This window comes from Notechis scutatus, chromosome 6, assembly GCF_049901735.1.
Source record: "Notechis scutatus isolate UNSWTSFEM ecotype Mainland chromosome 6, rNotScu1.2, whole genome shotgun sequence".
Taxonomy (NCBI): Eukaryota; Metazoa; Chordata; class Lepidosauria; order Squamata; family Elapidae; genus Notechis; species Notechis scutatus.
The window spans coordinates 37,003,996-37,076,084 of record NC_142014.1 but is presented as its reverse complement, the minus strand read 5'-3'; the positions used below and the strand labels follow the sequence as shown (position 1 = coordinate 37,076,084).

General features: G+C 36.7%; 3 protein-coding genes across 5 annotated transcripts; 1 reads left to right on the top strand and 2 right to left on the bottom strand.

Annotated features, from left to right (window-relative positions):
- The first annotated feature begins 2,694 nt into the window (after window positions 1-2,694).
- Window positions 2,695-3,810, top strand: LRRC10 (leucine rich repeat containing 10). Its single transcript, XM_026667669.2, has one exon. It carries the CDS (start codon window positions 2,832-2,834, stop codon window positions 3,666-3,668), a length of 837 nt encoding a protein of 278 aa, XP_026523454.2. The 5' UTR covers window positions 2,695-2,831; the 3' UTR covers window positions 3,669-3,810.
- A 1,932-nt stretch (window positions 3,811-5,742) lies between these two features.
- CCT2 (chaperonin containing TCP1 subunit 2) lies at window positions 5,743-17,717 on the bottom strand. Its single transcript, XM_026667742.2, has 16 exons — window positions 17,630-17,717; window positions 16,521-16,595; window positions 16,335-16,400; window positions 16,142-16,253; window positions 15,273-15,349; window positions 14,786-14,898; window positions 13,765-13,967; window positions 12,441-12,541; window positions 12,230-12,357; window positions 9,360-9,463; window positions 8,577-8,696; window positions 8,117-8,245; window positions 7,920-8,023; window positions 7,381-7,480; window positions 6,747-6,888; window positions 5,743-5,989 (listed from the first exon to the last, which is right to left on the bottom strand). Exons 1-16 carry the CDS (start codon window positions 17,630-17,632, stop codon window positions 5,959-5,961), a joined length of 1,608 nt encoding a protein of 535 aa, XP_026523527.1. The 5' UTR covers window positions 17,633-17,717; the 3' UTR covers window positions 5,743-5,958.
- An 11,823-nt stretch (window positions 17,718-29,540) lies between these two features.
- FRS2 (fibroblast growth factor receptor substrate 2) lies at window positions 29,541-69,671 on the bottom strand. 3 transcript variants are annotated; one of them, XM_087967991.1, is made up of 8 exons: window positions 69,506-69,654; window positions 48,841-49,094; window positions 41,779-41,875; window positions 40,860-40,951; window positions 38,986-39,172; window positions 36,109-36,267; window positions 34,401-34,564; window positions 29,735-32,535 (listed from the first exon to the last, which is right to left on the bottom strand). In XM_087967991.1, exons 4-8 carry the CDS (start codon window positions 40,923-40,925, stop codon window positions 31,549-31,551), a joined length of 1,563 nt encoding a protein of 520 aa, XP_087824117.1. In that variant the 5' UTR covers window positions 40,926-40,951; window positions 41,779-41,875; window positions 48,841-49,094; window positions 69,506-69,654; the 3' UTR covers window positions 29,735-31,548. The 3 variants fall into 3 exon arrangements, with proteins under 3 accessions (XP_026523528.1, XP_087824117.1, XP_087824118.1); XM_087967992.1 differs by having other exon boundaries at window positions 48,991-49,094; XM_026667743.2 differs by lacking the exon at window positions 48,841-49,094 and having other exon boundaries at window positions 29,541-32,535; window positions 69,506-69,671.
- Window positions 69,672-72,089: the final 2,418 nt, after the last annotated feature.

Here is a 72,089-nt window from a genome sequence, read left to right as displayed (position 1 = left end):
GGGAGATAGCATGGTGGCCCTTTGCACAAATACAAACCCACAAGAATTAGATAAAATATGGCTAGGAGAGGAAAAGAAAACAATTAGTAAAACATAAATATCTTTTGGACTACAAATTAAAAGAAGAAACAGTTACAGAATCTATGATAATTTGGGCTAAAAACGTGGGTCATAGTATTGAATTAGATAAGTGGAAACACATTTGGCAAACAAATTACAAATTAACCATGTCAGTCTCGTATAAAGAAAACTTATATAAAATGGTTCATCGCTGGCACGTACCTCCTGCGAGACTGGCTAAGATGTTCCCCAACCTACCAGCCAATTGTTGGAAATGTAACTATGCACAAGGAACATATTTTCACATGTGGTGGACTTGCCCATGTGCTCAGAAATTTTGGAGAAATATTAGAAATTGGATTTTAAATATAACAAAACAAAATTTAAAACTTGAACCCTAAACCTTTCTGCTAAGTATGATAGATTCAAACATGGAGAAAAAATATCAATATTTAATTTTGCATATCATAACTGCGGCCAGAATAACCTATGCACAAAACTGGAAACTGTCTTCCATTCCTTCAGAGGATATGGTAATTTAAAAAATACATGAATGTGCTGAGATGGATAGCCTAACCAAACTGTTAAAAAATAAACAAGATAGTGACTATTATGAAATATGGAACATTTGGTGTGAAACAAAAGGTAATATTTGATATTTGGATAAGTTATGGAAAAGATAGTAGAAGTGCATTTAATCACAAACTATATAGAGAAATTAAAACATTAAAAGAACGAAGGAGTTATTGTAACAAGGCAGATCACGTCAATGATAAAGAAAATTTTTTTAACCATTGCTCAATATATGCTGTAAAATGTATATATATGTATATGTGTGTGTGTGTGTGTGTGTGTGTTGATTTGTCTTTTAAATGTATGTCAAATAAATGTTTTTTTCTAGAATAAAAATTAATAAAAAAAGAAAAAAAAGAAAAAGCATCTTTGGGACAACAATGACCTGGATGACTGAGAATCTCCATAGACATCTGAAGGAAGGTTGTTGTTTTTTCTGGAGCATCCTTCACAGCTATTGACCAAGTTCTTTTAAGAGGTTGGGCACCTGTGAGTTATTTTCTGGAGAAATATATTGCATTTATGAATTATAAGAGAATGTTATTCTCTTATAATTGGAAGAGTTGGAAGGGACCTTGGAGGTCTTCTAGTCCAACCCCCTGCTCAAGCAGGAGACCCTTCCCCGTTTCAGACAAATGGTTGTGTAATCTCTTATTTAAAATTTCCAGTGTGGAGCATCCACAACTTCTGGAGGCAAATCATTCCATTGATTAAATGTTGTATTTGAAATATCATATAGCTAAATGGTTTATGTTTCCCTCTTCTCTTCAATTCGTCTGATTCTCAGAAACTGCCCAGACAAGTCCGTGTGATTTTCTTGGTGAGGTTCTTCAGAGGTGATTTGCTATGGCCTCCTTCCTAGGGCTGAGAGAGTGACTCTGGCTTTTTGCATAAATCAGGACTAGAACTCATGGTATTCTGGTTTCTCGCCTGATGACTTAATCACTACACCAAACTGGCTCTCAAAATGAGTCAAGAAAGGAAACTAATTTGATGTTGTCTTACTACAGAATCAGTGTAATCTCATGGTCAGAGTGAACTAAAATTGAGGAAAGCAGGATTCAAACCATATCCAGTCACTAACATTGGATAGTAATCTTCTGACAAGTTTATTGGAGGATGAAATATTGGGAAAGGGAAAAACCATACACTGAGCCCTAAAAGCTTTTTTTTTTTTTCTTAAAAGCTTCCATCTTTCAGAGGCAGAACAAATATATGAATCGGTTCCCACCCTCTCCCCACACAACAAAACTCATTATCTGCAATATTGTATTTCATTATCTCTCTGTTGAGACTTTGGCTATGTCAATGGTCACAAGATGCAATAGCTTAAGGTCATAATGATCTATGTTGATAAAACAGATTAATGGTTAAATGGTAAGCTAGACCTTCCCACCTAAATTTTATATTTTGACACATCCCAAAAAATACTAAAGAAATGGAATAAAACACAAATTGTCACACTTGTTAAATTATTTAATAAATATGGCAATTTGTGTTTTGCAACAAAAAGCCACGTTTCTGGCTTAGAGAATGTGTAACTAACTGTGTTTATGCAAACTGCACTAATCCATTGCATTTCATATCAGATGCTTTAAAACATTTCTCATTCCGTGCTTTTTAAATAAAAGTCTGCCGGTGGGGACCCAGATCTGAATTAGGATCATATGAAATGAAGGGGAAATTAAGGCCATACCTAATTTTTCTGCTACTGAGGCTGATATTCAATGCCTTGTTCACCCTGCCATAAACACAGATTCGTATCACTTGCTAAACCAAAATCAGGAAGTCATGTCACGACTTAACACGTGTCTGAACCCATACATATGAATGGATAAGTTGCTGAAAGTATTTATCATGTTGGTGGTCATTAAGTCATGGGACACAAACCTCAACATGAAACATCCTAAAGAGGAAACTCAGAAGCATTTCCAAAAACATTTGAGATCAACAAGAACTTCCCTGAGATAGTTTTACTGCCCTTTTCTATTAGAGCTGCTCCACAGGAATGTCTGTAGTTCTCATCAGCAGACACTCATTTGCTTATCAGAAATATTTCAGGGCTCTTGAAAATCATGATTGTTGCCATGTAGACCATGCCTCTATTTTACTGGGAAGAGGAAATGCCAGAGGAGCAGACTAAAACTCATCTACAGGGAATATTCATCTGACTCTAAAAGCCATTGCAACTTTGAAGAATGGGCAACACATTAAGAGCGATTATAGCCTTTCTCCCATTTGACGAGTGCCAGAAATACATCCTAGGAGACCTTGAAGAGATGCCAATTGATAAGATGTTGGATCTGAGTGGCAGGCAAGTGAGACGGTTTCCTGTGTGTGTTTGCTCTTTCAGTGAGCTGGTCAAGCTGTATTTGAGCAACAACAACCTGAATCATCTGCCCCCTGAGTTAGAACAGTTACAGAACCTTCAGATCCTGGCACTGGATTTCAACAACTTCCACACACTACCCCAAGTGGTGTGCACCTTGAAAGAGCTGTGTATCCTTTATCTGGGCAATAACAAACTGGGAGACCTACCTGCTGAGATGTATCAGCTCCAAAACCTCAAGACTTTATGGATTGAATCCAACCGCCTGTACCACCTGCCCAATGTGGTGTGTGAACTGAAGCACCTCAAGACGCTGCATGCTGGATCCAATGCACTCCGCTCTCTGCCTGGAGAGCTTCTGTATCTGAAGGAACTGCGTACGATCTGGCTCTCCAGCAACTTACTGACCGATTTCCCACCAGTGCTTTTGCACATGCCTTTCCTGGAAGTGATTGATGTGGACTACAATACCATTCATGATTTCCCCAGTCTCGTCCACCTGAATGGTTTGAAATTGGTGATCTATGACCACAACCCCTGTAGAAATGCACCCAAGGTGGCTAAGGGGGTACACAGAGTTGGGAGGTGGTCAGAGGAGAGCCCCGAGCCTAGGAAGCGATCTGGGATGGACAAGGACAAAGGAATAGAAGACATCAACTCCCTGCTGCCTCCCCCTCCCCCTCTCTCCTGCAAAGTGTCCAATTAAAGCACAAGAACATTCCTCAACCACCAAAGACTGAAGAATTATTAGTGCCTACACTACCTCTTGGAAAAGTTCAACAGGATGCTCGGACTGGCTTTTGCTTTTGCAGACTTGCATGAAAGTGACATTGGCAGAATATCTCTTGTTCCAGTGGTATGTATGTGTCTGTATGCCTGCACATGCACAGTAGCTATGTGAATACTTGTAGCAAATGCATAGTTGGAAAAAAATCAGAACAGAGATGGTACAGAACAGCTGTAATGTTATGTAAGTGCTTCTTTTCCCAAGAATCAAAATGGAAGGCTAAAGCAATGCACAGATGAATCATGTCAGGATAGCCATTTTTTTTATTTAAACAGATGTTGGATAAATTTATTGCATTTATTGCCAATAAATTATAGCACTGGATTCTTAATAATAAGGCATTGTCTAGATTAAACAGAGGTCTCGAAACTTGGCAACTTGTGGATTTAAATTCCCAGGATTCTCCAGCCAGTTGCCAAGTTTGGGGACCCATGATCTAGAAGCATCCTGAAAACATTTTGAAAGTTTTTATCCTGTTTATAATTATTGGTTAATATAAATAAGCAACATTTCAAACCAGCTGCTATTTAAATAAGATATTTCAATCAGATCCTAAAATGTTCTTAAGAATTATTAAATCTGGAGAAAAAATGATTTGGCATTTTTTTCACTTGATCTTAGCCAAAAGGCCCTTTCTTCCTCTCATCTCCCCCTCTCTCTCTCATGTGTGTGTTCCCTGTTGAACCATTTCCAGAAACAGGCGAGGGTTTGGTTTTTTTGTTTTGTTTTGGAGTGATAGAGGGGGGAGAGATAGAGAGGGAGAGAGACATAGACAGAGACCGAGAGATAGAGAGAAGGGGAGAGGGAGATAGGAAAAGGTGGAGAGATACACAGAGAGGAAGGACAGAAGGAGAGAGGGAGAGAGACACAGAGGGGGGAGAGAGATAGAGTTGGGAGAGAGATACAGAGACGGGGGAGATAGAGGGAGGGAGAGACATAGAGAGGGAGAGATAGAGGGAGAGGGGGAGAGACATAGACACAAAGAGAGAGACAGAGAGAGGGAAAGAGAGAGACAGAGATGGAGATGTCAAAAGGGTTTTGTGGCTCCCGTTCTCTGCCCTAATGACTGGCTGGGTGGGCGTGGCTGAGTGGGTCACGTGACTGATGACAAGCTGGCCACGTCCACCCAGGTTTTGTGGCTCCTGGTGTTTCCTTTTGTGGGAAACGGGTCCAAGTGGCTCTTGAGTATTTAAGGTTGCAGACCCGACCTAGATGGTTCAACTGACACAAAATGCTACTTTGTTTTGGGAAATCTAATGGAAGACATCTATATATTCAATGAATTAGTTATCATTTATTTCTAACTCATTTCACTCCCTTTGATTTTAAAAATCTGCATCAGATGGGGCTATGGCCTTCTGGGGATGTAGCTCTTAACTACTATTAGTCATAAATTTACCAAACATTTAAAAGTTACTAAGTCAAGGTTCCAAAATTAAGGAGTTTCTTTCCCAAAGCTTAGAAACTATATATAGCAGGATACAAAAAGGTATGTCCAATCAGCTATTTTTCTCTTTTCTTTCAAAATTCAGAAGTCTGTTTATCCACAGTGTTACATATATACAGAATATATTTTAAAAAGTGGTGGGTAAGCAGAACCCAATTTGGCAATGCATTTTGGAACCTAATTTTTTTTGCTTATCTGAGAGTATATACAGTACTTAAGAACCAAATTACTTTGCACTTGCTACTACATAAAGAAAATCTACTACAATATCTTATATTTATTAATGTAAGAACAACTAATCTGATACTTTCCTGAAGTGTTCAATTGTAACTTCCCTAATTCCTTATTACTGGCCACATTGGTTGAGGCTGATGGAAACTGAGGAATAAACTAAACACAAGATTCAATTTTTAAGGTTAAAATGATACTCTGCTTTTAAGATCAAACTGCCATCTACAAATGTTTTAAGTAACCTGCTCTTTCACTTTTACAAGTTTAAGTGCACATTTAGTGGAATAATGATAAGAAACTAAAAGATTAAACCCATTTCTATTTGAAATGTTTATTGTGAGTACTACACAAAAGGAACAGTGAAGGAGTACAGATGTTGTACAATGAATTAAGTGTTTTTAAAAAAACAATATAAGTTAAACCAAAACACTTATATGCCAGTGCTAAATGTGCCAATCCTTCTGTAATCTGTTAGAAGTACACCCAGTCTGAAAATGTCTGGTTTGAATGTTCTTTCTGAATGCAGAATGCTCAACAAGGATACCGATCTGGGACTCGTTTCCTGAAAGAAGCAGAACTGAGTATAAGAAAATGCCACAGGACAGAAAAGTATTTCTCTATTCAAAATAGCAATAGCAATAGCACTTAGATTTATATATCACCCCATAGTGCTTTACAGCACTCTCTGGGCAGTTTATGTCAATATATTGCCCCAACAATCTGGGTCTCATTTTACAGACCTCAGAAGAATGGAAAGTTGAGTTAATCTTGACACTCGTCAGGATTGAATTCTAGGGTGCGGGCAGAGTTTGACTGCGAAACTGCATTTTAACCACTGTACCACCAATTAATTATAAATGGTAAATCTCAATTTAAGATTTAATTAAGTAGCTTTAGCTCATATAACCTAGTAACAGTGAATCATAAAATAAATACTAAAGCTATTTGTGCAATATTTAAACTGAAAAACAGGGGTAGATAATTAAAAATATAGATGTCCCATTCATGCATCTCTTCCAACTGTATATTACCAAATGAGAGTAATTTTTGGCCTTTTTAAACCACAATCAACTATATATTGAGTCTCCACAGAGATTAATCCAACTATGTCGCTTGAACTCTTCCCAAAAGTCAATGATTTCCACCTATGGTGATTTCTGCCTATCCCTGGTGATATCTCTGCCTATTCCTGTTGCCTGAGATCAAGATAGTAATTAGGAAAAAAAAAACATTATGCTCAAAATCCTGTCCACCCATTGCAAAATATTTGATATTCAATTAGCTCATTCCCTCACAAGTGCTGAAAAGTTACATTTTACCTTGGTGCCGCCTTGATGATGTCATCAACACGGAGAATGACTTCTGCTGCTTCAGCAGCACTTAACAAAACCTGACGTTTCACTTGAAAGCTTTCAACGACTCCTAGACTTGCCATGTCTGCAATAGCAGCTTCTTTCATATCTTCAAGAGATTACAGGAAATTATTGACGTTTTCATTTTTGTTTCTGTTGCAGTTTTCAACTACAAACTATTGTTTATTAAAGTCATCCATATTATAAACTTGTGGATTAGATTAGTTGGTGACCTGGAGAGGAAGAGCTCAGATGTCCATTTATATCTGAGGAGTGTTTCTGAGTACACAATCAGCCCAGGACTGAGATTTTATCAGAGATATTTGAAGCTTTATACTAAATTTCCATATTTTGTTTAGGCATGGCCACATTTTCTAGGCCTATATGAAGCCAAAGTTCAAAACACATAGAAGAAACTCAGGTTGTGCTTGCAATTAATATTAGAACTGAACTCACAATATTTTCCAATAAAAGTTCTAAGTGAGGGGAGACAGAGAAAGAATATTTTATCAATTTTGTAAAAACTGCAGTTTATCAGCAGATACCTACTGGGTTTTTTTCCCACTCATGCACTAAGATTTTATTAAAAACATGAACTTACCAAGTCCATAGGTATTCTTCCCTTCACTGTGGGCAGCTCGAAGTTGGGAAACCAAATCCGCACTATCATACCCAGCATTTTCAGCTATGATATTTGGGAGCTACAAAGATAGGCTTTTATTAAAGAACTATTTGAGATCAGTACCAAATAAGGAACAAAAGCTAAGTCAAACATAAGATACCATGCAACAAATCTCAATAATATTCATTCACATTTAAGTATTTTCAATTACAGCTAGAATGCTAACTGGGGGACAGGGTCAATTACAGCATTATTCCATTTCCAGACCTATTTCTTTTAATTGGGCCTTTTACATTGTATGCTGTATATTATTTAGATGGCTACCTCGAAGAGAAATAGTTCAGAATATTAATCAGTATCTTTTTTTCAAGACTCATGGAACAAGTAACTTATCCCATAAAAATGCATAAGGATTTCTCCCAAGAGTTAAAACACTCAAAAGGCTAGCTGCTGGTTTTTTCCATATTGTTTAGCTTTATATATTTACTTCTAATACAATTAACGGGAGAGGAGCTTACCGTACTTAGAGCCTTAGCAAAAGACTCAATTGCTAATGATTCTTTGCCAGGGGTTCTTTTTGCAAGCTCCCACACTGCATTAGCCATTAACATCTCTGAACAGCCTGAAAATTTGAAAAACCAAATCTTAGCCAATGTAAATAAATACATAATCTTTGCATTGAAGAAAATGTAGATTTCAAAGTTTGAATACTCACCTCCACCATACACAGTTCTAGTATCTTTGACTGTCTGGGCAAGAACACAAAGTGCATCATGCAGTGATCTTTCAGCCTCATCTATGATTTGCTGTGTTGCACCACGTAAGACTATGGTGCAAGCTTCACCTAAGAATCAAAAAAGTGAAAAACGTGTAAATTTAAATTTAAAGAGTCTTAGATTATTAGCGGATACCTAATTACCAACTCTACTATACCTACTAGATCAGAAATACAACATGCATGTTATAACGTATGGATCATCAATGTGAATTCATGGGGTCTCTTCACATATGGTCAGCTATTACTTTTACATTCTCCTGCTTTCCCCTATTTTGGTCTGGTCACTGCACAGTACAAGTAATGCTAATAATTTATAAATAATTGGATAAGGATTCTTGTGTCCAACATTTAGTAGGATACGAATAACTGGAGAATAGGATTGCTCAATCAACCTTACCCATAGCAACTCCAGAGAAATGAATAAGTTTATCTTCACCAATCATGACCTCTTCAATTAGCTTGCAGCTTCCTAGCTTTACTAGTTCTGGGTGATCAAAAGTTGAAGCAATTTCGCCACCTAAAAAATTAAAGTTCATATAAATCATTTTCACTTGCATAATAGTTTCAGAGATGGACCATTTATCTTCCCAAATTGCTAAAATAAAGCAAAAATGTGTTCTCTTCCTAAGTATCTCTGATAGCTTTATGAAGAAATGGCTATTATACTGCTACTTGACAACAAATTGTTATGAACAAATCATTTTCTATACAAGAGAATAGAAAAATATTAAAATTCCATTGATTATTTGACATTGTCCAACACCTTCTTTCATGCGTCAATAGATTTGTTTTTACAACTTGAAGACCAATTTTTTAAAATGCAGAACTATGGAATTTCTCTGAAGACTATCAAGAGAAATCAACAAGAAATAATGCTAAAAGAAAATTGTCATCCAAAACAACTGAGAGTCAAGAAGCTTTTGCACAAGGGAAAGACATTTTGATTCATGGGAAAAGACGCCCAATCTCTTACTCACCCATCCATAGCTACCATTCCCTGCATAACATACCTTTAAGTATTCTTAAGATTCAGGAATTTTTTCTTTAGAAATTAGGAAATAATCTAAAATTCTTTGTTTTTACTTTCTCTATCCCATTTCCTCCAACTAAACTGAAAATATTTCAAGAGTAAATAGTGAAAATCAACACTAATTTGTAGAACAGATTATGTTTTACTTACCTGTCACAAGAGCTAGACGTTCAACTCCAGCAAAATCTGCATGCTCAATTGCCATAACTCCAGCAGCAGCAAACATTTGTTCTGGGTAATTATAAATCAACTGCCTGTAATGAAAGCATACAGCATTCCTAATCACATGGGAACAATGATTATTCTCCAACTGTTATATCCTAAAAACCTTCTTCATGCACACAAAAACACAATAGATAATCCAATGCAATATCCAATATGGGAATAAAAGTCTGATAATTCTAATTCACAATGCCTGGAAATTATCAGTTTTAATTCAACATTTCTGAAGGACGGTTGATTAAAAAACCAGGTTTTCAAGTTCAAAGTGGTCTGGACTTGACAAGACTGACAAAAGCCTTTAAGAGACCATCAGCAAGAGAATCAAAAAGTTGTGGCCCAAAATAGGTGCATGCAAACACTGCATTTCAAAATGCACAACTCCAAATAACAAATGTTCCTAAAATTGTTTCCAAATTGTCTGCTACCAAATTAATATTTGGTAATTCACCAGGCATTTTTCTACACTCAACTGAATGAGGACAATCATTAGGGATCAGGCAAATTGTCAGTATGTCAAGTCCTTGTAAGGAAAAACAACTCTATTATTCATAAGCAACTCATGATCCTATATGCATAGAAATAATCATTTATGGCCCCCCAGACATACTTATAAAGTTTCGATTGGAAGAATGGGAATGCTCAGTAGCTGAAATAACATGTGAACTATGAACTGTTTACTGATCAGTAAAATTAAGAACAATGGTTTGTTGGATATCTATGTAATATACTTTAGAATATAAGCACAAGTTATAAATATTAATATGAGACAGAAAATCAATGCACAAAAGGCATCATCCACAGGTAGAGGGAAGTATCAAAACAGACATGACAGATACAGTGTTACAATGCAAGCTCAACTCATTATATATGCATACAAAAGAAGTGAGGCTTGGGTGCAATATTATGCCTACCATCTTGTCTAATTTGAAACTGTCTAGTAAAGCTTCTTGGGACACAATCTAACTACTGTCATACATCAGAGTAATATAGTGGTTTCAAAAGTGTTCTAGTGAACAGAAGGTTCTTTCTGTCTTCATTTCCAATGCAATCAGCATTTCCTCTGGGCAAAACAAGCAGGGATGCAAACTCCATTGATTCCCCTTTCGGTAACTCCTCCAAATACCTAGGTATTCTCATCCTAAGAACTATAAAGGGAAGATAAACAATTTCTCTACTTTTATCTAAGTGGGAACATTCCGAGCATTAAATCTAGTTGGAGATAGAAGTAGTGAAACTGAAACTCTAAATCAGTGTTTCTCAACCTCAGCAATTTTAAGATCTGTGGACTAGAATTACCCAGCTAATATGTCTGCACATCTTAAAATTACTGAGATCAACAAAACCTGCTCTAAATCATGCCAATTATGTACAGTGGATACAAAAGTCTGCATACCTATGACAGAATGCCAGGTTTTTGAGATGTAAACAAATTAGATCAAAATAAATCACTTCAGAATTTTTTCCACCTTTAATACTGTGGTACCTTAGTATTCAACTGCTTTGAAACTTATTGCATTTGGTACTCAACATATTTTGATACATTTTGTTTCAGTATTCATTATTTACTCATCGGTGTTGGCTGCCTTGTGACTCATTACATTATTTCTAGTGGGGAAAAAATTATTTGGTATTCATAGTTTCTGGTACTCACGCCTCCCAGAACCAAATTAACAGTGAGTGCTAAGGTAACACTGTATAACTTATAAGCTCTTTAATTTAATTGAAAATCAAACTGAAATCTTTTAGGGGCGAAAATAACAAAAAATGTACAACATGGTTATATGAGTATATGATACTTAAGACACTTCGTTGAAGCACTTTCTGTTCTTATGGTAGCATTACGTCTTTTGGGATAGGACCTTATCAACATGGCACACCTTTCCTTGGGAATTTTTGCCCTCTCTTTGCAAAAGCACTCCAAATTTGTCAGACAGCCAGGGCACCTCCTGCACACAGCCCTCTTCAGGTCACCCCATAGATTTCCAATTGGATTCAGGTCCATGCTCTGGTGAGGTCATTCTTTTGTTGGAGATATGCATTGGGTCGTCGTTGTAGTAAAAGTTGAAATGCCTCACCTTCAGCATTTTAGCAGAGGCCTAAAGGTTTTGCCAAACATGACTGATATTTGGAACTGCTCATGATTCCTTCCACCTTGACTAAAGCCTCAGTTCCAAGCTGAAGAAAAAGAGCCCCCAAGCATAATGCTGCTACCATCGTGCTTCATTATGGATTCTGTGTATTTTTAATGTGCAGTGTTGGTTTTGCACAAAACATACCTTGCAGAATCATGACCAAAAAGCTCAATCATAATCTCATCATACCAGAATACATTTTCCTAGATGCTTTTGTCAAACTTGATATATTTGCAAAATGAACTGGACTTGGGTGTTTTTATTGTAAGAAAAATCTTCCATCTTGCCACCCTATCCCAGAGCCCAGACATATGAAGAATATGGGAGTATACAACCAGTACTTGTCAAACATTCCTGCATCTTCTTTAATGTTGCTATAGGTCTCTTGGACCATTTTTCTTCTTTTTTCATACATTTTGGAGGGACATCCAATTCTTGACAATATGGGTAGTGCCCATATTTTTTTCACTTTATAATTATCTTCACTGTGCTCCATGATATACCCAATGTCCTGGAATTTTTTGTACTCTACTCCTGACAGACATCTTCTAACAATGAGCTCCCTTTGATGCTTTGTAAGCTCTTTGCAGATTATGGCTTTTGCTGTAATATGAAACTTAATAAATGTCAGAAAAATCCTACTAGAGCAGTTGGCAAAATACATACCTGTTGATAAAACAGTTTATTCCATGCTTTAGAATACGCTCAACCTTCTCCTTCATTTTCTCCTTTTCTGCTTGTTCTATTTCTGCTACCTTTGCTGTGGAATCCACTCTTACACGGGAGCCAAATATCTACATCAAATGAATACAATAGGTATATTAACTAAAATGTCAATTGTTTCAATTATATTAAATGTATTATGAAATCCACTTACCTTAATTTTATCAGTATCCATGCCAGTATTGGCAATAAGTATCTTTGCATTTTCAATTCTTTTGGGCTGATTAACTCCAATTTTTTTATCCAACAGAAAACCTGAAAATAGTTTGCAGGATAAAACAATAAACGATTAAGGGAACTGTTTTAAATCTGTATACTATTAAAATTCTCATGTGTTTGATATTTAATAATCTTCAATTGAGCAAAACAGTGCATCATAGGACAAAACCTCAAAGGGGCTAACCTACAGAATCGTGAGACCCATTATTCCTAAGGGAATGAAATCTGAGAATGTTTTGTCATTTCAGTGCCACTGCTGTTCAGCACTACCACAGTGCTGCCTCAATTATGGCTCAATTTCAACATTCCCGATAGCTTACTACAAGTTACTGGGGAATCCAGAAGGAACTGATACGATTACTGATGCTCCTTCTCACCTTCCCACCAGCAAAGTCCTTGCTTGTGGAAAGCTCACAGGGAGAAAGTCAATGAAGAAATGGTGTTCCCTCTGCCACTCCATCTATACCCACACCTTGCTGGCCATTCAGTCCTCTGCACTTACACCTTGCCATCCACTTGCAATTCCTTGCTCCCTTCTCCTTAACTACTTACCTGCTGGAAGGGAGAAAAATGAAGTAAGAGGATAGAATGAAAAGAAAGAGGAAGATTTCTGACACTCACTGCCAGCTTCCCATAAGCAAACTCAATAGAGAAGTTGCCAGGACAGTCACTCCTGCTCCCACCGATATTTTGCTCATCCACAGGCATATGTTTCTTTGTTTAGATAAGGTAATATCTCTGAAATTTATTCATTTGGAAAATTTATATTGCGGTTTATTTGCTCATGGTGACTTACAGGAAATATAAATCACGGGTATTCTAGTGTTTGATAAAATTGCAGCTTCAGTTTCTCATTATACAGTACATCCTATATAATGCCTTCCAAGAGCATTGTACGTCATGTGTAAGAATTTCGAAAAGCCAAATCTGCAGTAATGGAAACTCAAACATCCATTTTTGATAGTTACAGTTTTAAGAAAAGCCCAGTATACATGTATGTTCCAAATCATACATAAACTGAGAAATACAATAAATAAGAGAAAATTAAAATTATGCAAAATTATATATTAACGATCCCTCAAGAATTTGCTTTTACATTTTATTTTATCAAATAATATTGCTTGCTGTTTCATTGGTTAACTGGAACTTTTAACAATAATCTTTCTACTCAAGTCTGCAATAAGCACTGCCATTTTTATTGCAGATACATGTTGCTCTATTCATACAGCTAATCAAAACCACAGTCAGTAATACAATACCTTCATCCAAATAAGAGTCTATGAGACTTCCTCCTAACTTCTTGATGACATGAATAGCTTCTAAGTTTCCAGACCCTTTCAGCCTAAGGACCGCATCTACAGCAAGTTTTGTAAAATGATCTTTATGATGAGTAAGCAGTTTTGAAGATAGTGTTGTTTCAGCGATGTTCATTAAATCTTTATGAAATTTGGCTTCATTTTTACTTAAAACAGAAGAAGAAAAATGATTAGGACCACCAGCAAAAAATTACTTCTTAGCTCCAAGCCTTTCTACAAGATCTATATGTAAACAGGAAAATCTCATTCTCCTTTTTCCAAAACTATATTCATATGACTAATTGTTTTTAGAATGTAAAAAATAGCATTTTAGAACAGGGAACGAATAGCAAGAAATCCCACAATAATTTTTAGAATTCCAATAGATACCTGCTAGTGTGACTTCTCATTCTTGCACTTCAAAGAGATTTAAATAAATTGCTTACAGAGATAACTGAATTCACTAACAAGATATTGTTCCCAAAGGATGAACTTTGCAGTATTGAACATCTACAAACACCAAATGTTACAAAGTATCTATTCATCTACATATACTTATTTATTGTATTTAACAATATAGTAAATTGTTGCATCCTGGAACAGACCACTTTCCCAACTCTTAATATTTCCAAATATTGAACAATCTTCTAGAGAACAAAAACATTCAGAAAACATCCACTCTACATAGTAACAGTAAAAGTTTATAATGCATTGAAGAGTGAAATATATAGCACTAGGAAAATGGTAGATTGCATCTGATTAATGCTTGTATTAGTTTCCACAGGTATATATACTATATAGAATTCTGACATTCCGTGTATTTTGTTAGGTTACAGTAAGTATCAGTAAGTATCCTTTGTTTCAAATCTTTCCATTAGCAAAGAGCAATTAAGTTGTAAGCATTATTTTCTATAACCCTTTCTTATTAGTCATAATTTTGACTTCAAGCTTCATACAACACTACCTTGCCTGTGGCTATACTAACCCATTATCCACAGCTGACTTCACCAAGGCTTCTCTGGCTGCTCTTGTGGCTTCTCTCCAACCAGCAATAATGGTCTGAGGATGGATTTTCCTTGCAATCAATAGTTCTGCCTCCTATTAATGAAATATATTAGCATAGTTTTGTTTCCATCCTGAACTTATGCAAACATATCAATTATTTTTCAATTCTATTGAATATATATATAGTTTTCTCATTTGGTACATTTCAAAAATTATACTGAAACCAATTGTTAATTGATAGCATCTATCTTTATAACATAATTTCCAATATAATATAAAAATCAGCACTACCATTTTTTCTCAATGATTTCTTCTTAGATTATATAGTCCCTGTTATAAATTGTTTAGCAGCCAACAGCTTTTTTACATTTAAACCTCAATGATTTAGGAGCTATTTTTGAATAAATGTTGAAAATAGGCATCTCGTTTTATTTTTTTTAATTAAAAACAAAGATATAACAACTTACTCTTAGCAATTCAGCTGCCAGAACAGTTACTGAAGTAGTTCCATCACCAACTTCATCATCTTGAACCTTGGACATATCTGTAGAAATAGTATTTTATAATTAATAGTTCCCATTTGTTACATAGGGACCTCTCCAGCATTACACAGTGCTTTTCATTCAAAATCCTTACGATTTATATGGATTGTTTCCTAGTATGATTTGATTGCTTATTGTACCTTATGACTATCATTAAGTGTTGTACCTTATGATTCTTGACTCTTGACAAATGCATCTTTTCTCTTATGTATACTGAGAGTATTTGCACCAAGACAAATTCCTTGTGTGTCCAACCACACTTGGCCAATAAAGAATTCTATTCTATTCTATAAGGAAAAGTGCAAAAGTGTTGCCAATTCTTTAATGTGCAAACACATTTCCCCTTGGGCCTTGCTACAGTTGTGTAGAATAGCAGCATGATTCTAGGTGAAGCTGCTTTTAGGGAACTGAAGGCAGATGTAACATTTACTCCAAAGCACTTTTTACCCTTTGAATCCAGCGCATAGTTTCATTGTTCAGATTATAGAAATGTCACACATAAGCAAAGCTATGCAGACTGCTGAATCCCATAAGGATAGACGAGGTCTCCACCAATTTGCTTTTGATAGGCAAGATGTATCCTCAGCTTTTCTTGGCAAATAATTATATTTGTCTGGGAGCACAAAATCAGCTGAGTAAGCTGATAAAGCCAAACTACAGCTATAGATATTTTAATCAAAAGTAGAACATACATACTGCACATTTTACTAAACATATATTTATTTATACATATAATTAATGAATAATTTATAATTTTAAAAAAATATCTGAATAATATATTTAAACATACATACCAACCAAAATTTTAGCTGCAGGATTATCAATGCCAATTGATTTTAAGATGGTTGCCCCATCATTTGTCACTGTCACTGTCCCCTCTCTTCCAGTACTCAGAAGAATCTTGTCCTGCAAGTTACAAATTTGTGATTATAAAGCACCAGATTCAAAATATTAACAATGACGGAAAGTACTCTTACAGAATCTTACCATGCCTTTAGGCCCCAAAGTGCTTTTAACAAGGTCTCCAATGGCAATAGCTCCAACAAAAGAGGACTGTAATAGAAAGTCAATAAACATAATTTCTTTCAGCTTGGATTCAGGGTTCCAAAAATAAAAAAATACATTTCAACTTTAACATAGCTAGTTATTAGAATAAATCAATGACAGACTTACTAAACGAGCAGTTTCTGCTTTTTCTTCATCAGCACCAGCTTTGAAGATGTTCACAGGTGCAAGTGACATGGATGCCTGAATAAGTTATTGGAATATATAAACCACATTGAATAAAGTAACTTACAATGCACTTCACCAGTAACTCCAGTATTTTTTAATATGTAAATGTTATAGCACATAAGCATTTTAATGTTATTAAAATTATTAAAACAAAAGTATTAAAACAAAAGTTAATTTTTGGACTTCAACTAGGTTAAATATATTAGAACACAATCTCAATTTGTTAACACCATGCATAAGTTCAGTTTTTAAACTTATATTTACCATACTTTCATAATATTAGCCATGTTGTTTCTAAGTTATTTATACCTTGAATATATTGTTTGTTTTGGAGACAGGGTGAAAGTGATTTTTTTTTTAAAAAAAAGACCAGTGGTAACAACATGAAATTATTTAATAAATGTAACAGGACTCAAATTTCCAAGAAAATTAAATCTCTGAAAAAGATTGCTCTGACAGAAAGAGTGGGCTTTTCCATGGAAACAGTTTATGCAGACAGTGCTAGAGAATCAAAGTCTACTGTACTGGACAGTTGAAATCCAGCTTTCTCGACTGTAACAACTACAGAGGCGATGCTCAATTTTACGTCACTTACTGGTACTATGGGAATCGTAAAAAAAAAAAAAAAACCTCCCAGGAAACAGACTATATTCGCATTACATTTTGAAATTACATCTCAAGTGAAGGAAAGAAATTCGCTTCCTCGCGACGGTGGAGAACATTAGGAGGAGTTGAGGGGAAGAGGCCCTCGGTCCGCTTTCCCCAACACGGTTCTTCTGGAATGTGCCATCTGCCATTCCCATCGTCCCTGGCCTGCATGGTGCCGAGTCTCACCGGGTGGGAATGATGAGAGCTGCATCTTGCCGAGGAGAAATTACAACTCACGGGCCTAACCTTCCCCACCCAGCTCACCCAGCCGAGTCCGCTGCGAGCAGTTCTGGAACGTTCCATCTCCCCTCCCGCCAAAATGGCCCAAGGGCCCCACGGAGAAGGCGCTGCGACCTGGTGCGCTGCCGTGAAAACCCCCTCAGGACCGCGCCAAAGCTCACCATAGCGACGATGTTCTGAAGGCTCGAATCTATCCAGCCGCCTCGTGTCTGGGGATAAAGCCACCCGCTCGTGCCCACTAGCCAACGACCGCCGGAAATGACGGAAGCTCCCCCACCTCGCCGCCGGATGAGAAAGTTGCATGTCGGGAGATGTAGTTCTACGCTCTGCATTCACGCCTCGACTAACCATGGGCTATTTCTGATTTCTCAACAGCGTCTTTGTTGACAGTAGTGCGATCGCTACATTTTGCAGCGCAGCGCAGGCGACCCCAGCCGCTACAAATTGGTATTTTAGTTTCTCACAGCAACGAAAAGAAGCATCAGAAGTCTATATCAGTTCGTTTAGAAAAAGGGGGGGAAGTCCAGTGTTTGAAATCCACGCTGTTGTACACATAAAAAAGCTATACATATGTTTAACTCTCCTTGGTTTACTCCATGCTTAGGTTCACGATATGTGCTGAGCCATAAACAGTCAAAGCATATTGTGTTTAATGTATTTCAGTCTCTGAAATGAGCAATAAAAATGTGAAACCTGGGTCTTCTTTTGTTGCCCTGCACAGGAGAACAGAGCTGGAAATCAGGTTATTGGGGCGGTGAGAGAATGGGGATTTTACAGTATCCATCCCCTGCCACACCCACCAAGCCACGCCCACAGAAGCGGTAATAATGCTTGAATGCCACCACTGATGCATAAGTTTGAGACCTAAACATACTTGGTCAATTATTATTTTTTAAATGTTAATAAAGATTGTTAATGTACCATGACAGAAGCAATGATGAGATAGCATATAAACACAGCTGTTATAATCTAAAATTTAATGTAAGAGTGAAAGCCAGTATCTCTATTGTTCTTATTCTTTCTTCTTGGACATCTACTGTTATTCGCTTTTTCATTTCTGGCCCAAATGAAGGTCAGAATAGTAATAGAAATACAAGTAATGGCCCTCAGGCTGCATCAGTTACAGATCCAGAAAGTAAGTGCTATCCCAAAAGTACTTTTTCAGACTTTCTTTGTTTTTCCTTGAAGATGTTTTGCTTCTCATCCAAGAAGTTCCTTTTCTTGGATGAGAAGCAGAATGTCTTCAACAAAAAACAAAGAAAGTCCATTTGCCTGTTATAAGAAAAATCTAGTCCAATTCCAAGCTAGGAGAAAGACGCTGGAAATAAAATAGAGGCAGGCTGCAGGAAAGGAAGTCTCTGTTTATTTGGTAGCCGGAAACTAGTGACAGTGGCATGTTTCTGGGTTGGCTGACAAAATGGGATTGAGAGTAGGTGGGCTTTTATACATTATTTGAGGCTTTGTGATTAAGATGCCTGTTCCTACGCAAGAATATGTCCTTCAATATTTTAATGGCTGTTGTCAGATTCCTATGGTGTCATGTAGGAGTCATGGCTGGCTCTACAGGCAGAAGGGGAAATGCAAATTCTAGGTGTTTGTTTGTGCTAATCTTGTCCGTTTGGACTCCTTGCCTATTGTGTTGCTTATTTAGGGTTTCTGGCTGCTCTTTGCTTATGAATAGATTGACCCAGTCTTTCTGAATGGATACAAAATCTCCATTGCAAAAGACCAGCCTCTTCAAGTTCCTGCTTGAGGCTGTTTTCCTATGGCAAGAAGACTGGGGCTGCTTTTTGCCTTTGTTAAGATTTTTCTCCTCTTCTCCTTCATCCTGCTTCTTTTTAATATTAAGAATAAATAATACTTTAATTTGGGGGAGGGCCTTCCTACATGCCTTTTGAAAAAGCACCTTTGGGACAACCATAACCTGGATGACTGAGAATCTCCATAGTCAAAGAAAGTATTATATATTATATTATTGTATATTATATACATTCTCTGATTCAACAAATAAATTTGATCATTGTTTTATAAAGCATCTTAACAGAGCCTTGGTGGCGCAGTGGTTAGAGTGCAGTATTGCAAACTTCTACTGACAACCAGCTGCCTGCAATTTGGCAGATCGAATCTCACCAGGCTCAAGGTTGACTCAGCCTTCTGAGGTGGGTAAAATGAGGACCCAGGTTATTGGGGAGAATATGCTGACTCTGTAAACAACTTAGAGAGGGCTGCAAAACACTATCAAGCGGTATATAAGTCTAAGTGCTATTGCTATTGCTAAGTGCTATTAATGTGATATGGTAGTAGGAAAACAACTGTTCTGCTGGTCCAGTCAATTTAATTAAAGGCATAATTAGGACCAGTTGAATGACTTATTAAACAATCAGGGTTAATTTGGCTCAGACACTTGTCTGCTTATCACTGTAGATCGTCCACAAACAGTAAGGGGTTGGGTCCTTTACATCTTCCACCCTGAAGCTCAGGGCTGCGTGCTCAGCCCCTACCTGTACTCATTGTATGCACATGACTGCATATCCTCAAATCCATCTAACTTCATAATAAAGTTTGCAGATGACACGACAATGCTGGGGCTTATAACTGGAGGGGATGAATCAGCATACAAGGAAGAAGTCCAGAAGGGATCCACATGGTGTTCAAAAAAACAACTTACATCTAAATACTAGCAAAACAAAGGAGATGGTGCTGGATTTCCAGAAGCATAGAGAGGAACCTGCACCACTGTATATCAAGGGGGGGCTGCATGGAGAAGGTTTCCTCTTTTAAATTCTTGGGAGTGCTCGTTAGTTAAGACCTCACCTGGAAAAACAACACTTCCCTGGTGGTTAGTAAGACTCAACAGAGATTTAATTTCCTTAGAGTCGTACGGAAAAATGAGGTGGAACAATGACTGATGACTTCTTTCTATCAGTCCACCATAGAAAGTGTCCTCACATACTGTATAACAATATGGTATGCTGGTTCAACAGCCGCAGATAGGAAGGCACTACAGAGAGTGATTAATTCGGCACAAGAAACCATTGGTTGCCCCCTAACACCACTGGATGACATCGCCAGGTCTCGTTGTTTCAGCAGAGTAAGGAAGATACTTAGAAATGATTCACACCCTGGCTAGGGTCTCTTTTCACTTTTACCATCAGGCAGAAGACACAGAAGTATAGCCAGCCAGACAAACAGCTTTAAAAACAGCTTCTACCCGTGGGCCGTCAGACTCCTAAATACAATCACAATCACTCCACGTACATATAGAAACATATGACTAGTTTTCCCCCCAATTACTTGTATAAGGATTCTCTTATTCTCTTTTCCAGCGGTCGCCAACCGGTGGGCCATGGCCCACTGGTAGGCCATGGAAAATTTTTGGTGGGCCACAGAAGAAATGGCCGCCAAAAACAATTAATCTGGCCTGCGCAGTTCTCTTGCCTCCCGGCTCTTCGAGGGACCCCGGAGTCAGGTCCTGAGGTGCACGCGGCAACCAGCTCCCACACACAGCGGCGGCAACAACATTCCCCACCCCCAGCGCCCACTGTTAGCACTCCCCATTAGTTCTTTAGCTTTGAATTGCTCCCGCCTCTTTCCTTCCCCCTCCCCTCCATGTGCAGGCAGGCAAGGAAAGGGAGATGGACCCATGCCCAGCTCTCTGCTTTTCCAGCCCTCGCTGCCTCTCCCAACATCGAAGCGTCGGAGACGCAGGCAAAGCCGCCACAGCGGTAGCCTCCTGAGTTGCCTTAGTATGCTCGGTTAGTTAAGAATCGCCCTACTCAGAGAAGGAGGTGCTGGAGGAGGAGGAGGCAATAGTGGAGCAGCAAGCAACTCAGGGCGCTACCGCTGTGGCGGCTTTGCCTGCATTTCCGAGGCTTTGATGTTGGGAGAGGCAGCGAGGGCTGGAAAAGCGGAGAGCTGCGCCTGGCTCCATCTCCCTTTCCTTTCCTGCCTGCACATGGGTGCAGGGAGGGGGAGGAAAGAGAGAGAGCCAGGAGCAATTCAAAGCTAGAGAACTAATGGGGGGGAGCTGACAGCAGGCGCTGGGGGTGGGGCCTATTGTTGCCACCGCCACCGTGTGTGGGAGCGTGCATCTCAGGGATCTGATCTGGGAGGCGCGGGAACTGCAAGTGGGAGAGTTTTTAAGTGGTTTTTAAGATCTCCTGGAACGCGGTAGATTGGTGTTTTGTAGGTCTTGGTGAAAGAGTGATTTTTGTTTCACCTCCTTTCCTCCCCTGAAAATGCGAGAGATGCTTTCTCTCTCCCCATCCCGCCCCCAAATAATCACTGGCTGTGGCTGGATTTGGCAGTGAAGTGCTAAAGCGAGCGAAGTGGCCCCTGTCTCCAGGTGGGGCTGGAAGAGCCACCTCCCCCCGCCAGCTTTTCCTCGGCTGCAGATCTGAGCTCTCTCAATCCTCCACCTGGCATCTGAAAGGCTCTTCTGTCTCTTTGGAAGGTACAGATGGGGGAAGCTTCCAGCCCGGAATGTTTTATTTTGTTATCATTAAGCATTTATGTTTTTGGTATAATTAAATAAGTGTGTGTATAATTTTTATATTAAATATAAATTTTAATTAAATTTATATTTAATATAAAAATTATATTAAATATATTAGCTTTTTTTTAAAAAAAATTGTATTAGTGGTCCTTGGGATTTAAAAGTATGAATTTGGTGGGCCCTGGGATCCAAAAGGTTGGCGACCCCTGCTCTATACTATTTGTGTTGTTTTGTATTTCTGTTATGGATTGCACCAGTAGAGGCTAATTTCATTGTATACATGATGTACAATGAAAATAAATGCTATTATTATTATTATTAATAATAAAAACTAAAGACATATCATGTGCCACTTGAAAGGAATTTCTGAGCATCTTCATTAAAATATATTAGATTCCTATCACTCTGTTTCAAGTTGTACATCAAGAAAAACACCATACATCCAGGACACGTGAAAACAGCATCCCTCATAATATTGAAGACACAGTGAACACTCTTTTATAATAAAATCAATATTTTATTGCCATGCTACAGTTCTTTGTGAAGCTGGCACTTCTGGGGAGGACAATGCTGTCAGTATTACAGAATACATTTCAAAATGGACATCATCTGATAAATCAATGTAAAAGCAAGCCTAAATGGTAATATATGGTTGTTGAAAAACAAATACAGCATGTTTTTAAGAACACCTGTATTGCTTCAAAAGAAGCCTGGAATGCTTAAAAAAAGCTACAGTGGAGGAAAAAAAAGATTAAAACAGCTTTTGAACTTCTCAAGGAGCATTTTGGCAACTTTAGACTTTTTAATATATAAAATAAAACTCTAGAAAGCTACTTTCATACAAAGTTGCTATATTGATGCCTTTATGTAGGAAAACATTTTTATAATTCAAAATTAGGACATATAATTTTACAGTATTTTACAATGTAATGAAAAATTAACATACAAATACAGATTTGGCTTTTATAGAAATGTATATTTATGCATTTCAGAAATGCATTTGTGGCACACTGGTGATTACAGGATTGTTACCTGTTTTCATATTAAGATGTCAGATTAATAACTTCTGAAACACTGCCTACTTTTCTACCTACACAGTGGTTCCAAAGATGTAACAGTAGGTGATGCTATAATGAATGGAAGTTTATGCCATATAAATAAAAAGGCATCATAACTGCTGGTTGAGACATACTGTAACATAGTTATAATGTACAAACACTAAATCTTTTTTACAAAATGGAAGCATTTCCTTTACATTCGGTGACAGTCTTACAAGCGGCACTATCTGTATTCCTAGTTTAGCAAATAATAAGAATACAGAGTTAATATGTATGTACTTTTAAAGGTGAAATTAAAGTTTAAGATGTTGACATCCATTGTTAACAAGTATAGAAATTCCTGAGTGAAGGGTCCTCTCCATTTTTAAAATCCTTTATTTCACAGAGTATTTCAAAACTCAAAGCATGAAGAGAAGCAAAATTCACAGTAATATTTAACTACACACATATCTGAACTTATTGTTTAATTATTGAATACTCAATTTACTGAGCATTTTTCCATATTATTTTTGATACTTGCTGAAAAAGACAAAATAAATCATGTTTTTTATTACATTAGTAAATTGAATCTGAAAAGATTTCGATCATTCTTCCCTTTATAATACAGTTTGTGTAATTGTGTAACAATATTATTTCCACTGTTATAAATATTTATATGGCAAAGATTATGTCTCTGGAAAGTGAGAACCAGAAGAAGATACTTTCTAATTTAGGGCCAATTTCATCCTTTCATATATTAGAAAAATTATCTAATTGCTTCTATACTCTTTTAAGGCTGTGTTTGTGTGTGTAGCCCTCTACATCATAAATTTTGTTAAATAATGTTTCAAAAGGACATCTCACTGAGAATTGTTTTCATAAAGGCCCTGTCCCAAGACAGTTCTTTATGAACATACAGGAAGACCACATTGTGCCAAAATAATTAATAAATTCATTTATAAGACTAGCACGCATTACAAATGTAAATACAAAGGTTAACTTTAGTGGCTATGACAGACAATATGTATGTTGCCAAATATATAATTTTAGCCTTAAAAAACAAAAATAATTTACATACCTTTTGCAAGTAAATGGTTAACATTTGATTTTCAGCAATGCTTCATGGATTATAAAGGCTATTTTGAGGGACCTTAACTTTAACATACATTCTTTCACAAGAAGTGCTGTGATTTGGAATAAAATTATAGAAACAGAGAAGGAAGCTTGTGAAAGACTTCCACTTCTTTCTTTTCCAATATCTCTACCAAAATCTGAGAATCGATGCAATCAGTTGTCAATCATCTCAAACTGGATGGATGCACCCTATGTAGCAAATACCATTCATCCAAGATATCTCCTACACTGATCCTTTATGCCTTTTCCTATGATATTTTATTTGCTGCTCCAATTCTCAGGGACAGGTTTTCCAGGGTGTGGGGCAGGAAAATCCTGTAACTCCTGTAATGTTCCTTCTGCTCATGGGTCTCAGGCTCTAGTCTTCAGAGCATGTTAGTATATTAGCATGTTAGGCCATAAAACTTGAAAAACAACTTGGCTATACCACAAGAGCTGCCATTATGAAGTCTGTGGTGAGGATTTATGTATTAGAATGGATTAGATAATGCTGGCACATAGTGTTTAAACATTGTTATAAAATGGAAGAATGCAATCCAAACTGACACTTAGGGGAACATATATGTCATAAATAGACAACATTCATTTAAATCATGTTGTCTTGGAAATTTATGTTTGAGTAAATTTTTGGGAGTCCAGAATGGGCTCCTGACTACCTGAACAATACAAATAGTATTTCATATCATTAGTAAATGTAGAACAATTCTTGTAATTATCTGGTCACACACACTATTTAAATAATATTAGCAAGTAATCCATTGTTGCAAATACACTGCTAATAGAAAAAGTAAAAGCTTTGCAAGAGAAGATACTGTGAGATCCAACAAACTAGATTACTCCAGAGAAGACAATGGTATAATATCAGAATGTCCACACATTTTTAACAATACTAGACTTCAAATCTAATTTAGGACTTCATAACTTCCCCTTAGTTTATTTTTAATAGATGCACATTATAATTTTGAATTTAAATGGGAAGGCATTTGCCATAAACTTTTTTATAAAATGGATACAATTTCTCAAACAGAGGAAGGGCAAAGGGCTTTCATCAAGATTCCAAGAACAAGAATTCAAGATACTTTTTTAAACAGTAAATAAATTATTATATAGTGGGATCACATGCAATATTGCTTTGATATATTTGATTACCAATTTTCTTTTACATAACAGTAGTACATTTCACTGTACTATTCCTGAGTACATTGAGATAAATTGTAACAGCCACAAATTACATTTCAGCCCAAATTATCTTTATCCTATCTATTAAACAGACCTGTTTTATTTAGACCTACTTAATACTAAGTCTGCTGCCCTTTCGGTAAATGTTCTATTTGATCATCTTTGCTGACCAGAAATAAAACTTAACAAACTTTCATATATACTCCTCCTATTCAAAAATATATGGCAATGCAACCATATATTTTCTACCTTCAATAATGCAGTATAACATTTTATACACTACATTTTAGTCAGTTAAAAAATTGACAGGAGGGCACAGGTGGGAGTGCATGAAAGAACAAGATTAAAAAATAGTCCAAATCAGATTTAGACTAAGTAGACCAGGGGTGTCAAACTTGTATCATCACGGCGGTGTCACATGACGTATTGGGAATTTCCCCCTTTAGCTAAACCAGCAGTGGAGGAACCCGCACGTGACACATCCAGCCTGTGGGCCATGAGTTTGACACCCCTGAAATAGACTAAATCAGATTTCGCTGGTTTCTGATATCATTAGATAATAGTTTTTATAAGGATAATTCAAATATAAATCAGTTGCTTCTGTTAGAAACCTTTTAATTTTGACCAATAAATGGACAGATGCAACAGTGCAAAACTCACTGAAAATCAGTAAATAATTAAAAACAGAACAGATAAGGATAACTGAACACAGCAAAGAAAACATCAGGGTTGTTGTTGTTGTTTGGCACCCGTAGTGCAAACAAAAGCTTATACCTCAAGGTAGGAATTTGTGCAGTGAAACCACAAAGTGAAGCCTATGTTGATCACTGTATCATTTTCGCATGCAACTGCACATTACCATGGCAGAACCACTTTAGAATAAATCATATAAAGATAATTTTGACTATCTTGAAACTGCTTTAACTCATCAGCTTCAACTGACACTGACAATTCAGAGAAGCCTCCTGCACCTATTTCTTCTATATAGAAATAATTCAATATGTAAATTATTAGAAGTTCAAAGAGTCAATCTTGTTTTCTATCATGCTTTAGTAAAGCACCCTTTAGTTGAATTTATCAAGCGGATCATCTAAACATGTAGCCATGGCTGTGTATTTGTTCATGTGTATAAAAGTGCCATTGGCCTTCCAGACCGATTTTCCTATGAAAAGAAGGTATCTGGTGATTGAAATAGTTGAAATGTGTTTTAAATGCCTACTACAATCTTTGAAGTTATGGTAGGATAAACAGTCTCTCTGTAATGGAAGCACATTTTTTGTGTATGTGCAAAGCAGTTTCTTGTCATCTCAGATCTATGTATCTAGCCTTCAAGTACTTAGATAATATGTAAAAAGAACCTATGTGCAAATTTGTTTTAACATAATATAATTTGGCATATGTTACGTCTATAGTCTTGATGTAGAAATATGGCACAGAAAAATGATAGAATAATGATTTTACTAAATATCATTTTCAGAATAGCAGTGTACATGCTGTTTTAGCTCTGATGGCACTTTATTTTGGTAAACTATTACATCTTCCCTTAGACTTTTCAGTACAAAACTATCACAGTAAAAGGCTTCAAGTGTAGCAATTTTATCTCATTTCTTCCATCTTTCTACAATATTAAAATTCAGGCTAAATTATCATAAGATCATCAAATAAATGGATTATCAGTGTTACTGAAGGCACTATATTTTAAAAAAATCATTAGGGTTAATTCCCTTAAATGTTTATTTTCAGTGCTATCCTGATAAGCATTTTGCAAGTCCAATTCAAATATTAGTACTGATGAAAAGAAAAGCACTTGGAAATTTGCAATTATGAATTTACCATAATGGATTCTATTCAGGAAAATGTCATCAGCTGAAAGCAGCTAATGAGATGTACTTCCAATCACTGGAAATATGAAATTATAGAGAAAGGAAATAACTATCACAATTACTTTCCAACATACTTAAAAGGTAAGGCTTAGGTACTGAATATATGAATAGAGAAACAGAAATAAACACAGCTCATCATACTGAATTTTTACGACAAATCTTACTTTTCTGGTCATGTTAGCTTTCCTATTGTACTGCATTTGCATATAGCCATCATAGGTATTTTCAGAATTTTGGAACTTGAACTTTTTCTATGACTTGATCTCTTCAAGTGTTTTGGAAATGCAGTGCCTCTAATTTTCAGCCAATATGTTGGCTTAGAAATCAGACTATTGTAGCACAGCACATTTGGCACCAGTCTGGGTTCTACCAAACAGTTCCAGTAAACTGCAATACTGTAGATTAAACTGAGGAGATTAAACTGGAATACTATAGATTAAACTCTCGTATATCATTCTGACTTTTTTGGGTTAATGTTCCTTATAGAGAATATTCTTAAATTTGACAACAAAACCAAAATATTTGCCAGATAGAACAATATTAAAATGTCATCATAAAGGAAACACCAATTTTTCCATGACAAAGAGTTCTAGTTGAATATCAGATTATATTTTTACACACTATAAACTGGAACACCTTTCAGGCAATTTATATCCCCATAAGCATCCTAAAGAAATAAAAATGAAATTACAAGAGAATAGAAACTTTAACAAAGAAACACCCCCCACCACCACCCCGTATATGTACACAAACACACTCTCTCTTCTGGAATTGGAGCCAGTATGCTTCTGAATGGTAGTTGCTGTGTAAGAGTGACAATGCCACTGCACTCAAATATTGCTGTGAACTCCCCAGATAAACCTGATTGGCCACATAGAAATTGCCCTGATCGAATGCTGTTCCTACATTTCCAAAGGTTTCATTGTTGCTATCTGAACTCCCACTGATGCATATATTTTAGATGTAACATTCTAAATGACTAAATATTAGCAATGTTGCTATTGCTCCAGATCTGGAATACTAAACATTTTCCAAAATGAATAATTATTGATTGAAGAATTTGATTCTTTTTTGAAGGGTGGTGACACCACCTGAAAGTTCATAAACTGATAGAATTGGTACTTTCACTTATAAATATATTATTACCATGTGAGATAAAATAAATGTAATTTGGGAATAACTGTTTTACTCAAAACTTAGGGGCTTTTAGTCCTCTTTAGTCAGAAACAGATTTCCTAGAATCAACTGATATTAAATCCTAGTTGACTGTCTATAGGACAGTATTTTGTCTAGAAAATAGTACATTATTATGTTTAGTTATCCAAATGTACTTCCACTGCTACATAAAATGAATATTCATTTTCAGAACTTTGATTTATTTTCAGAGCTTTGTTTTAAAATATGAATTCCTTTAATTTCTGCATGATTTTACTAAGGTCTACATATTGTTTTAAATTCAAATAATAAAATCCTACTTTATTACTATATTGATCGTTCCAATGTTTTCCCATTTTCTTAACTGTTGAAAAAATCAGTACCTTATGGTACAAATGGATGGATGTCTAAGTAGTAAAGAAGTAAGTGAAAACAGACTTTAATAGGACTTAGCCCCAAGTAATTAGATGGATTGCAGCTTTAGACAAAATATATTACGCAGTGACCAGATTTAAATTCCCATTCATATAAAAATGCAATTTGAAATTCTATAAATATATGAACCAGTATCATTATGTGCTGATCTATATAATTCATGCTTTTAAAGTCCAATGAAGAATTAACCTTCCTCTACATTTCAGTTTTCTCATAATGTCTGGTTTTGTTTGTTTTTCTTTCCCCTAAGAAATAATACTAACTAAACCACTTTTTTCTACATTCTCAAAATGCATTAAGAATGGCTACTTCTCTTCAGATAGTCCTCCACTTGCAACCAGTCATTTAGCAACTGCTCAGAGTTATGATGGCCTCAGGGTGCTGTAACGGGCCGTAAAGCACTTTTGACTGCCATAAAATGTGCTCTCCCCAGCTCACATTTAAAACTGGTTGCAGCGTCCCATGATCATGATCTGTCACATTTTTTGCTGGTTTCCGGCAAAAAAAATGTCCATTTGGGAAAGTGGATTTGGACTTATGACTGTGTGATTTGCTTAACAACTACAAGATTTGGACTTATGACTATGTGATTTGTTTAACAACCACTGTAAAAAAAAATCAGGTCGGGTCACATAGACTTACAACCAAAATTCCAGACCTAATTGTTGTTGTAAATTGAGGACAGAGTCAAAAATAGATTGAAAGATTAAAAAAAATAAGCAATGGCAAATGTATAGGAAGTATTCAGGAGTAATTAAGGTTTCAAGTATCTATTAAAAAGTTATGAGTATGGCTTTAGGAGACTGCCAGTACATTCAGTAGGCATTCCATCTTTACTTTTGGCAAAACTGACTTAAGATGAACATCTAATATCAATAACATTAGAGAAAAGAGTGGCTTATAACAGAACTGAACGGATTTTTGCTTGTAGATAACAGGACCACAAACTCTCATTATTCATAGAACTAAACCATGTTACTGGCTTTTATAAGTAAGTCATACAATGTATTAAATCCATCATTCTAACTTTGATACTTTGGTTTCCAATTCCTTTTTTCTGGGTTAAACTAAATGTGAAAACACATTACATCATGCCTCTGTAAAATTAACAAACACTTCTTGCTCTGAAATGAACATAATGCATCTTTAAATTTATAAAAGTCAGTTTTCTCTTAATTGACAATATTACAAATGGGCCTTTCCAATACATATGAAAAACACTGAACAAGATGAAACACAGAAAATATGCTGAACACAAATTACATACAGAGTTAAGCTATTGATATAACTGAAAAGAGGGAGGTAAAGGATGATTTTCAAAAGTAAAAAGTAAAAAGAACCCACTATAAATACATGATTGTGAATTATATTAAAAATATCTAGACTGTGAGTATCTGTATAAAAGTATAAAAAAAGTAGCTGCTATCTAAAGCAAGACAAATTTTAAAGTCTTTGATGGAAGAAACCCGATGGAAAAAAATTAATGCAATATCTCATATAACAATAGTGGCAGGTGAAATCTAAACTCAAGTTGGTATATTTAAAAAAATAACTAACACAGAAGTCGAAAACTAAAGAGACCTGTGCATTAGTGGTACTTTTGAATGCATTAGGATTTTTTTTTACTTCTGTTGCATCCTGTCAGAGTGAATGAAATTGTTGTTGCAGGAGACCTTCATAGTCTTTGAAGGTTTCAAAAGCAGTTTTAGAGAAAGTAATAGAGGTACACATAGAAAAAAAGAGCTAGAAAAGTTGCGCTGCAGGTAAATGCAGTATCATCCTTTGTGTCCTATATACACAATTTATAGCCCTTAGCCCATAAAGCATAATACTCCTTTAACAATATCCATCTTTACTTGGCAAAAGGTTTGAAATTATTTAGGTGCATGTCATTTCCTGCTAAATGATGTACCTTCTTCATATTATTACCTGTTGTTATTAACTTTAGAAAGCAAAAAAAAAAAAAAAATCTAGAACTGCAACACAAACTTTTTAATAAAATTGTACCAGAACATATTTTAAATTACTAGTTGTTGGACTTATGGTTAGTGAATTTAAAGTGCATCTAAAGATCATGGGTAAACCAATTCCATGAGCTACATGACATCTGAATGAAATCTTAATGAAGATGATGATTTCATCCATTTTTATCTCTCTCAAATCAGCCACTAAACAGCATTCTCCTCAGTACTAAAAATTGGCTTTATTAGATTTAATAAAAGGATTTACTATAGAAAGCTGCTCCTATTAGGAGAAGTTTGGAGGATAACAGCTGCCTGTCAGTCCTTTCTCATAAACCCAGCCCTCTGAAAGAAAACTGTACCATGATTTGACAACTAAAATCTTTCTCATTTATACCACACATAAATTCAACTGGAATCTGTGACTCTATTAATATACTATGAGAAATTATACTGATTTGCAAATAATGCAAGTTTCAGGCAGCATAGGAGTGTCATAATGCCTTGACAGTAATTTTAGGCACATGGCCAATTTGTTATAATTGGCTACTATAACTTTCAGTCAATAAAATAGGCACTATAAAAATGGCAACAATATTTAAAAGCTGTCTCTATAATTATAAAGTGATAGTGTTATTTAATACTTTATCTACCTTAAATTCCCTTTAAGCAAGCAAATGATGTATTCAGAAAAATCTATTAACCTATGAAAGGTGATAGCATTCAAAAATAAAACAGCACTCATCCAATTAAAACAATTCTTCACAAAGGTGCAAATGATTTCACTACTGCTTTCCAGGCTCACATAGGCAGGTCAGTACTGTTGTGTCTAGTTTTTCTAGAAGTACCGTCGTCTCGTGGCAGCGCTTTCTGCAAGTTTGACATAGCAGCAGTTCTTTCAATATCTATCACAGCATATAGCTCGGTGCGCCTAGTTGGTGTTGGAGGAAGTGGAGTAGTAGGAGTTTTGGGAGTCTGTGGGTTATCAGAGTCACTGCCACCTTCCAAATCAACTTGTATGTAATTGAGTTGCCTGTGTTCTGAACTTGGTCGCCTAATATCAAAATTGAAGACTGTAGGGGTACAGTCCCGGCGTCTTGCATGTTCAACTTTGTGAGCACTTGATGGTACTGTTACATTCTCTGTATTGACATAATTATGCATGGGATCTAAGTTATTATGATAGCCGTTCAAAGAGGGAGTCTTTGGTCCTAAACTGTCATCCTCCTCTTTACTTAGCTTATGAGCTTCCCAAACTGGAGGCAAAGAAGGAAGATTTTCATAATTTAACAGTGCAGTTCTCCTTTGAGCTGAATTATTGATGTTTTGAGAATCAGAAGTACTGGATGACACTAGACGACTCCTCCTGTGCCCTGGAGCATTAGGGATAGACAATCTATTTACATTTTCATATGTTAGTTTATTACCAGAAGAAACCTCTTTGCTGTCACTGTCATATCCAGTATCCCATTCATTGTTACTATTTCCACTAGCTTGAATACTGCTACTACTTGTTTCAGTATTGTTCCCACTAATTTGAGTACTGTTCCCACTTGATTCCAGTTTTTCCATCTCCATTAACTGTCGCTGGACAGGAGTAGGGCCCAAAACAAATTTGACTCCTTGAGGTTCCAGTACAACCTGGCCATCCCTGTCATCAGAGCAAGTCCCTTCTTCTCTTGCCTTGTTTGTTTCTGCATTGGGAACCTTTTGTTCCAGAGGCGTGCGTGCAGTTGATTTGTTTTTTCTTTCCTCCTGTACGCCCGTTGTATTCACATATGTATGGACCTGCAAAAGATAAAGTTGAATGTCAATCTTATACATTGCCATATTCTTTTTTGACTGCCGATCACATAGATTTATTATATCCAACAGTGATATACAGTTGTGTTCATAAGTTTACATACCCTGGCAGAATTTATGATTTCTTGGCCATTTTTCAGAGAATATGAATGATAACACAAAAACTTTTCTTTCACTCATGGTTAGTGGTTGGCTGAAGCCATTTATTATCAATCAACTGTGTTTACTCTTTTTATATCATAATGACAATAGAAACTACCCAAATGACCCTGATCAAAAGTTTACATACTCCAATTCTTAATATGGTGTATTGCCCCCTTTAACACCAGTGACAGCTTGAAGTCTTTTGTGGTATGTGTGGATGAGGCTTTTTATCTTCTCAGATGGTAAAGCTGCCCGTTCTTCCTGGCAAAAAGTCTCTAGTTCCTGTAAATTCTTGGGCTGTCTTGCATGAACTGCATGTTTCAGTTCTCCCCAGAGTGGCTTGATGATATTGAGGTCAGGAGAGATGGCCACTCCAGAACCTTCACTTTATTCTGCTGTAGCCAATGACAGGTCGACTTGGTCCTGTGTTTAGGATCATTGTCATACGGGAATGTCCAAGTACGTCCCATGCGCAGCTGATGAATGCAAATTTTCCTCCAGTATCTTTTGATAACATACTGCATTCATCTTGCTATCAATTCTCATCAAATTTCCTGTGCCTTTGTAGCTCACACATCCCCAAAACATCAGCAATCTACCTGCATGTTTCACAGTAGGAATGGTGTACTTTTCATCATAGGTCTTGTTGACTCCTCTCCAAATGTAGCGTTTATGGTTGTGGCCAAAAAGCTCAATTTTGGTCTCATCACTCCAAATGTCTTTGTGCCAGTAGTTTTGAGCCATGTCTCTGTGCTGTTTGGCGTATTGTAAATGGGATACTTTGTGGTATTTGTGTAATAATGGCTTTCTTCTGGTGACTCAACCATGCAGCCCATCTTTCTTCCAGTGCCTCCTTATTGTGCATCTTGAAACAGCCACACCACATGTTTTCAGAGAGTCCTGTATTTCTCCTGAAGTTATTTGTGGGTTTTTCTTTGCATCCTGAACAATTTTCCTGGCAGTTGTGGCTGAAATTTTAGTTGGTCTACCTGACCGTGGTTTGGCTTCAACAGAACCCCTTATTTTCTACTTCTTGATTAGTGTTTGAACACTTCTGATTGGCATTCTTAATTCCTTGGATATCTTTTTATATCCCTTTCCTGTTTTATACAGTTCAATTACCTTTTCCCACAGATCCTTGATCCAGACAATTCTTTTGCTTTCCCCATGACTCAGAAGCCAGAAACGTCAATGCAGCACTGGACGAAAGATGAAAGGGCCTGTCAGGAGTCCAGGAACTCACTGACCTTTTATACACAAACACTAATTACAAGCAAACAGATCACAGGTGAGGATGGTTACCTTTAATAGCCATTCAAGCCCCTTTGTGCCAACCTGTGTGCATGTTATCAGCCCAAAATCACCAGGGTATGTCATTTGGGTAGTTTCTGTTGTCATTTAAAAAAAGTAAACACAGTTGATTGATAATAAATGGTTTCAGCCATATACTAACCATGAGTGAAAGAAACGTTTTTGTGTTATCATTCATATTCTCTGAAAAATGGCCAAGAAATCATAAATTCTGCCAGGGTATGTAAACTTATGAGCACAACTATATAATAAGGTAGACACTCACTAAACATGAAACTGGATTCAGTGTACTTCTGTCATATACAGGGCATATTTTAGCAGTATAATATAAATGTACAATAATGGCTAGTTACAATAAAATTAGAATATGGAAAAGAAAATTCAGAATAACGTACTTGTTCCTCTGCTACAAGTAAGGGGTGTGTGGATTCTTCACCTACTGAAGGAAGACGTGCACTTCCTACTGAAGGGTGTCTGCTAGAAGGATGTGATGAAGCATCTCCATAGGAGGGAAACCTTGGGTACCCATTAGGTAAATTCTGCCCACTCAATCCAGGTGCTGGTTAAAAAGAAAATCAAATTATTACATTGATACTATTAATAATATTCCTTCAGAACATATATATTAATAAATACTAATTCACTACAAGTTAGACTGTAAGAACTGCAACGGCTTGTCCAGGGAGTAGCCAGGAGTCAAAAACTCAAAAAACACACAGACTCAAACATTGCAACGAAGACTTCAACAGAATTTCATATCAGCATTTTATCTTAAGGAAAGCAAAATCTGTACTTTCTACTCAGGTCAGGGTATTAAAAAGGCCCCTAGAGCAATAGGCCACATATATTAAAAACCGAATACATGACTAGAAGCATGGACTGGCTAAAGGACAGTAAATAAAAACAAAAAACAAATGCAATTCTTGAGTTTGGCCTACTCTGCATCAGATTTTACTCATTGAAATTTATAACCCACACCATTCTCCAGACTTGGAGCAATTTATTGTTTTTTAATCAGTAACAAAACTGAGAAAGAAGAGCAAAAAACCAAAGACAGTAATAGGGGATATATACATTGTCAAAGAGAAGAAGTAAAAACACATAAAACATGCTTTGACAAAAAAAGTGAAAAAACATAACAAATAAAAAAACATAATATGGTAGGTCATTATAACAATATATATACATATATATTGTTATATATACATATATGTGTATTTATTTAATACAAATATTATTCAAGTACATATATTTTCTAATACATTTATATGACAATAATTTTTAACCTACTATATTCTCCATAAATGAGCCCTATATTTTATTATATTGGCTGTACAAAGTCTAACATCTATAGGCAATCTGCCTATAAGTAGTAAGTCAATCGGGTCTTCAATCTATTGAATAAATGGAGCTATACATTTATCTTTCTAATGTTGCAATATCAGTTGTGTAGCATAGTAAGGGTACAAATAATCCATTTATGTTGATTGTCAAATTCTATCTCTTAGGTATATAGTTCAAAAGAAGATTAATTTCTGAAAACAATAGCTTTTCTTGTTCAATCATATTTATATAATCCACTATTTGCTCCCCAAACTTGGCAAGTATATGGCTCTATAGAAATATATTCTCTCCTCCAATTCTAGCAAGCATGTGTAAATCCCAGGCCAAAACCCCATTCTGAAGTCTTTCCAAGAGATCACCTCAGTATAGCCAGAGAGCCAATATCTCTTAGTGCTTTTGTACAGTAGGCCTCTCCAATCCAAACTCTGTCCTGACTCCACAATAAGTTGTCATAGCTCACTCCTAAGACAGTCTATCCCTGCTGACAACCTCCTTCCCTCAGAAACTTTCAATAACAGGGGCAAACATCAATTCTTATCAGATGTTAACTTGAATAAAAAAATATATAGGAATGAATTCCTTATGACAAATTATTTTAGTCCACTAATTCCTCTATATTTCCTTTAAAATATTAACTATAACATTGAGTGAAAATTGTGTGTAATAATTATCACTTGAAACATTCAAAGTAAAAAAAAAATGGCAAATTTTAACAAATCATGTAAGCCTAGTCAATGAATCACTCATACATCAACTTACTGGTAGGTGTGAGAGGTGTTCTTGGAACCTCAATCTCTGTTTGATGTAGACTCCTTTCTACAACTGGTTCTTCTACTACATTTATACTATTATTCTGCATGATTTCCTGCAGCATATTAAACAGTTCCTCTGCACGAGCACACTTGAAGGCAAATATCCCTGCAAAAACATATATTAGACATCATAATAATGTATGTATGCATAAGCATTTACTCATATACCCTTAATGAAAGATATCTAATTTTTAAATTTTTAACAATTATAAGTTCCTGCAATTCCAAAGGAGAATTTTTGCTATCTGTATCAGAAAACTAGTTGGGAGACCATAGCTGCAGACCAAGAACTTTGGAGTACACTTGTAGCTTAATGTTTTCTAGCACAGGGCATGAATAATATCAGAAAATATCTCAAGAACAATTGACTCTTACAATTAATACATATCAAGTTTTCAGGTCAATTATAGTACCAAAATTAATAAAAACTTCCTTCATAAAGAAATAAGAAAGATCTAATACAAGGTACACAGTCCAGATTCATGTCAGTGTTAAATCTTGAAGGACCGGAAGACAGATGTGAATAGAGCAAATAAAATATATCTGATCTGGTCTCAAGGACTAAAATCAGAAATACAGTAAGCGGTATCAAAGATTTTCCTCTAAAGTTGTTCCACTTTTTCTTTCAGCAGCAATGAAACCCCTCACTTATTCTCATCAGCAAAGGGAAACAGTATAATTGCAGTGTTGTATTATTGAAATTGAAAGCATTAAGTTGACATTCTTATTAGCAATTGTATCTTTACTATTGCTAGCTTATCTAACATCAAATATTTAATTAAATAATATTAAAAGAATTGTATTATGGTACTACAAATGTACTATTCTATTCAAGCCAATAATAATTTTTAACTCAATACTCCCCTTTAAATAGTAATCTATTGACTTAGTGTCATGCAAGCTTCCTAACCATAGGTGGGCCATGTACTATACTTTCTGGGATGATTCTATCTTTGAAGAAAATTGTCTAGTCTAGGCCTCCATCCAGGAAAGTGGGTTTATAAACTTGAAATGTATTAAGGATTTTTCCTAGAGCAATTTTAACAAATGTGATTCTAAATAATGAGATTTTTGAAATGCTCCCATGCTATACCAACTGGAGTTGACATTATGAAAGCTGTAGTGTATAACCGATAACTTCAATACACAGTGAAGACTAGCATTTTAAGATAAAATTATTTTTAGACAGTTACTTGATACTAAAACATACAATGCATACAAACAGGAAAATAATATTATACAACACATTAGAGATAAATTAATAATTTGAACAATTAGACAATAAACCATAAAGATATACATTTTTATACTGCATTTAACCATATTTCCTGAACAAAAATGCTGAAATGTTGATAAATAAATGGGACCATGTTTGTATATTCTCAAAAATAAGATAACTGAATCCTGAAAATATGGTTAAATATTCGCATTTATATGAGCTTAGTTTTTAAAATCCAATAAAAATGATATTTAATTTTTGAGAATATAAACATGTGTACCAATTTATGTCACTTATCTACATATAAATAACATGGGAGAGGCTGAACTGAGATGTGATTTATACAAGGCCTTTTTGTGAGTTCAATAACTTACAAACTGCACTTGTCTAATATGACCTTCAGCAGTTGGTATTCAGAATCACATTGTACATTGACATGAAGTTTCAAACGGCCACTGATTCTCTACGAAATTGTTGAATTTTCTCTTAAAATTCTCTAAAATAGTGGCCATCACACCTCCTTGAAACAACCAATTTCTCATTTTGTGACAAATATTTTAACTCACACTAAAGCCATTACCTGAATTCAGTTGTAAAAAAGAGGAAAAAACATCAATTTAGTTCTTTTCCAATATTTTATCTCTCTGTGGTCCATCTCTAAACTAAAAATATTTCTTCATAAGAAGAGTTCTATTCTATCACTCTGTCTTTTCTCCTAATTTCCTGATGTGACTACAGACTTTTTAAAAAGAAAATCCAATCAACTTATGTCAAGGTCAAGGTTCCGACTAATGAACCCAAGTGAATTGAACCTGACAGCAGCCATTTTTCTGTTCCCCAGTTGCCACTCTAGTTGAAACCTGTCTTTTTCCTGCTGTAACTGAACACTCAGTTGATGGTGTACAGATCAATGGAAACATGACTCTAAAATTGCTTTCTTGATCAGCAATGCCAATTAGGTTAATACTGTCTAATGTCAATAACAATATTTCTTAACAACACAGTCCTATGTTGCAAGACAGTATATCAGGGTGAGAAGGTTGGGTTTCCTCCTCCAAATACTGTAATTAGTTCCAACCTTATGGCGAAGAGTGGGAATCTGATAGATACCACTCCTCCTAATTTCCCTTCATGTCAGGTTCTTTCTGTCATTGGTTATATCTCATTTTAGAAAGGCTGTAAAAAAGGAGGGGGGGGAAGAAAGCAGATGGGGCAGGGCTAAGCTTCCAGACTACCCATCCCTCTGTTAGACACAACATTGTCAGCTCTCATATTGATCTAAATATAATCTTTCCATTTCCCTACAATGGAAGTTTTAAAAACTATGGGATAGCAAATACTGGCTTTCTGCCTTGCCAGTTGGTTATCAGTAGGGCTTTGAACTTGTCAGAGCATTTCAGAAGTTGAAGAGAATAACTGTATCCATAACAGGAATTTCATTTAGATCAACTAATTCATTTAGATCAACTAAGTACAGTTGATCCAGGTTGGGCTAATACTATGTATTATTACATAAGTCTTCATATGTCATCAATACTATTAGCTTTACATTATGTATGAGTTCCATTTAACAGACTTATGAAATAGGGAACTATTTATACATACCTGGTCCAGTTTGACACCTTCGACCACTTTCAAATGAGAAAAGATTGGAATCATAGCCATAACGGCGCAGACAGAGATAATGCCACTTGACCGAATCACGTTTACGGGTATACAAGATTAACTCTGTATCTGTAAGTTCCATTATACCAGAACCCAATTCATTACCATCATCATCCACATTAATAACCTAGAAAATATATTTTTCAGAAAATAAAATTATGATTCACATGATCAAACTCAAATATTTATTTATACACAACCATATACTCAGATATACGGGCGTATAACACGCACTTTTTCCCCTGAAAATAGGGGGCAAATGATGTATGCGTGTTATACGCCGATATAATGTTAAGAAGCCTTCGGTGAATGCTGCTGGGATCGGGATCAAGGACACAAATGAAAGAAGGGGAGGGAGGAAGCAACCAAGCCTGTCCTTCTCTCTGGGTCAGCTCTCTCAGTTGCTCTCTCGCTCCTCCACCAGCACAGGAAGAAACTGCTTCAAAGAAGCGGGGGCTTTTCCTGTCGCCTCTCCCCACCCCCCACCCCGTCCGCCCGCCCCGCCCGCCCGCAGTGCTCCGTTCTGCCTGCCTGCCTGCCTTCGTTAATGGTTGAATCGAACAGCTTCGGCTGAGTAAAAGAGGCGAATAGTTATTATTCTCAGCCGAAGCTGCTCCCAAACAACCAGAAACTAAGGCAGGCAGGCAGAATTTTTTTAAATTTTTTTTCCTGAAATTTCCCCCTTAAAATGAAGATGCGTGTTATACGCCTGTGCAGTGTTATACGCGATAAATACGGTACTTTACTAAATATAATTGAACAAATATTTATTAAAAACTGCTAGATAACAGAAAATAAAACTAGCATAATTATAACAATAATACATAGCTAATTGGTATTTTATTTATTCCCAGAATGTGAAAATGTTTCTACATGCCACAAAATATATTTCACATCTTTCCATTATCCATTTCAGTGGATTTAAATAGATATAATTTATCCCAAAGATTTTGTGATATGAATTATTATATCAACTGTTTCTAATCTGAAAATGTTACAAAAGAAAATATCCAAAGAATCTCTGTGGTAAATAATAGAGACATTCTATACACTAAATAGCACAGATAATGGAGTATAATTTTTTGCAATTATTTGATTTACAGTGCTCAAAATCTGTGAGCATTAGTTCTGCACTGATGGGAGTTATAGTCCAAAATATAGCAATTACAGACTGCCTACTACTGTATCTCAACCTTACTTAGCTCTCACTTTAAGAATCAACTTGAAAATTTAGAAAATAATGAATATATAAAGATGTATTTCTTTTTTTGTTATTATATTTATAAAATGTTTTTAGGATAGATTTGGGGATGATTATATGAATTGTTATAAAATTAAGTAAATTATAGTTATCTCGCAAAGTATGAATGAACAAAATTATAGTCAAATGACTGATTAATAGTGATAATAGGGTATTCAATTTTTGATTGATAATGAGTTATTATGCAATGTAACTGTAATTGAGACTATGAAATGGATGCACAAAAAATTTGTAAACCAACTGTCACACTGCTTGTATATTTATGAAAGAAAGTTGGATGTTTTTATGTTTTGTTTGTTTTTGTTTGTCTTTAAAAACCAATAAAACTTGGTGTTTTTTTAAAAAAAATAATCAACTTGAAAATTGAGTCAGTTTTTTAAAATTACCACAAAAATCTGAGAGATGCGTTTAGAGACTTATGATTTGAATGGGGGTGGATTTGTTGGAGCCCTGACAGCCAGCAGACACTGGCAATCCTTAAAATTAATTTTTTTTCTCCTTATCAATCTCAACTGAGAACTTTGCACTCAACAGTTTCCATGTAGAATTGTACCTTAAATTTGTTTCGATGGTTATCAGGGACTGCTTCTTTATCAGGACAGCTACAACAGCTACCCATGACTTCTTTAGAAGACCGTGTGATTACTGTAGCAAAGTAAAGAGAATTGTTTTAAAGACAAATGCAATAAAGAGAATGGAAAATGAAGTGCAAATAATTGCAATTTAAAAAATGTGATAGATATTATAAAAGCGGTATGAAGAGATCAAATGTAAAGGTGTCTTAAATATATTATATTTAAATGCTCTAAAATATTGTATTTTTAATAATAATTCATTTGATAAGGCTGTTGATGTTTCCCTCTACAAAAGGAAAGATAACAATGACAAATGCAAAAATTATATGAAACTTAATTTATTAAGTATGCCTGGGAAAGTGCTGAGCAGAATTTAATGAAGCTGAATGATCTGCAACAAACATTAGACTGCTTGATGCAACAAGGAGTACAGATCTTAAAATGGGAAAGTAAAGCAAATGCTGCAGGTTTTACACAAATAATGAAAAATTAGAACAAATAGATCAATGTGTATACCTTGGTAGAATGTTTTCTAAAGATGGGGAAAGGCATAGAGAAATGTTAAGATATACATGTTCTGGCAGAAAAGTAATGGGAGTATCGCTTTCTAAAAAAAGGTTATAGCTAGAATACAATAGTAAATTAGCAAAGGTGCTTACTGCCACAGAAATTACTTGAACAGGAAAATGAAAACTGGAAAACCATTATTTCTATTATCAAATAACTGTACAATCTTTTTTTAGCTAACTAAAAAGCACAATAAAAACTGCTGTTTGGGGGCAAGAACTACTTACATTCCATCTACTTACAGAACAGGAAATATAATAACTTACTTTACAAGATTATTTCAGATTCTGAAATAATCTGAAACATCTGACTGAAAGTAAATATACACACCTAGATTTGGCCATTAATATTCGTAGCCTCTGGTATAGCAGCAGTAATCCTTTCATACTTCAAAACATTGTGTTTTCTTTTCAGATAGTTGTTGGACCTATAAATGAAAGTTTGAACAAATTGTAAAATAAATTAAGACAACAGCTTTAAATTAAAAAAAACTGGCTCTGAAACAAAACAGTGGTTACTATTCTGTTCTGAACCATTACTAATTTATATTCCTAATGAACAGCTACTTTAGAGTATATGTTTCTTTTTTATATATAACAAAAAAGCCCTAATTTTGAATTCAGTGTACAACAGAAGACACTCCACCGGGAGCTTCTTCTGTCAAAATATGTTAGATAATAACAACTTTTGCACATCTGTTTTAATAGCAATAGAACTTAGACTTATATACTGCTTCGCAGTGCTTTACAGCCCTCTCTAAGTGGTTTATAGGGTCAGCATATTGTCCCCAACAATGTGGGTCATTTTACCAACCTTGGAAGGATGGAAGGCTGAGTCAACCTTGAGCTGGTTAGGATCAAACTGCTGGCAGTCGGCAAAATTAGCCTGCAATACTGTATTCTAACCACTGCGCCACCATGGCTCTTGTTTGGTATTATAGTATATTTAAGAAACGTTATAGATACTTTGCATATCTGTATAGTGTATAGTATTGCAGAATCAACATGCCATTTTAGTAAAAGCTAGATATGTACTGTGTCAGCACTCCAGCAAACCTCCATTCCAATCAATAACTCCGGGACAAACATATCTCAAAAGTACTTTTATTAGAATAGCACCTGGCATATCTGTGGAAACCCGAATCAAAAAGTTTTTTGGGCTTTCCACAATTTCTCAAACTACAAATCTATCCCCCCCTTGGTCGCCATCACATCACATGGCCCAATCACAATCCGTCGAAAAGTAAGATCCTTATTTCATCCTGCGCCATACTAAATGACCTTGGACTAACAAAAGAATTTTATTTTGTCTACTTAGAGCTACGTAATTGAAATCACCCCCCTTCCACTCTCCCAGACTATGTGGCAGCGTGGAAAATGGCTTTCAAAGCTGACATACTGTTGATTCCTGTACACACTGCTATAGTGGTCAACACTCATCCCTCAAGATGTTGGACTGCAATTCCTATCATCCTGTACCATCTACTATATTGGCTAACAGGTTGTAGTTCAACATTAGGAGAGCTCCATATTGCTTTCCTCCGCCTAGTTTACCAAAAAATGTGTAGTATCTCATATTGTACTTAAATTACATTAAAAATAGACAATAATATTTTTGAACATATTAACATATAACATACTTTGGATAGTGAAATATATGAAAATATAATTTGTAATGAAACAGGTCTAAAAAGCTGGAACATAGTCAGGTTTATGGGTGAGAAATGTAAGAATGGAAAAACTGTCAACTACTTTATGACAGTTTCTCATGTGTGGGCAGTAAAAAATTTGTTCTATAACTTTAATGAAGAAAATAACTCAAACTCCTCCTATTGAATATTTATTCAATGTACAGACAATACTTGCTTACCAACTGCTCATTCAGCAACCATTCCAAGTTATAATGGCGCTGAAAAGGGAGATTTATGACCAATGCTTGCATCTCTGGCTATCACAGCATCCCAGTGGCTTTGTGGCCAGAATTTGGGTACTTAGTAACCAATGCACATTTACAGTGATCAGATGGTCTCCAGTCGTGTGGTCACCATTTATGACTTTAATAGTCAGCTTCCAACAAGCAAAATCAAAGGGGAAGCCAGCAGGAAATCATAAGTCATGGTCATATGACATTACACTTAATGACTATGATGATTCACTTAATATCTGCATTCAGAACTGATGCTGTAAGTGGTGTTCATATGATGTTTCACTTTAAAACCATACTGCTTAGCAGCAGATTTGCCAGGCCCAACTGTGGTTGGTAAGTTAGGACAACTATGAAAGGAATGGAAAAACAATTCAGTAGTAATAGTTTAGACAATGAACAGCAAACCATCAGATACGTTTGACTTAAGAAAACTATCTTTGTACATCCAGCCATCCCGTACTAAACCACATTTTAGCTTTCCCCAAACCCCAAAAACTTTAACCTTAGACTGTCTACTATTGACCTCACCTCTTTCCTAAGAGGTCTGTAGGGGGCCTGCATAAGCGCACCAACATGCCTACCATCCCTGTCCTATTGTTTCTTTTTATTTTTCTTATATGTATCCATTTCATGTATTCATAACTTTGTTTATATTTATACCTGTTATCTTATAATCGCTTGACAAATTAATAAAATAAAATAAAATTTTGATCATGATGTATACAATCTGGTTGGGTTCTAATACTTGTTAATATCTAGATTCTAGCATTTAAGTAACAAATTTAAATTAAATGCTGCTGGAGCAGTAGCATTAGATTCTATTTATTTAATCAGTTTGAAAAGCTGCCTATCAGCAACGAACAACAACAACAAATAGTATAAAAACAATGCTATTTTGAATTCAAAAATTAAATATATAGCAGCTGAGAAAAATAACAGTCAGCAGTGCTAATTCAGCTAGGAGACAGGCTCTTTCACACACTCAGGGTCCCAGGGCCTGGGCATAGAACCCAGGTCTACAAAAGGCTGCAGGATCAGGGTTTAATCTTTATACAGCCGGTGGGCGCTACAGCGAGAAAGGAAGGATTCTTGGCCCATGTCAATCAGTACTCCTTGGCCAATGCATTCCCATTTGCTGAACCAGATTGGACGAGTAGAAATGAAATTATCTGTTTAAACATCAAACTTTTTGAATTAGAGAAATCTGTTGGTATCAGTATCGAGGGGCAGGAGAGAAATATGTAATATTAAATTCAAGTATTATGTTTTTAATACCTAATGTTATAAATACTGGCTTAAAATAGCATGATTTTTATTTTATTTTTATAAAGATGTTTTTGTTAAGTTTTATAACAGAGAGCTACAGCTGCTTGTTTTCAGAACACGAAAGAGACTACAATTAGTTTGGAACCTTATGAAAACATTCTTTAAATACCACAACAAGACTCAGAAAAGTCAAGACTACATCCCCCAAAACCTTAGTATAATCCTGAAAGAGTTGTTAAAAAGGAGGTTTAAATAAATTTGCCCATTTGTAAAAAAAAAATCAATTCAACATTTTGAAGGAAGAAAGCTGAAATCATGAAACAACAGTGTATCACAGATGATAAAAATCAGAATCCTGAGATCTTCATAATTCATAACTTCATCAAACATTAGAAGCTCTGTGTGTCAACCATCCCAATATGGTCAATTAGAAAAGAAAGACTCTCAAATCCATCATTAGCGAAAGTACACTTCACTAAAGCCAAGTGGTCACAGAATGCAAAATCAGACCTGAAATTTTCACATCCAAAGCATAACCTTCCCCCCTGATTATCGCTAGGTGTCCAATTGGATTCAGACAAATTGTTTGGTTAACAGTCCCTGTCTTTGCAGGCTGGATGGTGCTGCATTCCATAGTGTGACCTTGGAACTGCCATCAAGATGCTTAGTTTTTATTCTTCTCTCACTTCTCCCACCCTGCAGTTCCTTCCCCCCACTGCATATAGCAGAATGGCAGCAAGCAAAGCATGGCGTAGCGAGATGGCAGTCTTTGCTAACACAACAAAATACATAAATTATTCAAATAATTATTCAACTATTTCACACTTCCTGCATCATTCCAGCATAGTCAAACTTGTAGAAACAGGTTGGTACCTATTAGAATTTATTTTTTTAAAAACTACATATAGCTCTTAAGAGCATTTGTCCATTAAATTTGAAAAAAAGTATTTAAATGGCAGTTCACATAATACCCACTTTGGTAATGAATGCTGTAAAAGCATGGTTCAGAAAAATCATAGATTTATAAATATATATATATATATATATATATATATATATATATATATATATATATATATATATATATATGTATATATATATATATATATATATATATATATATATATATAATCCTTTTTTATTGCTTCAGTCCAGTATATGTTTTGGCAAAAACAAATTTTATAAACAAGGAAAAATGTTCTCTGATTAAAAAATAACCTACTTAAATATCTTGCAATTTATAATAACCTTTTGGTTCTCAAGTATCTTTTTATTCAGCATATTTATAGAAGCATTTATTTCTTGTGAATTTATCAGGTTCGAATATATTAATTACCAATTGCCTTCTTGTACAAATTGCTGTTAATTTAGTCTTCCTTACATGAACTAGCTGCAATCTAGTTTCCAATACCATTTACTTCTCTGTTAAATAAATATATTTTCAAGCTACAATATACGAGTTATTTAAAATATACTCTTCTATTATAAGTGGCTATATTTCTCCCTTTTCAAACCTAAAAGATGAGTCACAGTAAGTGCAACCAAACAGAGTCTAGATTCATGTATTATGCTAAGCTCTAATACAGCTTTGTTTGCATGTAATCACTGTCATAAATTATGCATGTTTAAGTTTGGGGGGGGAAAACAAGCTTGAAAAAAACATATTTATGTTTTATGTTTATGTTTATGTTTGAAGAAACTTATACTAAAATAGCCAATTTGGTATAGTGGGTTAAGAATCAGGCTAGAAATTGAAGGACCGTGAATTCTAGTCCCACGTTGGGCACAAAGCCAGTTGGGTAACCTTGAACTAGTCACTTTCTCTCAAACCGAGCAAGGAGCAATGGCAAACCACTTTGCCAAGAAAACTGCAGGGTCCTGTCCAGGCAGTCTCTGAGAATCAGACATGATTGAATGGGGAAAAATGTTTGATCCCAGAAATCATTTAACAAACTTTGAATTAGTATAACATGTGATTTTCCAATATATTTCATTGTCTTCATGCAAATTTATTAGCACATAGGTACAAATGCCTTAATCTGAACAGAAGATATCAAAACAGACAGGCTCCAAAGTCAGCAAAGGAATGAGACAAAGCTGCATATTATTCAACCTGTATGCTGAATATATATTGAGATAAGCTAGACTGGAAAATGAATGTAATTTTAAACTTGGGGAGTGAAACAATAATCTTCACTATACTGAGAACTGGAAATGAAAATGACATGGAAATTTTATTAATGAAAGTCAAGGAGCATGGTGAAATGTGGAATTAAAAGTAAAATATAAAGAAGGCCAAACTAATTGCAATGGGTACTAAATGCAAGAAATCTTGGACAACAGCTTCCAATTCTGTATGAACTGTGAAGAGAAAGGTCATTCCTATGTATTGTTTACCCAGGCATTATCCTAGTCCCCTCTCACAATCTTCTAAATAGCAAAATAGTTTGAAGATGGATTCAGGGCTTTGGCATTCATGGCAAGGCATATTCAAAGTCTCTGAGGGCATGTGAGGACCAATAGGTTGCCCATGTGTGGTCTAAATCCTGCCTACCTTTTCCTGTAGAGAAGAGCAGAAAATGTTGCCTTTTTGCAAATTGAAATCATTGTTTCAGAAAATCAAGTAATGTGAAAGACAACATTAATAGTCAGTAATATTAACAGTACAAAGATAAGTGTCTACAGTTCAGAGGGTAGATAGATTATTTTTCCTGAAAACAGTTCTGAATGTTTCTACTTACCGAAAGAGGACAAATTATGAAATCCAGAATTGGAAAGGTATTTTATCTCTGCAGCTGCAAAGTAACGCTACAGTTAGATACTGAATATAGCAGTGTCTCACTACTGTGCCTCGAAACTAAAAATGTAGAATTGCTTATTATAAACTCTTTAGCTTCTAAAAATGAAGTAACTAAAATCCTCACACAAATTCAACAGAATTATAGGCTACTTCACACCACTAATATAGTGTTTAGTACTTGAATGTGTGTGATTACTGTAGAAGAGCTAATGGATGATTCACATCAAATTCTTTCCCTCAACTTACAGATCAAAAACTTGCATGCTCAGCTACATTCTTCTTTGAACAGCCACCGTTACCCTGGTAACCCTATGCTGCTGACACAGGCAGCTGGTCCATTTAAAGTCAGCCAAAACTGGCAATTGAAATGCTTGTTCAATCAGTTGAGAATAGATTCTCTAATTTTCAAGTACTGTTTGCCACTTGTTTTCAGATTTTTGTTCAAGATTCAATCTTTTTAATTTGAAAGTATTTCAACTTTGCTATACATACACTCTTCATTTCTACCAATTCAAATAATTTAAAAAAATTAGATATGTGTGTGTTTACAACTTGTGGTTTAGCTTAAGAACATAATGGAAACAAAAGAAGCATTTTAATTAGTACATATAATAGCATATATCAGAGGTTCCTGTGTATTCATTTTGTATCTGTAGTACAGAATATTGTAAACATTGTAATATAGTGTAATAACTGCACAATTTTTAAATATTAATGGAAACCTTTAAATGTCCTCAAATCACTCAAGTATAAATTTCCAAAATTCTTTACCTTCCAAGCACATTTTAGTTCTATGGTTCAAATTTTTTCCAATGCTCAAGGAACTGTATCTCTGGATCAATAATTGTTCTGTATCTCTTTTCAGTTAGGCAATTTTTATTCATCTTAATCTAGAATTGTTTGATTATTCTCACCAAACCTAATATAGATATATAACAGGATTATTTCTCTTTAGCCTAGGGTAGACCAATTGAAACAACCCAAGGCTAAAGCAATGAATCAGCAGATAATGCATAGAGGTTGCTTATAAAAAAGTGAATGCTTAGGTCTTTTATCACATTACTAAGATTAGCGAAATGTTAATTCTTGTAGCATGTTAGTTGATGACAAGTCTTGATATAAGCCACAATTATCTGATTATGTTGGTTCAATTATAGTCTGATAACCTCTATTAAGCTGACAAATTCTAATGCTCATTTACATCCCAGGACTCTTGAATGCATCAAAACAAGAGCTCAGAGACATGCTGCAAGAGCACCCTTATTTAAAACAGAAATGAAAATAAAGGTTCTCCTAGTCTTCTGTCCATCTTCTATCTATGAAATTAGAGATTTCTCTTCTACCTATCCTACACACATTTAAAAAATGCAAGGCCATTTACTTCCAGATGTAGAACCCACCTTTTTTATCAACAGTTCTCCAAGCAGCTATCCTATTATTTATTACTGTATATGCAAGGCTTATTGCTGAGATAATCAAAGATATAAAGTAAGAGACATTAAACTGATTAAGAAGTGATAGAAGTCCTCAGGAAGATTTTACTAAAATACTTTGCCATCTGGAAAATGTATTGCCATCTGAATGCCATCTGGAAAATCTGGACTCTGGAAAATGCTATCTGCCATCTGGAAAAAATTTAATGGACATTTGCCATCTGGAAAAGAAACAAAAGAAATGTACATAACTCGCCTATCAAAATTAGCATTGCCAAATTTTAATTTTTAACTATTTGCTTTATTTAATACATAATAGTTGCATACTAAAGTTCCCTTCCCATAACATATAAGGAATGCAAGTCAAAATAATCTGAACTCTATTGGGGCTGTTGTGTATACATATTGGATTAGAACACCTACCGCTAAGGTCCCTTCCAGCCCTATGTTTCTTTGAAAAATTCTGCATAGCAACAGGTTGTGTCCTGTGGGGAAGGACTCAATTTTTCATATGAAAATGGGTAACTTTGTTTCATGGTTTCATCATTCATTAGCTTTTAACTTCAGAAACATTGTTTCTAAAACAGAGAAAAGCTTCCTCTCCCGCTCAGAGGCTGGCTCAAAAAGGTCCATCCCAAAATGGATCCCAATAGACCTTTTTCAACCAGCCCTCAGGAATCAGAGGAAGCCCTGCCTATAGCAGTGGCTTTTGACTTTCCCACTGTCTTTCTGTAGAAGGAGTGGCAGAGTCAAGGCGAAGAATGAAAAAGGTTCTAGAATTCTGCTTAGAATCATTATATAATATATAATAATAAATATAAAAAGCCATAAACTAGCTAAGTCCAACCCCCTCCCCCGGGTTGATTGGCATTGACCCTTACGTAACCATAACTAGGGGCTGACTGATGATTCCTGTGTTTAGCCTTTTAGCAATAAATCAATTAAACTGAATCTTCATTTGTGGATCTGGTCTTTCAGGCCTTACACTTTCTGAAGAAACCAGCAAGGAAAATTGCAAATGGTGATTACATGATCGCAGAGGGCTTGGCAACCCATCATAAGTGCAAACAGGTTGTCAAGAGTCCAGATTGCAGTAATTATATGACCACAGAGGTGCTGCAATGGCCCAAGTTTAGCCAGGAGGTCATGAGTCCCTTCATTCAGTACCATTGTAATTTCGTAAGTTGAGGACTACTTGTACAGTGCTTAAACTCTGTTTTGCATTGCAAAACAAAAACAAGATTAAAGATATTTATTCTAAACAGTTAGAATAGAGGCTCTTGGTCTACCAACATATTGCCATCCTAACCTTTATATACATTTATTCTCAACTTAAATTTTGAGGTTCTACTTCCTACCTTTATTATTATATTTTTTAATCTTGTTAAAATTTGACGTGTGATGTGTTTGTGTGTGTTTATGTATGCGTGTGTATGAAATTTTAACAAGACAAAAGCAATACAAATATTAAAAAATAAATAATGTTGAATAAGTAAGAAAATAGAAAACTAAACTAAGAGAAAGATTATAAAGAAGTAGCTTCCAATCTTTTTGACAACAGTATACAAGTGCATTTATATTTTATTCTCTTTCTCTAAGATTGCATCATACATTTTTTCTTCCATAATTCTTGATAGGAGAAGGCTGACCTGGCATGTATTCCCAAAAGCTGTCTGGGAGAGGAGGGAAAGGTTCCCCTTTCTGAGATGTGTCCAGCTAGGTTCCAAATGTGGCATCAGCCAAGACCCCAGAGTAGGGGCAGTGGGATGGTAGTGGTCATCTGAGACTGTTGAGAGACATATCCTAAAAATCCTTCAGATTGTCAGGCATGAGACCTTATTTGTTAAATTGGGCTCTAAGAGGGATTCGTTGGGACTTTTGCTATTGTACTCACCTCAACCTTTCTGCCTCAGCTTCTTGACTCCATGTTTAGGTTGTGGTGGAATCCCTCAGGCTTATGATCTTGGGGAACTTTGTCTTTATTTTCCGGACTGGGGTCAGAGGTAGCTGTCAACTTTGAAACGACTTTGGCTGAAGCCATATTTACTTTTGCTTCATTTCTTAGTTGCCACTCTTTGGGGGCAGGGGGAAAGTTAGAAAGGACTGGAATGCAGTGCCTGAATACACTGGACAAAACATCCACCAGATGCAACATGTGAACCAAGGTCATGGCATCGAACATCTGCTGAGACCAAGGGGGAAGCTACTGCTGGACTGATTGGTTAACATGACCCAAGACACCTGAGGGTGGTGGGAACTTTATATTCTTTTTATTACTCTGAAACATGGGAATTACCCAGAGCTAGCTTCAACTTTCTAAGTACTGATGCAATATGTACTCATTAAAAGCCTGAATGGAACTTCTCTGATTCAATTGGGTTCATTGCTCGGAACCATGACAGTAGCTTGAGAATTAATGGTTAGTATTGTTCTAGGTCTGCTACATAGTTTGGCTAGAGCATTGATGCCTGCCTAGAATGGCTGCTGTGACTTTGGACTGGATCACACCTGAGCATTCTCTCTGCATCCTTGGATCTCAGAACTCTCCATAGTATACAGAGGAGCTAAGGGAGTTAAAGAGGGCAAGTAAAGATGATTGAACAAATTAGAACACAATTAAATCTACCTTATGATGGTATGGGGTGCTGAAATATAATTATTTCTCCACCCTTAGTGCATCCTCAAATAGCTATCCAGCGGCTCTGTAAATAGCTATCCAGTGGCTCTGTTTCAGGTGACCCAGAACCTTCTTGGAGGGAATAATTCTGGGGTTAATCTTCAGAGTCACTGTGAGAAATGTTTATTTATTTATTTATTTATTTGATTTGATTTGCCAATTGTTTACAAGATAATAAGTATAAGCGTATACATAGTTGTGAATACATGAAATGGGTACATATAAGAAAAATAAAAGAATAAGAGAAACAATAGGACAGGGACGGTAGGCACGTTGGAGGCTATAGGGCTGTGTTGAATCTTGAAGATAACAGTTATCCATCCAGGAGGAGTTCAATTCCATTCACCACTGAATCTTAGGCAGTGGACAGGCTGTAGCTTGTAGCTGTTATCTTGACCACTTCTTTATTAGATCTGTGCCCCTCCTAGATGGCAAAACTGCCTAAAAATGAATGCATGATTGGAATCAGATTACCTGAGGGAATGTCTTCTCTCAGTAGCTTCTACCCATCTAATCCAGTCAGGCAGGATAGGCATGCTCCAGGTCCCATCAGTCAAGGATTATTGGCTGATGAGGCACAGAAAACATTTATCTGCAATAATACCTTCCCTCTGGAAAATCCCCTCACCCAAGATTAGGATGGCCCCAACCTTGTTGGCCCAGGGGTGGGATATGACAGGGTTAACTACCAGTTCGGGATTTACGAGGTTCGGTGATTTATGATGTGCTTCCCTGCACGCTGCGAGCCGCATGCCTGTAAATCGGAGCCACGTGCCTGTAAATCGTCATCAGCACGCTGCATGCAGAGAAGCAGTCTTTGAAACAGCCCTCTTTTCCTGCTTTTTTAACTGCAGCTGTGCCTCGTTCGGCTGGTGAAGTTGAAAAATCAGGAAATAAAGATCAGGTAAGAGCCCGGGTGGGCGGGTGAGCAAAAACATCAGCAGACATAGAACCGGTTCTATGTCTGCTGCTCTTCAGAGCTACTGGTTCTACAGAGGTGGACAGAACTGGTAGAAACCCACCCCTGTGTTGGCCTTTTGGAAGGCATTGAAGATCTAATTACCGTATTTGCCCAGGTGAATGAAGTTCAGAATGTATGTTATGATTAGATCTACGGACTATGATATTTCTTGCCTGTTGTATGCATTTAATTGTTCTTTTTTTAAATGTGTTTTAATTGATTTTATGGTTGTTTGCCACCCAGAGTCACTTGTTTGAGATGTATGTATGTTTGGACAGGCGGCCATACAAATTGAATAAATAATCTGTTTTAATGAAGCTAAATTGCTTTTTAGTATTGCTTTTTAAATTTTACTATTGCCATACAGTTTTCCACTACCTCTTATATATAAAGCAATAAAAGCAAAACCTTTTGTCATAGTTGATTCCAATTTATATGCAAGACTGTTTATAAACAGGAATTATATAAAAATATTGAAACCAATTTCCACTATTACACTAATCGCACTCACATTAATCCCTAAATCCTTATTCAGTTGCTTGCTTTGTCAGTCAAATTAACTAGATAACTATTTTTCCTCTCCACCAGCAACTCTGCAGGGGTCTTTTTCAGCTTTCCTGTTTAAACCTTTGATTATCTCAGTCATGTGAAAAGCTAACTCTGTATTAGACAAACAAGGAACAACTTGATTTGAACAAATGCTATCTGTACAGTATAACTATCTGTACTAAATATAACCTAAGTAGTTAAAAAACCTAAGATTTTGTTTTCCAAGTCAAACAAATGAAAGGGGACGGGGGTACTCCTAGTAAGTCTCTGTTGCATAAAAGGTGAAAGATTCCTGGAGTTGAGCTTGCCTCCTTTTTACTACATGAAGAGCTCCAAATAGTCATTTCCCATTTCGTTCTGTTTGACTCTAACCTACCCCTCCTTGGTTTTCCTGATATTCTTCATGCATTTAATTTGCTAAGTTCCTCATATGAAAATTTGTGACTTAGATTGATTTTTGTTGTTTGACTATTTTTCCTTTTCCATTTTGTATTTATTTATTTATTGCTTTTTAATTAATAACAAAAGAGCAATAAAAACAATAGCGATAGTGATATATTGTCAAAAAAGAAGACATTGTAATTGTTTATTATGACATATCATATTATGGGTTTTTGTTGTATTTTTTCACTGCTTTTCTTAGAGCCCTATAGCTGCAGTCTTTTTCTTTCTGACAACGTATGCATCATTGTCACTATAGCATAATTTTTTCTTTGTCCACTGAATGAGAAAATATATGAATAAAAAAGGAATAATTTTTCATAGATCATCCAACTTGTACCAAAGCACCACAATTTGTATGTCTACAAGTATGTGTGTGTCTATATGCACACAGTCCTTTATAATCTTTATTCATTATGATCACTAGCATACGAAATTGTATAGCATACGAAATTGTACGGAATTTGCATTCTGAACACTGACACAGTAGGAAAACCAAGAGATGGAAGAGACTGGCTTATAGATTTATGCATTTATTTGGTTAAACTATGGAGCTTTTGTTTTATCAGTTGTTATCCATGAGTTATATGCAGTTTCAATCTCTATAATTTGCTGAGACCGTATCTCATGTCTGTACTGGCTATACAATGATGGAAGATATAGTGTGTGGATGAATTGCAGAGGCTAGCTTGGTGGAATATATACGGTAGAAGAAGAAAACTAATCTATATGCTATTAAAACTCTCTTGTCTAGAAACTTTTAACTGAAGAAAATGATGCATTACAGGGCAAAACCTTGTCAACTAAGGTACCTCAAATGAGCTAACTTACAGAATGCTGGGACCCCTCTCTCCTGAGAGAATGAAATTTAGGCTGCTTCAGCACTACTAGATTGGTGTTACTGCCAGGGTTCATGTGGTCCTCATTTTCAACACTCCCTGATACTTCCTGGCCACTCGCACAATCCCTTTCTCCTTTCCCCACCACCAGCAACCACTTACCAGCCTGCTGGGAGGTGGAGAGAGGGAGGTTTCCAATACTCATTCAGCTTCCCACAAGGAAATTTTTATTTATTTATTTGTTTATTTATTTGTCAAGCAAGTAGTAGATAACAGGTATCAGTATAAGCATGGTTATGAATACATGAAATGGATACGAATAAAAAAAAAAGAAACAATAGGACAAGGATGGTAGGCACGTTAGTGCACTTATACATGCCCCCTACAGACATCTTAGGAAAGGGGTGAGGTCAATACAACTGCCTACATTCTCCTTTTTAATCAGTTTCATTTATTTTTTATTTTTATTTATTTTGATTTGTTAATCGCTTACAAGATAATAGGTATAAGTATATACATAGCTATGAATACATGAAATGGGTACATATAAGAAAATAAAAGAAACAATAGGACAGGGACGGTAGGCACATTGGTGCGCTTATGCACACCCACTACAGACTTCTTAGGAAAGGGGTTAGGTCAATAGTAGACAGTCTAAGGTTAAAGTTTTTGGGGTTTGGGGAAGAAACCACAGAGTCAGGTAGAGTATTCCAGACATTGACCACTCTGTTGCTAAAGTCGTATTTCCTGCAATCAAGTTTGGTGCGCTTTACCTTGAGTTTGTATCTATTGTATGCTCTTGTATTGTTGTGGTTGAAGTTGAAATATTCATTGATAGGTAGGACATTGCAGTAGATAATTTTATGTACTATACTTAGATCGGACTGAAGGCGGCGTAGTTCTAGGTTGTCTAGATCTAAAATTTCAAGTCTAGTGGCATTCTACTACAAGTAGAGGAATGAAATGTTTCTGGACTTTCTCAACTGTATTAATATCCGATATGTAATGAGGATTCCAGACTGATGAGCTGTATTCAAGTATTGGTCTAGCAAATGTTTTGTATGCTCTAGTTAGTAGTATGATATTACCGGAGAAAAAACTACGCAGGATTAGGTTAACAACTCTTGATGCCTTTTTGGCTATGTAGTTACAGTGGGCTCTAGCAGTTAGATCATTAGAGATGAGTACTCCAAGGTCCCTGACATAGTTGGGGTCATCAACAAGGTCTTGATTATTCAGTTTGTATTTTATTTTCTGATTTTTTTTTGCTGATATGTAAGACAGAGCATTTGTTTGTTGAGATTTGAAGTTGCCATTTGTTTGACCATTCTGACACACAGTTGAGGTCATTTTGAAGGGTAGCAGTATTGTCAGTGGTGTTGAATAGCTTTACATCATCAGCGAAAAGAACTAAGTTGCTCTTAGTATGATCACAGAGGTCATTTATGTAAATTCAATGGGAAAGCTAATAGAAATTTGAAAGTTGCTGTTGTTCCCACTGATTTTTTTGCCTTCCCTTGATCATTCTGTTTCTGTATTTAGGTAAGGAAATATTTCAGAAATTATGACCCACTGGGCTTGCCAATGGCTATAATTAATTCACAATTAATAAATAGACCTGCTAGTGTAAAATGAAAAACTAAGAGAAATACATGTCACACATCCAACAGAATAATGCGACATGTGAAATAATTTTGGCTTGTTCATGCAGTTTCTGCCTTTTGCCACACAAATCCTTTATTAGATATGGTTTCCTTTTCCTGTGAGCTATGAAACTATGTTTAGCAGCTTCATTATAACTTAGAATGTTAGAATTATAACTTAGAATGTTAGAATGTCAGCTACCAGCTAGCGGTATCTGAACATACTTTTAAGTGGATCATAATCTTCCTAACAGACAGGAAGCAGCAGGTGCAGCTAGGCAGAATCACATCTGATACCTGTACAATCAGCACAGCCCCCCACCAAGCTGTGTGCTCTCCACTTCTCTTCTTCCTATATATCAATGACTGCATCTCAAATGATCCATCCGTTAAACTACTGAAGTTTGCAGATGATACAACACTGATTGGTCTCATTTGAGATAATGACGAATCCGCATACAGACAGGAGATTGTACAACTTGCTACATGGTGTGATCGGAAGAATCTGGAACTGAACACACTCAAAACCGTAGAAATGCTGGTAGACTTTAAGAGAAACCCTCCCATACTATTACCTCTTACAATACTAGACAACACAGTATCAATAGTAGAGACCTTCAAATTTCTAGCTTCTATCATATCTTAAAGACCTAAAATGGACACCTAATATCAAAAATGTAATTTAAAAAGCACAATAAAGCATGTTTTCTGCGCCAACTCAAAAAGCTCAAACAGCCCAAGGAGCTGTTGATACAATTCTACAGAGGAATTATTAAGTCTGTCATCTGTACCTCTATAACTGTCTGGTTTGGTTCTGCAACCCAAAAAGACAGACACAGTCTTCAACGGATAATTAGGACCGCAGAAAAAATAATTGCTACCAACCTGCCATCCAACCTGTATAATGCACAAGTCAAAAAGAGGGCTGGGAAAATATTTATGGACCCCTCACATCCTGGAAATAAACTGTTTCAACTCCTACCCTCAAAATGATGCTATAGAGCACTGCACACCAGAACAACCAGACACAAGAATATTTTTTTCCCAAATGCCACCACTCCGCCAAACAAATAATTTCCTCAACACTGTCAAACTATTTACTAAGTCTGCATTACTATTACTATTAATCTTCTTATCCTTCCTTTCATCCATCTCCTCCCACTTATGACTGTATGAATGTTAAGTTTGTTGCTTGTATTCTTATGATTTTTTAATTATTATTTTATTGACTGTTTACTAGTATGATTTGACAGGCCCTAGCTTATTATGTTTCCTAGTATGATTTATATGATTTATATGTTTCTTATATATATGTTTCCTGGTATGATTTATAGTACCCTATGACTACTTCTAAGTGTTATACCTATGATTCTTGACGTATGTATCTTGAGACCATATACACCAAAACAAATTCCTTGAGTGTCCAATCACACTTGGCCAATAAAGAATTCTATTCTATTCTAGAATTTTGAAACAACTTCAGATTCATAGAAATTATCTACAATTTCTCAAGGATAATAAAGGTTCAACCAACCAAACAGCTAAATCTTTTTATGGTCTAGGCTAGGGTAAATTCATTGGATTCTCCAGTTATACAAAACATCCCAGTAAGTCTCCATAATACCGATTAAACCATGAATGTTATGAGCCAAAGTTCTGATTCTTCACTGATTTATGATTCTGAAAAATCCACTCAGCTTGTCCTGCACTGCTAACCTTATCTTCCTAATTTGGATAAAACAGGAAGCTATGATTAATTGATGGGTTTTTGGTTAATTGGACTTATCACAAAGAGGGATTGCATATGTAGGCAAAAGTCTACATATTCAGGCAAGAATCTTCCATATATGCTGAATCAGCTCAATGGTACCTTTAATGCATCAGTCTATAATACTAAGTGAAGAAATTTATCTTGGTGTCTGTTTCAAATTCTTTATGCAGTGTGTCCTCTCCCCAATCATTGTTCTAGTGTTTTTTGTTTTTATGCATACAATTCTTCAGTTTTTACTTAATGATTTTATCTGTATAGTTTTCTCATATTGCTGACAGGAATGAAAAATTGTTCCATCTTAACTCTTTCCTTTACATTTTATTGAACATTCCACTTTTCTGTCGTATGTTTTTCTTTCCTTTTTTATTTATTCCACAGTGATTTTTATGCTAACAATTAGGAGTTTGAAGAATTGTTTGTAATGTTGAAGATTTGGGACAAGAAAAAGACATCATTTTTTTTAAAGAAACCTCTATTAACTAAAAATGCCCATCTTACATTTATTTAAAATACACACTTAATATTTCTTACTATTCATTCAATTTAAAGTCTAATATTTGCCTGTGTAGAAAAGAATTAAAATAATATAACTCAAAGTCAATTTATTTTCTAGTACGCACTCATCACTTGATCCAGATAGACTGGGCTAGTAACAATAAAAGTTTCAGTCTAACAGGAAAGATACATGTACATGAATGATGGGAGATGAAAGAACAGATTTAGTACTGCAAAATAATTATAGAGAGGTAAACCTTAACAATGCAGTGCAATGTCTGTTTACTTTCAAGTAATCCTTCTGAGTCCAGGAAGTTCATTCACTTGAAAGTATGTTTAGAATTGACTTCTAGGGTTCTTAATTGACCATGCATACATGGCAGCTATGATTTCAAGTTAATATTTTTCCTGTTTTTGTTAAAATCTCCTTTTTGGTGGGGGAACATGAGATTTTAAAAATGTTTATAAGATCTCACAAAAAATGACTGTTATGCAATATTTTCTTTTTAATAAAATGGCTGTTGTTATGAAAATAGTGAGTTTCAAGTCTATTTAATAAAGAGTAGTCTGCGAGTGATGCTCTTTTTTTCTCTTGATGATCACTGATTGCTTTTTCTACAAAGAAAAAGTAGTGTAATATTGAGATTATCCGGTAAGAATTAGTATAAAAAGATCTTTTAACCCAAAATACTAAAAACTACTCATCCCAGAGAGAATTTAAACCTCCAGAAGTCATGTGAAAAATTCTCTTAGAACTTGAAGTTCTAATGGTATTACATATCAGGAAAAATCATTGGTTCTTAGCAGTTCTTAAAAGTAGATAAATACATTAGATAAACAACAACACATGATATACGTCATCATTTATTTTATAAAAAGAAAACCAAATGGAGAAGCTATGTGTGAATAACTAAGTACACCCTTATTGCTTCCATGGGCATGAAGAGGCTAAATAGCAACCAAGTGCTGCTAATCAAGTGCCCTTAATCAATTGACCATTAGCAAGTGCGACTACCTCTATAAACGTTAAAGTTTTAGGAGTTTCCTGATCTCCAGCATTAAGTGTGTGTTAACACAATGCCGAATAGGAAAGACATCAGCAATGATTTTAGAGAAGCAATTGTTGCTGCCCATCAGTCTGGGAAGGGTTATAAATCCATTTCAAACAATCCATTGTTCTACAGCAAGGGTGTCAAACTCACATCCTCATGGTGGTGTCATGTGACATGGGACTTTTTTCTCCTTTGCTAAACCAGGAGTGGGCGTGGCCAGCGCATGACGCTTCTGGCCCATAGGCTGGGAGTTTGACAGCCGTTCTACAGTAAGGAACACCATTCACAAGTGGAAAACATTCAAGACAGTTGCCAATCTTCCCAGGAGTAGAGGTCCCAGCAAATTCACCCCAAGATCAGACTGCAACGCCAAGAGCAACTGTTACAGGATTAATGGCATTGTATTAGAATCTTGCAACATTCCTGGAAAGTAAATTTGTTATTACCGGAGTTGCCTCCAGTAATATCAGCTCGATTTCTGCCTATTACATAAAAGGCCAAGAGAGGTATGAATGGCATAGAAGTTTTAAAGATGATAGTAGGGTCATTCCATGTCTGGGGGCGTCCCTCCTCAACCATCACGGATTTCAATGAAATTTTGTGTGAAGATGCACACGTTTGCTGATGCAATACTTGCGAAGATATAGTCGTTTGTTTGACCCCATACTGCAGCCTTCTACAGTATGACTCTGAGGTTTCAGCAACGTTGAGACGTAATATCTCTAGCAATATTTTGTTGAGAGAAACAAAACTTGGCCATCTTGTACAACTTTTTGTGCTCTATTACACAAATAGAAACATTCTCATGAGCGATTTCCATCTAGATAATTTGAAGCAAAGTTGGCTGAAAATATTGTGGCTCTAAAAAAGGTTAAAGTTTGGCTTTTTATATCTCTGGAAGGAAAGGTATGATAAGTGTGAAACTTTAGACATAATAATTTAGCAACACAAGGTTTTCAAATATAAAATTTTATTCTCCTACTGCTTTCCAATAGTTTACAAATTGAGTGTAAAGTTGACATTTTTTGTAAAAATGCCATTGGTGACATATGTGAATGTTCACACAAAATTTCATCGAAATCCATGATGGTCAAGTGGAGCACTTTTCTGAAATTAGGCCACTTGACATGAATGACCCAGTAGGGATTAATAACAGAATTGGACGGGATAGTTGTGGCCCGCCGGCGGCTGGCGGAGCTGGCAGCAGAGTCTGACAGTAGCAAGGAGGTTGGGGAGGAACCTGGGCCAGTCCTGGAGGCTGAGGAGGGCTCGGACAAAAACTCTGCATCAGAGGCAGGGATGGGGCCAGGGCAGGCTGGCAGTCATCAGCTGCCTTCAGACAGCAGTGAGGCGGGAGAGTTTCTGGAACTGGTTCCCACATGCGGAGGGCTACTAGAAGACAAGAATAATTGAGAAAGCAGGGTCAACTCAGGAGTAAGGCCACACCTCGGAGATGACTGGCCCCTCTCATAGGACATAAAAGAGGAGCGAACGGACATGAGCTTTTGCAGGAAGCAATTAGTTTGTCTGGTCGATTCAAGCTTTGAAAAGATCTGTTTGATTCTGTGTCAAGTTTGGCCTTACCCTGCGTTTGGCCATTAGTTCTCTGGCAGCATTCCAAGTGCGATAAGGTGGGTATTTATAAACATTCCCCTGAAAGACTGTTTGTGAAGCCTTGCAGGCTGTGAATGAATGTAATTCACAGCCATTGAAATAAAAGAGGTTTTGCTGGAACTAATATTGCGTTTTATGCTTTCTAAGGAAGCCTAGGTCAGAACAGGGACCTTGGAAGTCTTCTAGTCCCTGCTCAGGTAGGAATCCCTATACCATTTCAGACAAATGATTGTCCAATCTCTTCTTAACAACTTCCAGTGTAGGAGCACCCACAACTTCTGAAGGAAAGTGGTTCCGCCAATTAATTGTTCTGTCAGAAAAGTTTGTGACAGCCCCTTAGATATTGGAACACTGCTATCATGTCACACCTAGTCTTTCTTTTCATTAAACTAGATTCCAAATCTATGACCACATTATTTAGTTCACTCTTAGACATTACAAAACATTAATTTAAAAACTGGTATTTACCAAATTGACATATTTTGCATACATTACAGCTTGTAATGCACAGTTACTTTGCCTCTTATCTACTGAGGTCTACTTTACTCCATTTTATTCTCCAAACATTCTTAGATATGATGGGGATATGATTGTTCCTGAGTCACTTTGTAGTGCTCATGGCTAAGCAGAAATTCAATGTGTACCAATCTAGAGAAAATGCAACATCCTATACCATTTCTTATGCTATAAATGGAGTGATCATAATGAATAGGGATTAGGAAAGGCTTTTTCAGGAACAAAGCTTCCCCAACTTTTATTAAAAATCAATCACTTTTGAGTATGATATAAAAAGTATAACAAATTATATCATTATATTATCATGATGTAATGATAAATTGCCATCAGAATAAATCAACAAACTACTGCTAAAATAAAATAGTGTCAAAAAATACCTGCAGTGGCTTGTTTTTGTTTTTAATTAGAAGTTCATTAGAGGGACTCTGTCCACAGACGCACAAAAAAAAAATCACTGTGTTTACATGAGTAATTCATGAAAAGGCATCCATAATGCCAATTTAACATTTTAGTACTATGTTAAAACGCAAATGCATTGCATTACAATATCCCTCAGGACAGTTACCAGGGTGGCAAAAGCTCTTTACATGAATTAACAGAATACCTTATTCAGGATAAAGGTTTAATTGCAAGTTTGATTCTGAGAACACTGCCAAACAAGTGAGATAATCATAAAAGGAAGCTGTATATAAGCAGTGACATTCCGCTTATGTCTAAGCAACTCCCATTGTAGGTTAAATAACAAATATTAAATAGTTATATACAGGTAGTCCTCAAGATATGACAGGTCACTTAACGGCTGTCCAAGATTAGAACAGCTCCTTCAAAAGCTACATACAAATCTATTTCAAAGTTAAAGCAGCTGTAGCACCCCCACGGTCCTTCCCCCTCCTGACTGACCACAGGGATGCTGCAGTGCTTCCTCTATCGCTATCCAGCTTTGAGGAGACTGCTTGAGCCTGTTCTCCATGTCTCCTGTGGTAGAAGCAGTTGCCATTTTCAGTGCTCGGACAATTCCTTGCAGAAATGGTGGCTGATTTTGGAGTTTTCTGCCCTGATCAGCTAGTCATTGGAAGACTGCAAGCCTCTCCTGGCTCTTGCTAGTCTTTAAGAAGCCAGACACTTGGGGAAGGGTGGGGCTGGTGTCCCAGTGGTACGATGTGTGATCTTGAAGCTCCAAGATCGCCGTCAATATCTTTGCCACTAGACGGTCCTTTTGGACCTAAACCATCCCGTAGAGATGATGATAGAGAAGGGCACATCCTGTTGATCCCAGGGACACTGCAAAGTCCCTGGTTGATCCAGGAGAAGCCCTTTTTTTCCGGCAGCAGAGAGGCAGCCATTGAAGCTGCTGAAGCTGGGACAGCTCCGAACGGAAGAAGGAAGTGGAAAGAGAAAGTGTGTCGGTTTTTAAATATTTCTATTTGAGAGAACACCTTGAGAGGGAAAAAGAAAAAGTTTAAATTGAAGACAGAAGAGAGGAAGCGGCGAGATTAAGCCTGAAATCAAAATTTGTGTCTTTTTTATTTTTTTATTGTTGGACTTTTTACAAATGCCTTTTAACTTTAAAAACTGGAATGGTCTTTTTCTCTGGATTTTATATTTAATTATTTTTTTTGTGTGAAAGATCCTTTCCTTTGTTTTGAGCGCCTAACAGTATAGTTTTCAATGAATTGTTACTTTTTAAAATACTTCTAACCTTTGTTTTTCTTTTTTCTTTGGATACAAGGGGGGGGAGTGAAAGTAAAGGATAATAAGTAACATTGCCATCTAGAGGCTTGGAAACATTGTAACCAATCGACACACTGTATGTAACTGGAAGATGGTTTTATGTTTTTTTTGTCTATGTTTGTTTAAAAATAAAATGGTGGTATCAGGGAGAGCAAGGGGTAGAAGTCATTATGCAAAGCTGTCTCACTTAAAGTTGTCACCACTTGCAACTGTAATAGAAAGGCTCCATTACGGTCATAGGTTCAATATAATTATTGTGTCTGAGTTTGACTAGACAACAGAGAATGAGGCATATTGTTTCTCTAGGAGCATTACGGCCACATTTACACAACGTACTGAGTGGGACTGCATTCTGTTACATCAACATATTTTATTTAAAAAGGATGTTTTATTAATGATCTTTTATCCAGCCAGCTATTCTGAAAATGCTGCCAGTACCCATGTATACAGGAGACTATTAACTGATGACAAGAGGGACATCATTTCAGTACATACCGGTACTTTACAGCTCAGCACACTCAGATGTCTCACTCCAACATTTCCTTTTCTTAAAGCTAGAAACAATCACACTACTGCCTGTCCCAGTTTTTCCTATACGCTGGAATTCAAATGCAATTATGCTTTATATGAGATAAAAGGGAATACACAATATACCGACCATATACTGTAGCTCCTTAAAGCAGTGGTTGCCAACCAGTGGGCCACGGCCACTGGTGGTCCATGAGAAAATTTTGGTGGGCTGCAGAGAAATATCCTCCCCCCCAAAGCAATTAATTCAGGTTGTATGGGAACACAAAGCTGCGCCGCCCACATGGCCTGCCCACCCTCTGGCCCCCTTTCAGACAAGCGCAAACCTGCAAAAAGCAGCACAGCCCTCGCCGGCCAGAATGAGATAATGGTGCTGTTGCAAGAGGGGGCTGGCGGCACAAGCGGGCTGAAGTGGCGATGAAGATGGCTGCAAAGTGCAGGGGCGCCGCACAACTTGCATTTGCGCAGCACTCCTGCACCTTCCAGCTCACCTCTCCTTGCCTGGGCTCTTCCTCGATGGGGCTGTAGGGACAGGATGGGACAGGAAAAGTACCGGCTGGTGGCGGTGGGAAGGGGTAAGTCTGCGCTCACCATCCAGTGCAGAGGTCCGGAATGGGGCAGTGTAGATGGTGTCAGTTTTCTCATCCCTCTCGGCGCTCTGCTGTGCTGCCCCCCTTCCCCAGCCATCGCTGCCTGGGGAAGGCATAGGAAAAGTGAGCAGAAACACAGCTCTCGCTGGGGCAAAAGAGCTGAGATCAAGGAAGGCACAGACAAGAGAAGACGGAAGCTGCCGCCTTTGAAAAGGGCCACTTTCTGTTGCCTGTGCCTTCCCTGATCTCCGCTCTTTCGCCCCAGCAAGAGCTATGTTTCTGCTCGGTTTCTTTTCCTGTGCTTTCCCCAGGCAGCGATGGCTGGGACCGTGGGGGGTCAGCAGAGACGTCAGGGCTGTTCTTCCCCCTCAGCAAGCCAGGCCTGGAGGAACACAAAGAATTGTGGGCGAGCGCTGGAGAAATGCATGTTGGAAACGCCAATACACATTTCCAGCGTGTTCTCCTCTGTCCCGAAGTAGGATTGAGTGGGGGGGAAGGAGCAGGGGGAAGGGTAGGAGGGAAGGAGAAGCCCGGCTGGCTTTCCTTTGGCATGGGGAGGGGGAGAACAAATGCCCAGACCAAAAGAGCGCAGAGGAAGATGGGCTCCTAATAACCAGCCTGTTTGTGCAGGTGAGAGCTCAAGCTTTTCTGGCCTTGACACCCTCCCTTCGGCCTCCACATAGGGAGGGACCCTTCTCTGCTTGGAAGTGGTGGGAGAAGCTGGAGCTTAGCCTCGGAGAGTCCTCTTCTTGTGTGGAGGCCGAAGGGAGGGGTGTTGCCTGCTTATTAGGAGTCCGTCTTCCTCAGCGCTTCCAGCCCGGCCCTCCTTCCCTCCCCCAATTCCAGGCAGCCACACCTGGCAAAGGAGGGAGAGGTTTCCTCTGACTTGGGGGAGATATGAAATGACAGGAGACCAGATTGGGGGGCTCTGCTTTTCTTCCGTTTGAGGGGGAGCCGGTTCCTCCCCGTCCAGATCTTCCCAGCCTCCAGGCACCATGTGGCTTCTTTTGAATCCCAGCAGTATTAAATCCTCTCTCTTTCCTCCCAAAGGATGAGAGATTAGCCTGTTGTAGCGAAGTTTCGGGAGAATCTCATCTGCCATCATCAGGCTTCTGTATTGAGTTCGTCTGTGTGTCAGACTTTCACAGCCATTTCTGTTTTAAATTTGGGGCTAGCCTATTGCTGTGCCAGAATAGTTTTTTCTTCATCCTGATTGGTTGGGAGTCTTGGTCTGTGTTTATTGGTCTTGGAGCAAATTTATATATATACATTTTAATATTAAATTTATATTTAATATAAAAATAAAAATTTTATATTAAATATCATTGTTTTCTAAAAATTCATATTAGTGGTCCTCGGGATTTAAAAGTATGGTGGTCCCTGAGGTCCAAAAGGTTTCTGACCCCTGCCTTAAAGCATTCTCAGCCCTCTTTTTAGCCTGAAGATTCAAAATCCATTCAGAAAAATAAAGTCTTTTTCAAAAACAACCAAAGTCAGGAACTAGAACATCCAAACACTGATAACAACAGCCTTTACTTCTTGGGGTTCAAGGTAGAAGCATAGGAATGGAGTTCAAACTCCCCAAGAAAAAGGAAGGAAAGTAACACTCAACCTCGCATAGCTGACAGACAAAATAATACTACAGGCAAAAAATGGCTCCTTCCCATTGTCAGGATTCTGGCAGTTACTCCAATTAAATCATGAGCCTCGAGCCACACTCCCACAACTGGAAAGGATTTATTAGAAGTTAACATGCCGGCATTAGCCTGGGCATTTTTTGTTTTATGAGTTGACACCCATATTGAGACATCTGCCCAGTTGTTATTGGGCTTTACAGCAAATTGGACACATCATGAGGCATTAGTCCTCCTACACCCCCAGCATAGGAAAATAGGACATTTTCTCATTGTTCATCTATATTTCAACATTTTATTTTTATAACTTAAATTACATATGCCATAAACCCCTGGCAGAATTTATTTAAGTACAGTTGTATACAATAAAGTTGCAAAAGACAAAAAAAAAACCTCAGAAATAATTCTGAGCACTGTTGGAAATGATCTGGGATGTAGACAGAGTCTGAAGTACTAGGAAAGTATTGTTCCAGTTTCTTAAAAATTCCGCAAACCATTAAATTGGAGCATAAGGATTTCTGTTGTTATAACAACCTCCCTCGAGTGCAATCCAGTCTGCCACATCAAGTTCAGGGCAAGGATTTTCCAATTCATATAGGATGGAGATCCAAATAAACTACATAAATTCTGTGCAAATCAGATTAATGTGTATGTGTGCAGACATACCAACTTTCAAATATTGAAAGTTAGTATACCGTTTTTAATTTTAAAAATGCATGTTATTATAAATATTAGTACATTAAATACTTTTATTTCAAATGTAAATGAAATAAAAGTATTTAATGTACTAATATTTATAATAACATGCATTTTTAAAATTAAAAACGGTATACTAACTTTCAATATTTCTTATATAATTTCAGTGGAATTAAATTGTAATTATTAAAAAATATAGAATAAAATATTTAACAATAGCATGAACTAAGCAAATTAAAGATTATAGAAGCATTTAAAAATACTTCTGCTTATTAGGTTCAAGAAAACTAATAAAAGATTTCTGCAGTCTTTCTTAAAGATATGGTGCAAAAAGTTATCATTTTTTATTCTGCAAAAAAACACTTTACTTAAAACTTATTTTAATGTAGACAGTATTTTAAAAAATGTTCAAAACTCAACTTATAAACATCTTAGATATTTTAACTCTATATGACCACTGAATACTGTAAATCTTATCCAAGAATATATGAAATAAGATTATAGACTTAAGGAAAAAGTAGCAGAAAAGTTAGGGTATTCTATTCCTATGGCAGGAGTTCTCAGACTTTGAGATACTGTGACCCACTAAAATAATAAATGATTGTGTGACTTCATGAATAAAAGTAATAATTAAAGAGGGGGTTCACTATGCAAAGTAGAATCAAAGCATGGAATGAGTGTTGACAGCATTCCCACTTAATCTGCATAAGCCTGATCATCTTGGAAAAAAACCAGTGACCTTCCCAATTTGTTTACAATCCCCATCCCCAAATTGTAACTCACTGTTTAAAAATGTCTGCCTGTGTGAACCAAATTATGTACTATGATTACAAGAAGTGTTAGATTAAAAAGTGAAACAAAATTAGCCAACTACATTTAACTTAGTATGTTGAATGTACTAATCATAAGAACATCTCTATTTACATTAAACTGCCACTTGTCTTATAGCTGCATACCTGAAGGAAATCAGATCAAATCTTTTCCACTAACCAAAAAAATCTAATCAAAATTGGAAATAAAGGCACGCTGAAGGCCTGTTTTTTTGTTTGACTATTATCAGATAAAATTCTGCTATTCTTTTCCCCCTCAACTCCCATTCTTTTTAATTTGTAAATCTTACTCTTTTTTATTTAATCAATGTGAAGCATTTTGTCTTAGCCTGAAAAGTAACATATTTATGCAGGAAGAAATGGGAAACCAAAGACTGTAAAAAAGCAAAGCTGACAAATGTGGCTGAATGAAGAGACAGCAAGTAGACCTGCTCTTTGCAATTGCCCATAAGTGCTCCATTGAGCTGTTCCTCCCAATGAAATTGCAAAACAGTGGTCTCTAACAGGTTTATAGTTCTGGGAGAGGAGGGAATAACCACCTTGCTCAATCTAAGTTGGCACCTTTGAAAAGAAATATGCAGAAAATAAAATGTAATTTATTTAGACCATATTGACTGAAAAAGAATCCTTTGGGGTTTTTAATGTATCAGGAAATATTCTGAAAACCTAGTTGAATATTTTACCAGATCTATACACATTTAGACTTTATTTGGTAGCTTGTGATTAATTTGACACCTTAATACTTAGCTTGCAGGCTCACAAGAGAAGACTGTAATACTGAGTTATTGTGAAAAATATGTAAGGGACCTAGGAGACCTAGAGGCATGCTTAAAATTTCACACTGTACAAATAAAATTGCTTATATTAAAAGCTGTACCTATTTAAATAATTTTTAAAAGCGTCCCTTGACAGTGTTTGATGTAAAAAAAATTGCTAGGCTCAGAATGCCTATGGATTTCCCCAGAAAATTGTTGTCCCATTTTGCCAGTGGTAGCAAATATTCTCTTAAACAAGAAACTGTACAATCTGTATTCTGCAATCTGTATTCTGTTCCACCATTTCTAGTTACAAGGTTCTATGGGTTTGATATAAAAGGTCTGCCATCTTTTTTCCCCAAGGCAGTCATCAAACTGAAAGTTATTTTGATTGTTTTAAAATCTGGATAGGCATGCTCTTCAAACCTTGAAAACAGAATAACTCAAGAACAAGCACACAGACAAGGAGCCAACTCCAAATTCTATTTATCAGCCCCAGTTAAAGCCCGGTTTCCCAGAACCGCACTTTGTTTCTTATTAATAAGGGTGGGAAAAGCACTGTTTCCTCCTATGCCAAAATGTGATATGTCTGGGTTGGGTTAAGCAAGTGTTGCAAAACCGGCCATCAAACTGCTCCTCGGGGATCCCTCCCGCTTCCACAGAAGGCTCAACACCAACACTTCTGAGGCGGCGGCCCTGGAACGACTCGCTTGGTGAGAGCAGAGCGACCGTCGAAGCCGAACTGCTATCGCCCGAAGGTCTTTGAATATCATTCCCATTGAGATCTGGAGATGAAGGGCGGCATAATGTCAAACGCATCTGGACGGCACCAACTCGGGAGAAGCTAATGCAAACCAAGTCAGCGCATCTCCAACCACGACGGAGCGGAACTTCAGAGACATCAGTTCTCGCCGACACCCGTCAAGACGTTCGTAGAAATAACACAAGGGCGCAATATCAACGCTCCCGCCTGCCGTCCACTCCCCTTCGAGCCTTGTCAGGCCACCAGTACCAACAGCCCCCCACTCGCCTCGGACCGCAGCCTTCGCCAGGGCTCCCCTACTTCGGGGGCAGGCAGGAAAGGGGCGCCTCCTTCCCTTCGCCCCGAGCCTTCCTCCCACCGGACAGAAGGAGGGAACAACGGCTCCTGCAACCAACTGTTCCCCCCCCCCTTCCTCGTTCAAAGTCAAGCCGAAAAAGCAACCTTAGACACCCCCCAAAAAAATCTAAACCAGTGAAAGCACCCGGAGGTGGCGGGGAACCGAGAAAGAAGCAGCAAAAACGGCCACCGAGAGAGATTCCGCCCTCACCTTCTTTCATGAGGTCGACTGGCTTACAGGTGGCTGAGAGACAACCGACCGGGGTCCACCCCTGCCTGGATTAGCCGGAATTCCAGTTCCAAGAATAGCAGCCAGGCCTCGCTCTGGGCCGGACCCTGCCCAAGACAACTTCCGAGGCCAAGCAGGCAACTCCTTCCGGGCCAAAAAAGGGGGAGAGTGGGAGTGGTCGGCCGGTCTCCCTAATGGCGGGTTCTTCGTCTTGCCGGCGGGAGTGAGGAAGGCTTGGAACTCACGGCGCGAAAAGCGGGGTGGAGGAGGGAAATTGAACATCCCTTTGGTGGTCCGGGGTTTTGTAATCCAGGAATGATAGCCCGGCGAGAGTATTGGCTTTTTCATTTAATCCCAAAAGAATTTGTTTCCAAATGAGGCATTTTGTCTGTAATCCCATCAAGACTTTTTCCTGGGAGTGAATAACATCTTATCCCTCTTATCCCGCTAAGTGGAAGTTTTAAAAGTGTTGTTCAATGAAACATATTATTCTTGGTTGTTTCAATTACCTACCACATGCCATTCTCTCTTGTTGTCAGTCCTAAAGCAAATGACTAGTAAAGAACCTTGTTTAGCACTGTGTTTGGCTTGTTCATGAGGTTTACCAAATTATTGATGGAAGTCAGACATGTTTTTTTTATTATTTAATAAACTTCATTTATATATATAAAGTGTTCCCACATATTTAATATCTGGAATAGTTAAATAGTACTGGGTTAAACACTACTGTATGTCATTTCTTTAAGAGATTTCTATGTCTGCCATCACAGAGCATAACTGAATGGTTCACAACAGTCAAACTACAAAACCATAAAACTAAAAAGAGCTAGTTTAGTGTAGTGAAAGATGGAGTTCCAGGCCTCCTTTAGGCTGGAAAGACACAAGGTAAGTGGATCAGTAACTTTTGCTCAGCCCAATCCATCTCACAAGGTTGTTGTTTCGGAGAAAATAGGAGGCAGGGCATGAAATATATTCACTTCCTATAAAAAGGAAGGATAAAAATATAGTAATAACTGACTCAAATGACAGCAAAAAAGAAAAAAAAAGCCCAACCTAAAAACCCAGTGCCTCAATAACTATTCAGTTTCTCACCACTCTACCACGGTGCCTGGGTAAAGAGCCAACTTAAGTCTTGATAGTCTTCCAGAAGGCTAAAAGGGTTGGGGCCTGCCAGATGACTGGGGAGTGGGTGTTCTACAAGGTAGAGGCAACCACAGAAAAGGCAGTTCTATGCAATAGCAAATATGTTGCTCATGTTTTAGAAAAAAAACTTTCTGGTTTTGTTTGTTTTTAATCACTTGAATTAAAAAGAAATTGTGAACATGGCCAGAGTCAAGTTAGCTTATTGGAATCTTTTAACAAAATATAGTTAGAATCAGAAGGTAAATCCAGTAATAATCACTTCTCCATGAGTAGATTTTGCAGTGCATCCTTAAAATTTCTCACGTAACTGTATCTAAGATTGGGGCCTGCATTAGCTTCTCTTTCTTCCAAGCCATCTCAATTTTGACCTGTCATGACCTTATTATTCCAGTCTTTGCACTCTTACAGAAAGAACTCTTATTGTGTTGTGTTTTTGTCATGGAAATTAGACTGCATAGACTACATATTTTCACCTGTGACCCCTATTGTTTTAGCAAGTAGCCAACTCTATGTAGTTCTAAAGAGCAGTCAAGCAGCATAACTTGTTTTTACTCAGTGGAATATATCTGTAAAATAAACTGCTTCTTATTCTTTCCCATCCGTTCTTTGGTTAGCTGGAGTAAGATTCATTCCTCTCCTAGATAATTTCCCACAATCCCTGTGAGGTCATCTGAAAGTGGCACTTTTGCACATGAAAAACAGGGACCGTATTAAAGGAGTATAATAGCATTCTGCCTCCATTTGAGACCTCACACATTTCTGAGCTTTAACTACCTTCCTCTGGCAGAATGGACAATGGTAAAAATAAAGAGTTGTGGTACCTTAAAGACTAGCCAATTTGATTATCACATAAGTTTTCACAGATCACAGCCATTTCAACCGATGAATGCAGAAAATTCCTGTGAGAGCAACAATAGCTATAGGGAAAGAAAGTGGGTGGTGAGAATAGAATTACATTAATATCCAAGACAAAGAGAGAAACAGAATAAAGTAATGGGCTATATTCTCATGTGACCCATGTAGCAAAATCAACAAAAAATATTGTGGTTTAAAGACCAGCTACTTAGTACTTGCGGGAGTTTTATAAACCTCATTTTTTTAAGGCATCTCTGGAATGGAGAAAAATGTAAGGGCTAAAAATTTTCAACATTTCAACTCTTAAATACAGCTACCACTCTGGGGCAAGCTAATTGTGTATTTCAAAAATCAAAAGACATCTGGTTAAATGTGGTATGCAAACATTTTTATAAATCAGATTATTGCTCCTAAACAAATACTTGTTGCAAAAGTGGATACCAGAAAATGTTGATTGAATTCGTTTGAGACAAACATTTCCATGTTATGCTCAGAATCACTATAACTCAAGTTACAAATTCCCATGCTAAATGTTGGTAATTCTGTTATGCCAGTTACTTTAGTACTG

What these genes read in the sequence shown, in the direction of transcription:
- FRS2 (XM_026667743.2), bottom strand. Translation starts at nt 40,925, where the DNA reads ATGGGTAGCTGTTGTAGCTGTCCTGATAAAGAAGCAGTCCCTGATAAC. An exon ending in AAGGTGTCAAACTGGACCAG is followed by an intron (nt 36,268 to 38,985) that starts GTATGTATAAAT and finishes ATGTTTTTGCAG; the next exon opens with GGATATTTGCCTTCAAGTGT. An exon ending in TACTTGTAGCAGAGGAACAA is followed by an intron (nt 32,536 to 34,400) that starts GTACGTTATTCT and finishes TATCTTTTGCAG; the next exon opens with GTCCATACATATGTGAATAC.
- LRRC10 (XM_026667669.2), top strand. Translation starts at nt 2,832, where the DNA reads ATGGGCAACACATTAAGAGCGATTATAGCCTTTCTCCCATTTGACGAG.
- CCT2 (XM_026667742.2), bottom strand. An exon ending in ACGTCTAGCTCTTGTGACAG is followed by an intron (nt 8,697 to 9,359) that starts GTAAGTAAAACA and finishes TTAATTTTTTAG; the next exon opens with GTGGCGAAATTGCTTCAACT. An exon ending in GAAGAATACCTATGGACTTG is followed by an intron (nt 6,889 to 7,380) that starts GTAAGTTCATGT and finishes AATCTCTTGAAG; the next exon opens with ATATGAAAGAAGCTGCTATT.